This window comes from Vanacampus margaritifer, chromosome 2 (assembly GCF_051991255.1).
Source record: "Vanacampus margaritifer isolate UIUO_Vmar chromosome 2, RoL_Vmar_1.0, whole genome shotgun sequence".
NCBI classification, from domain to species: domain Eukaryota; kingdom Metazoa; phylum Chordata; class Actinopteri; order Syngnathiformes; family Syngnathidae; genus Vanacampus; species Vanacampus margaritifer.
The window spans coordinates 46168544-46240632 of NC_135433.1; the positions used below are offsets into that span (position 1 = coordinate 46168544).

Consider the following 72089-nt stretch of genomic DNA (forward strand, 5'->3'; position numbering starts at 1 on the left):
AGCGTATGGATGCTACAATCGTATGGGAATATTTGACCCAAAAAAAGAGTCTATCCTCAGGTACGATACAAGCACAGGTAAAATAGAAACAGTGAATAGAAAGAAATGCTGGATTTTTTTTGGAGCCTGATTATTAGGCGTGGGAATCTTTGAATGTCTCACGATTCGATTCCGATTTTTGGGTCTGCGATTCGATTTAGAATCGATTTTCGATTCTAAACAAAAAAAAAATATTCAAAAGGATTTGATTGACAATGGTTTTTGCTCCAATCTATAGATGTGCAAGGTATTGTAATGATCTACTCCAGTCTGACTCGCTAATGCTAATTAAAATCTATTCCTAATCTAAATATTAAAAAATAAATCCACTTTTAAGGTTTGAAGAGACAGATTTAAGATATTTGGAATATTTCTTATTTTTCATCTTGGGGTTACAATAGTTTTTTGGGGCTTTTTCAGTGGGGCAATTTTTTTTAAATTTTTTTTTAATTTTAATAAATAAAAAAATCAGTTAGTTTTAAATAGTTTGAAGAGCGGATTATTTCTATAAATTATGTTTCTATAAATTTTTATTTTCAGTTTTTATTATTTTTATTCATTTAAAAAAGTTGTTTTTATTATTTTTTTTATTTTACTTTCAGTTTTTATTATATTTATTCATTTAAATTTTGTTTTTTAAATAATTTTTTATTTATACTTTCATTTTTTATTATATTTATTCATTAAATTAAAAAAAAATTTAATCAATTTTTATTTTTACTTTCAATTTTTATTATATTTATTCATTTACATTGTATTTACTTTATTTTGACTTTTGTTTTTTAATCCAGTTCATATTTTTTCATTTAGTTAGCTTTAAATAGTTTGTAGAACGGATTTTTTCTATTTTTAGTTTTTATTTATTTGTATTTTAAAATTTGTGGTATTTATTTATTTGCATTGTATTTACTTTATTTTGACTTTTGTTTTTAATCTAGTTTTTAATGAGTTTTTAAAATATTTTTAAATGTAATTAGTATGAATTAGTTTGTAGAGCAGATTAGTTTTTTTGTTTTTATTAGTTTTTTTTATTCCAAAAATGCTTAATTTTAGTTTAGTTTTTATTAGTTTTAATATTAGTTTCATTTTGTTGTTTTTAATTATATGAGTATTTGTCAAGTGCAAGACAAAAAAAAGGCCACTAAGTATTTTGTACAACAGCGAAACGACGGAGAGAAAAAACTCACAAATTTGTGACTTGTGGCAAACGTTCAACTTTATAAAGTGTCAGATTAGCGAGAAAAAAAACTCTGAAATTTACGAGAAATACACGTAGCGTAGCTATAGACTAATCATGTGAGGATTCGTTGGTGGTTAATGGGACACTGCTTATAAAATGAAAAGGCAGGATGGATTCACTCTTAATTTCAAATTTACTCGTCATACACGGCAGCCGGAGCGACAACACTTCCTGATCCACTATCAGCTGACCAACACTAACCAATCAGAAGCTAGCATACTTTAGGTAAATGCAAGTGAATCGACACATCAGCATAGCTTCTTGTACAAAATAAAAGGGAATAGGGGAATACTTGAATATCTTCACCTCCAAGGGATTTCTCCTTCTAAGGATGTTCGAGCCACACACTTGAAAATACGCTGTGAAATCTGTGCGAAGCGGCGGAAAGGCCATCTCAGCAGATAGTTTGTGTTTCTCTGCCCTCACGTCTGCCGCTGCTGCTTATCTGATCATCAGTGAAGGGAAAAGGTGAGCATGCGGCGCAAACAAAAGGCGCTTGAATAAACTAGCTGCCGGCCACATTATTCAGACCGCGGCTATTGTGCTCGGGCCGACAAGCCCGAACAGGTGAAGCTTCCTTGCTGACGGCCTTTTGCTTCTGCAGAGGGGGGGGGGGGGGGGGGGGGGAGTTTTTTGTACGTGATTCTAATCTGGACTGCAGGAATGACAACATTACATTTGCACCTTTTCTTTTTTTTTTTCCTTCTTCTGGAGAGCTCAGTATTGTTCATTCGGTAATTTTACCGATTTGACATGTCATCGTCATTGCTCTCTCTCTTTTTTTTTTCTTTTTTGTATGTGGGTGAGTATGTGTGTGTGCGTGCGAGTGTGTGTGTATTCATTAGTTCACCTAAAACCTATTAAAAAAATCCCATACCGTTCACCTAAACCGAACACTTCCAGCCAGAGTCGTGAGGCCATCAGGAGACCCGAGGAAGGACCAAAGAAAAGAAAGGACCTTAAAGGTGATGGTGTGCTTTATTTTTGCATAATTTAAAACAGGTGTCTGATGATGTTTTTTGTTAATGTCACATGTCATGTGGAGAGATGATATTTAAAAAAAATAAAAATAATAATAATTTGACACCTCCCACAACCTTAAAACACAATTAAACTTATTAAAAGACACTTTGAAAGAATTCCTCAGCACTTGTAAAGCCTAACATCAATTTGACAAAATAAAACATTTATTTATTTAATCTCTTTGCTTTTTGGGAACTATTCCAGGCACTTACAATAGCAAGTGGACCTTCTCTGCCTCTTCTTCTTGCTCTTAACTCATTCACTGCCATTGATGGCTATAGATGTCAAAAATGCATTTTAACTATTTCTATTGGTTTAACATTTGTTTCCACTTTTGCTAACAGAATTATGAAAACCTAGATTAAAATTTGTAATCGTAATTAATCGCATGACTTCAATAGTTGACTCACGATTAATCACAAATTTTGTATCTGTTATAAATGTACCATACAATTTTTTTTCTAGGTTTTCATAAAAAATTTAATGAAATGAAAAAAAAATGGTAACCTAATAGAAATAGTTCACATGAATTTTTTACGTCTATCGTCGTCAATGGCAGCGAATGAGTTAATTATAATGCATTTCATCCAGTAGACCTCAGTGCAACACTTTACCGACACGCGGATGTTAAAAAACAAACTAACAGATAAACAAACAAGTAATCGTTTGTATATCTGAAATGTTCGTCAAGTGACTGTTCATAAAGAATCTTTTGCACTTTAAATCTGCAAAAATCTGCCTTTTTAGTGTGTGCCTATTTTAGCAGTACATAAACACACAAAAAAAGTGCACAAATTTGGCACATTTTTACCGACTGTTTAAAAAAAAAACACACACACACATATTACAATGTAAGACAAAGATAATGACATTAAAAAATTGCGACCTCCCAAAAAATCTGCAAAATTTCAGCCGATATTTGCTCGTTTTTTTCCCCCCCAACACATTAATACATTACAATGTACAGTAAGACAAAGATAATGGCATTAAAAAATTCACATCACAAAAAAATGGCAAATCTTCTACCGAGTTTTTCTTTTGTTCTTTTTTTTTTCAATACAGATGAAGACATTATGAGTTATGGCAAAGATAATGAAATTCAAAAGTTCCACCATCACCCCCCCCCCCCCCCAAAAAAAATCAACAAAACCTTTTTTTTTTTTTCACATTAATACTTTACATTGTACAGTAAGACAAATATAATGATGTTCACAAATCCACACCTCCACAAAAATTGGTAAAATTCATCCAGTTTTTGCAGGCTGCTTCTTTTTTTTTTTTTTGGACGCATTACAACACAAGAAAAAGATAATGACGTTTAAAAAATACCCCCCAAAAATCTGCAATAAATTGCCCGTTTTATTTTCAGATTTTTTTTCTCTGTTGTTGTTTATTGTAAATCAGTCAAATGTTCTGCCTGTAATTCATATATTTTTTGTTGCCAGCAATAAGGGAACAAAAAATACATTATTTTATTCATCATGTAATTTTGTAAGTAATCAGCCCATTAATCGGTTATCGGAATCTTCTTCTGCCAAATATCGTAACTGGCATCGGCCTCAAAAAGCCTACTTTTTTGATTCCTTCTATAATATCATGCAGTTCAAGTACTCATGTATTCATGTTTGCATTGAGATGAGGTTTCTATTTTTGGAAGTCCACCCTCGCCAGGCGGCTGCAGATTTGCATGGATTGACATTTTGCAATTAAGCATGTCATCAACGCTCCCTCACTCGGCCCGCTCCCACCGCCGCAAGCAGATTGTTTGCTTTTCCAAGCGAGTGGTCCGTAAATATCCCGGCGCATTCCTCCGCCGTCACCTTTTGAGCGTTGCGGCGGCGGAGATGCTGAGGCCGGCCGACGCGCATCCGCGCTTTCATGATCACAGGGCAGCTGCTGGTGCGAATCCAGCTGCTGAGTGGCCCGCAAGAGGCTGATAACGGGACGCTGACTGATGACGGGGGAGGAGGTGACGGCTTTAAAGGCAGCGCACGCTGTGGGAGATAACGCTAATGATGCTGAGATTAGCACTCATTTAGTGAGGAAAAAAGGTCTGGCCCAAGATGAGATGCGATCATGTCGGTATGAAGCATTGACGGTTTTATGTGAGGAAAACAAATGGTGGCCGTATACTGTAGCGGCAACATGGATTGCTTGTCTGACAACGTAGGTCGCGTGCGACGTAGCTTGAGGACTCCCTGTAATATGTTCTATGCAGTCCCACTAGTCTAAATACGGTATTTTGGGTAATATTGGAACATGAGTTAAGCAGCAAAATCCAACAGTTTTTATCAATATCACAAAGCGGCCATTTTGCCACTTGCTGTGGACTGAAGATGACATCACAGTTGCTCAGGTCTCAGGTAACAACCAATCACAAATCATCTTGAGAAAACAGGTGAGCTGTGATTGGTCTTTGACATGGATCTGACATGGATAAAACCGTCTGGATTTTGCTGCATAACTCATATTCCACAAATGTGATATTAATCAGAATGTCATGTTTAGACTAATGAGGTCACATTTAACATATTATTGTCAAGAAATGTTTAAGGTTGACTTCCCTTGTAAAGAAAGAAAAAATCATAATTCCTGCCCAAAAAGTTGTATTGTTTGACAAAAATGCTGATTTTGAATGTCACGGCCTGGGGCGGCCATTTTGCTATTTGCTGTCAATTGAAAATGACCTCACATTGCCAAAGGGCTCATGTAACAACCAATCACGGCTCACCTGGTTGCTGGGTTTAGTCATGTGACCTTCGCAAGGTGAGCCCTTAACATAGACGAATATAATAATCTGGACTGCTCATGCCGTCTACTTGCCACTGGCAGCCATTTTGTGTTGCCACTTGCTAAGATCACCTGTTTTCTGAAGCTGATCTGTGATTGGGTGTTATCTGAGACCTGAGCAACTGTGATGTCATCTTCATTCAAAAGTGGCAAAATGGCCGCCCCCTAAGATGGATACAAGCGGCTGGATTTTGCTGCATAACTCATATTCCACAAATGTAATATTAATCAGAATGTCATGTTTAGACTAGTGAGGTCACATTTAACATATTATTGTCAAGAAATATTTAAGGTTGACTTCCCGTTTAATGCTGAGTCAGCACTAGTATGAGGCACGCCACCAAGCACCGGAATGCCTATGACGTGAGGAACTTCACTTGCCACTCAGAGCGGGAATGTTCCACTGGGATGACAGAAGGTGTGTCCCATCGCACACCAATGCCCCCCCACCATTAACAAATGGCGAGGTGCTGCCTAAAATGAAGCCCCCTGTCAAAAGCCACTTCGCGCCTCGCCTCCCTCACACCCCACCGCCACTATCGCCCACCCCGCCCCGCAGGAGGGACTCCCCCGAGGGTCTGTTTTGTTATCAGCATGCGTCGACTTTGAAGTGAAGCGGGGGGGGGGGGGGTGGGGGGGCACAATCTGGACTCTGTTTACTTGTCGAGCGTGTCAGCGTGAGGTCGCTTTTGGCATGACACAACATGGTAGCGGAGGGGCGGAGAAGAGAGCATCAGCGTCTGGAGAGACTCTTACTCATGAGGATGCCATGCAGACGCGCCCACGTTTACCCAAAAAAGGAAATGGCGATACGTGTTGGTCAAGTTGTTTCCAGCTTTTATGGACATCAGTCAGCCTTTGTTCGTATCTGCGAATGTTCGTAACTAGGATGTTCGTGACTATACCTGTATATAGGGTGCTCCAATCTGTAGATCATTCATTCTACTTTCAAATGGCAGTTGAAATAATGCCATTCATATTTCAACTTCAGCTTCAGTTGAAAAATGAGCCTTAGCAAATAGACATTGGTTTGCTTGTCCGCCACAATCTAAATCACAATCAGTCTAAACTACGATCCATCAAATGATCCAAATGTCATCTTACATCAAGCGTTAGAATTCCTATTTAAATCGTCACTGTTATTTTCACTCTTTCAACTAAGGAAGTGGTGAGTACCAATACATGGTATCAGCGTCGGGCCAATACCGGCCTTATTTCAGGGTATTGGGTAATGGCGGCCGATATCAGTATTGGTTAAATACATTTGCACAACCACATATTTTGATTGGGACTTTTTCTGGCCACTGGATTATTTTTATTTATTTTTTTGTTGTTGTTGTTTGTTTTGTTTATTTATTAAAAAAAATATATATATATTTTAATACAAAATAAATATATACTGTAATAATCATTTTTTGTGCTTTTTTTTGCTATTTTTGCTTCTTTGCTATCTTTTATTGTACAGTTTTGAACCCTTGTTTTTAATCTGATATCATTTACTGTAATTTGTTTTAACCTTCCATTTTCAAGTTAGATTCATTATTATTAGAGCTGTCAAACGATAAAAAAATAAATAAATCTGATTAATCACATCTTAGAATTTTGATTAATCACAACTAATCGCTTAACTAAAAAGGCTTTTTATCAGCATATTTTGCCTGCCATATTTGAAGAGCACCTGTTGTGTGCTAATTATTTCTACATTTAATGTTATCCGGACGTATTCAACACGTTTTGATCCACAGCACACTCCCATCCTCCTCTTTTTCTAACCAGTTAATTACTTGCATAATAAATAAATAAAATGACCCCAATAGTTTGACATGAACAAATATTCTGAATGTCATACGCAAACATTTATTAAATGCTTTATTTTAATGCATGTAGTTATGTTTATTTCTCAAACACAACCTGTGCTACCTTTAACGTAGCCATCTGCTGTCAAGCTAAAGCGCTCAAAATGAATAGTAATGCGATAATTTTTGTGATTAATTATTAATTATTATTATTATTATTATTATTATTATTATTATTATTATTATTATTATTATTATTATATGAGCAAATGAAAAAAAACATCATAGAAAATTGCTATTCATTTCATGTAATTTTAATGAAAAATGATATTTTGGCATATACAGTATAGGTCTTTCTTTCAAATTTTCTGTCATGAGTTTAATAGAAATTTTATGCATCAAAAGTACAAGTGGTATCGGAACTTAATTGGTACATCGGTATCAGTGACTACTCAAGGGTTGAATACTGGTTCTGGTAGTCTGAAAAAATAAATACTATTGAACATCCCTACTTTCAAACCATCGTGTGATGACATGCAAGGAACTGTGTGAATGCTGCTTTTCTTGGTTAGGGGGCGTGGCCACAGAACATGCAAATAGAGGTCAAAAGGAAACATTTACAAACTGGTTGTGACTGCTATAAAAGCATTTCTTCAAATGTACTGCATGAGACCGATTACAATAATTCTTCCACCACATTTGTCTTTGATATAATATGGCTAATGGTGGAACATTTGAAGGATTGTGGTCGTGGTCCAGACTAATTGGGGCAGCTAACAAGCTAATGTAGCATCACTAATGTACAAAAGCTTGGGTCACATTAAACATGTCCAACTAGATATTAAAATTAAAATCTAACTCAGGCCTGTGGCACATTTTTCAATTTTGTATGAAGAAGCGGTCATTTTTTTTCTGTTAGTTTAAAAACAATAATGAAGGCCAAATGCAAATTTTCAGATTCGAGTGAGAATGAATCAATGCAGTCAAAGCCCATCTAGGCAGTCAATGGTTAGCTTAGCACTAGCAAGCTAGTAAAATGACAGACGCGATACGGATGGATTTAAAACTTTACCAAAAGCGAAAAACACCCTGGGTGGGTTCTGCCGTTTTCCATTTTATGGCAAGGGGTCCTGGAGGTTAAACAAAGTTATTTTTAATTAGAAAGGAAAACCTTTCTGTACGTTAACACGGCTTCACTAGTAGCACACTTTGACACGTTTTCCAAAAAGTGAATATGAGGCTTGGTAAAGTATTTTGGACAACATATGGTGTAGATAAAGCGCTATATAAGTGCAGTCCATGTAACATTTACCATTATGATCAATTTGGATTTTTCATTTTTAGGACTATGACGTGTTTTTAGAAAAAGTACAATTAGCAACCCATTCGACTGGATTCGGGATTCGGTGGTTAAATGGTTAACAAATATGGGAATGCGGATTTGGGATATGAGTCCTTGCTATACTAAATCTTTGACCGCCAAAAACGTTTAATGACGTATGCTAAAATCCTAATGAATGCCGCCAATAACGTCAATTGACGTCAACTACGTAGTTTTTTTTCTCAATGAGCAGTGCATTGTCTTGTGCAGCACAACCTTGTCATTGGGGTTGTAAAATCCCCAAACAGCCATTAATTATGGCCAGCAGATGGCAGCATTGTATCTCTTTTCAATGGGCTACCGGTGTATGGAATTACAATGAAACATGACAAATCTGATGAAATAGAACATTTTCAAGGATGACGTGAATGATCAAAGCCTTTGTCACATTAAATCTAATTCACAGAGCGTCACTAAACAAAAAATATTAGTGTCAAAGTCGCTATTGTGCGGAAAATGTATCTTTTGACAAAAAGCTTGTTTTCTCCTTATCTTTTCAATGTTCGCTCAATGTCACTCAAATTACCTACCAGTATTTTCAAATGGTGATTACGAAAGAACGGAATAAGGTAGACACAAACCTTTTTTTGTAATGAAAGAACGGAACGCACACAATATTCTGTTTGCCTTGAAAGATGAGTTCTAATACTTGAAATCGGCTGGCATTATGTCTGGGTTGTTTTTTGGATGTTTGGTAGTCAAAGAGCTAATAACTAACAATCCAACCAAATGTGTCAAAACTAAATGTGAAGTTTACCTTAAGTTGAATGCTTTTCTGCCCGAGTGAAAAATGACATTCACTGGCAATGAGAAGACATTTTGTGTGTTAGAATCCGCTGGAACAAAGCCAAACAAGAACAGCAGGCATTTTCAAGGAAACTAATCCGAGCGTTATTATTTCTCATTAAATTGTCGACATTTTAACAACTTGCAAAGTTTTTTATGGAGTAAGCCAAAGTTTGTTTATACCATCTAAAATTCAGCCAAGCATTTATTTATTTATTTATTTTTACTGAAGGCGGTTTATGAGTCAGCGGCCCACAAACTGTGTCTTTAATGTCCGTTTTGCTCTTTGAGCCGCGTGACGTTACGGCAACTCGGTTTATCCACTTTTTGAGAAGGGGAAAGTACGCTTCCTCGTTGTGTGGCCACGACTTAAAATGAGACGCTCACTAGCGCTCTCATATCTGGCACATCGCATGCCATGCTGCAGACACCACTTTGCTTAGATCAGCAGAAGAAAAAAAAAGAGAAAAAGAACTGGCAGTAAGAGGAAGCTGCGAGCCGCAACTCCGTCCAAAGCTGAATAATCCCCCAAGCAGCAACAGTAACTCCAAAGCTCCTTAATTAGAACGGAAAAAAAGCCCCAACAAGAAGTTGTGGCTATTTAACGACGCTTATGTTTGACAAGTTCTATGTTCCCTTTCGACTCTTTGCAAGCCAGCAAAATGACGATTGCTGAAATTAAAATACGGGCCTCTCATAAATGATCTACAGTGGAACTTCCCTAATGGTTATACAAGTTAGAGGATTAAAATATGCTTAAGTCATACTAAAAGTCGATTTGGCATTGATTAGAAGCATCTCGAGAAACTCGTCTCCATACTCGGAGTGGCCTTTGATGATTTTTTTAAAAATTAAAATTAATCAATTAATTGTTGATTAATCAATTAATTACTGCCCCTCGCATGGGCAGTAAATTTAAACAGTTTGCTTCGAGACACTACCAGCTATCAAAAGATTTCAACAAAAGCCGCCACTGCAACACAAACGTACACAAACAGCGTTGAACCGTTGACAGTTCGTTTGAAGTGCATGAGGAGTTACTAAATTTGTGTTCTCTACAAGCATGTATATTTAAACACTTGTTTTTGTATTTATTTGTTCATTTATACTTTCTGACAATCATAACGATTTACAACAATCACTTTTCACACAAATTTATACCCGAAAAGAAAAAAGCTTATTAATTCCCGTTCCCAGGAGACTTAAGAGTGTAACGAAAATATACTATTATATTACTATTATATACTTAAGTTCAATAAAAAAAAAAACATACATATGATAATATACGCTGTAACCCCCCCCCCCCCCAGTAGCACATTAGGGCCCCCACCATTGTTTACCTTGCCCATTCCTAATCTAAAATATCAACTCCACAATTGTTTTTTGTTTTTATATGCCAAACGGTGAATATGTGAGGGTTCACTGCACTATTGTCCTGTTGTTGTTTTTGTTTTTGTCATCCCTTCCTTCTGTCTGACTGCATTTCCAATAAATATCCATCTCAATAAAACAGGGATTATATCAAGATTCCCTCTTTCATAGCGAAACCGTTCCAGTTTGGCCAACCAAGCTGGACAAAAGGCATCGAGAAATAGTTTTAAAGACATCATGTTGTTTGTATGTGTCCTTCAAAACGTCCTCCATCTGGCAGGACGACCTCTCGAGTAAATATCTATCAGTGTGGTTCCGAAAACATCATGTGACGCGCGACCCGGCTCACCGGTGAGAGTCTCATAATGAGATTTTTCCTCCCCGCCGCCTGCGACACGGCTCGCGTCTCGCTCAGAATACAAATTAAAGGCTGCCGACTGACTTTTTGAGGGCCAAATAGATATATTTAAAGGCGGTCACGTTGAAAATGTCAGAACCGCGCCTTCTTGTTTCCCGGGCTCCTCAAACATGCCGATGATGTCAGAGTCAAAGGTGGCATTCCGCCTTATTCGGCGCCCCCCTGGCAGATGCGGCGGCACGGACGGACGCGCTCAGCCGGAGCTAAAACGGCGCTTTGCAAAGGCCACGCCGACTTGCAGACCGCCCCGGTGCACTTGTCACGTGGAGGATGGTCAACATCTCTGACACTTCCTCCATGCGCATACAAAATCACCTTCTATGTTTATGAAGCTCTTAGTTTAGCATTATGGGACCCATTATGGATGCTATGTTTACTAATAAGTTGTGTTGACAGTAATTGTTAACATGGCAGCTTTTGTCATTCCGCATGAAATCATTCTGATTGAAGATCTCTGGTCAACTGTTTACATGTGACGTGATCTATTCAGATGTGGTCATTCCCGTCGAAGACGACGCCCACCTTTGCGTCCTTCCGCATATTCGGCAAAATGAGAAGGCCCGTCCTCACGCCGATCAACGGACATAAACGTGCTTCAGTCGGATGCAGATACACATAAAAGTACTCGAGCTAAGTCCGTGATTTTTTCCGAGGCTTCGCGTCGTGCACTCGCCGAAAGGTGGGCGTCGTCATCGACTGGAATTGAGGATTAACGGAAGTGCCCAGTTCTGGCAAGCACAGATGCCTTTTTGCTCTGAGTAATGTGGAGGGAAAAAAAGTGCCAGTAGGTACTGATTAGCCCCATGGACATCATGAGTAACCCCAGGGTCTATTTTAAAAAGTAGCTCACCAGTGATGGGACACTGTGACTTACTAAGAAGAACTAAAGCAGAAGAACGTCAACGTCATTTATTTATTTAACCCTTGAGAGGACAAGCGGTTAAGAAAATTGATTATTTATTTATTTATTTATTTATGTATTTATTTATTTGTTTGTTTATTTATTTATTTATTTATACTTAACATGAAAGGGATTATCAATTTTCTATAAGTATGTATTTATTTATTTTAACTTAACATGAGTTGCTACATTTTCTATATTTTGTTAAATAATAAAATAGTGTTTTTATGTTAACAAATATATATATATATATATTTTATTTTAGAGGTGTCATTTTTAATTCAGTGATTTTTTTTCCATTCCAATATTTTTGCAATATTTATCATAATATCAGAATCTAACATTGACCCATGCCTAATAGGCCGCACAACAAAAGTAACGAGCAATGATCTCAAACAGACATTCTTTCCCCCAGTTAGTGCGTTAAATTGAGATTCCACTGTATAGGGATTGCTGATATTTGATACGTATCATTTACATTCTTCATGTATGACGGTTTTCGTCATTTTTTGACATGTAGCATTTTTCAGCACTCACGCTCATTTGGTTTTCTGTCTAAATCAAGTTCTAGCCCAGGGGTCAGCAACCTTTCCTGTCAAAAGAGCCATTTGAGGCTAAATAAATAACAGAAAAATGTGTCTGGAGCTGCAAAACATTTGAAGATTGTGATGAAGGTAACGGTGTGTTAGTCTAATGGATGTTTTTTTCCGACAAATTTCATTTTTCATACATTTTTAGACTTTTCTGCCTTTCTGACTTTTGGAGGGGGAATATTTTATGGCTATATATATATATATATATTTTTTTTTTTTACAATTTTCTGACATTTGTTTAAATTTCGTGGACATTTTATGGTAATTTTCAGGGTTTCGTCTTTTGTTTTTGGGCATTCTATAGTTTTTGAACGTTTTCTTTTCTGTCAATAAATGTTTTGACTTTTTTTTTTTTGGGGCAATTCCAAAGACACTTTATGGTAAATGTCTGCCTTTCTTCTTTTGTTTGTGGGCATTTTATGGTTATCTTTTTGAATGTTTTCTTTTCTGCCTTTTTTTTTTTTAGGTCATTTTAAAAAACTTTTTCATCTACCCTAACTTAAAAATGTGGACTTTAACTTTTTTTTTTACATTAAATTATTTATATATTTTATTTAATCATTTAAATAAATTTTATTTTAAAAAAGAAGAAGTAAATAAATAAATTTCCACAATTTTTTGGGGGGGTGGGAGATCCACTGGGAGCCACAGGAGAGGGACTAAAGAGCCACATGTGGGTCCAGAGCCGCAGCTTGCAGACCCCTGTTCTAGCCGAACATTGCGCTCCACTGTGATTTATTAGCATTCTCGCTGATGAAAGTGTCTGCTTTTAACAGCACTGCAGCTCTTTAAGTCTCATTAATGAACAAAAGCTTTCCCTCCCAAAACTCTGCGCACAAATTCCCCGATGACCCAGGTGATGAACCCGCACAGGCGCGCATGGTTTCGGAATTAAGTGAAAGCTTGTTCAAAGTGAGCGCACGCGCAATCGTAGACACGCACGCACACACATCGGCAGACATAGATTAGGGAGGATCTACAAAGTGTGTTCCAATCTGATAAGACTTGTGCTGTTTTCATGTGCTTTTTATCTGCGACAAGCGCTCGGCTCGCCTTATCGTGCGAGCAGCAGCGTCTGCTCTTCTCTGATGATTGTCTCGTTATCGCCGGTTAGCCGAGCGCGCGGCTAACTCGACTAACACGCGCGTTCGTAAACCAGCGAAGGCTGAGCGTTTTAAATTAGTGCAATGGCTTTTTACGAGTCGTAAACGAGCGTGAGTTGTGTTTTTGTCTGCTTGCAACAGGCCGCTTTTATTTCTCTGCTGTAAATTTGTAAAATACAGCCGCTAACACATCACTGCTTAACTGTGTTTATAAGGTAGGAGATACAATGGAAGTATCCACACGCAACATTAAACTCCAATTGTAATAAAGCCTGCCAGGATCGTTACACATTTTAGAAAAAGACCGAAACAAGAGAAATCTCTTGAAGATTTTGATATATTATAGACAGAAATTATGGGGGGAAAAAACGTTTTTTAAATTTTTTTTGGGTGCAATTTACTACAAAATTCTTGAGGAATATCAAGCATCTGGGAGGAGAAGCCACAACAAGTGCCAGGGATGCGACCATGCCACTTTTTTCAAACCAAATACGATTACAAGTACTTACATTTGGGTACCATGGTCTAATTCCAATTTTAATATTTTATTGCCATTATATCTTGCAATTAAATTAACTTTTTTCTATATATTATTGCACCCTTTGTGTTTGAATATTAATTATTTAAAGTTTGTGCAGCAACATCCATGCTATTGTTAGCCCAGCTATAACAGTTAGCATTATGTGTTAGCATTAAGCTAGCGGAGGTTTTCAAGAAGAAGCTGTTTGTTTTCTTAAATATACAACATATTAATTCTCTTTATTTTGGTTAATTTAACTCTAAACTTTCTTTTGGAGTGTCAATGAAGAACTAGAAGCAAATACGCAACACTTATTGAAAGCTAGTATCAGGTGTTATGTATCGGAGCTTTTTTTTTTTTTTCAAGTACCTGATACAGGTATTGACTGTTATTGGGATATCCTTACACTAGATTACGCTAACATAATAGCGCTCCTTCTTAAACTAAAACACATATTATCAATTTAAAAAAAGAAAGAAGCTCAAAACTGACCAAGATTCCTATCCAAGCCAACAGAAATAGAGAAAAAAGAGGAAATTGCAACCTGCTGAAATAAAACGAACACTACAAGCAATATTCACGCTGTATGTAAGAGAATGAGGGGAGCTGGTTCAATTGGCTGGGAGTCGGCTGCGTTCCATTCCACAATGTTGCAAACACTGACTACGTTCACATGCAGGCAATGACCCTTTTAAAACCAGAATATTGGCAATATTTGGGTTTTGAAAGGCCATGTAAACACGCGCAATAACCTGAATATGCTCTTATTCAGGTTTCTAAAATAACAAAACCGGAATACTGGTTCATATAAACGCAATCGGAATACCTGGAATCAACGGGACATTTCTTTTCGTTGTGCGCATGCTCACAATTTCTTCTTCGTCTCCCTTTCCTCTTCTTCGCTTATTTGCACTCGCAAGGAATCTCGGTCTTTGTAGTAACGACTTGTATGCGCAGCGACGTCCTACACGGGCTTCGCTTAAATACATTGATTTCTCCGCGGCGTTTTCACGTTATATTGGGCCTTTATGGCGAAAATGTGACATGTTAACTATTCATGTGAGCAGGTTTAGGGAGTAACGGAATACATGTACCGCTGTTACGTATATCAGATTACAATTTTTTTTTAACTGCATTCCATTACAGTTAGAGGAAAAAACATGTAATCAGATTACAGGTACATTTATTATTAAAAGTTTGAGCTGAGACTCCAGCGGCATGCTACGCGCTGTAGCTTGTTGCTAGCTAGCCCACAACCATAATGTGAGTTACACCTTCCAAACAAATATTCCTCCCACCAATTCACTATTTAAACATCATGCACAACATATACACGGCTAAATTTGTGACTGGGATAAAAGTTCAATTTGCAGTCACTATCTATCTAGCCAGCTATCTATCTATCTATCTATCTATCTATCTATCTATCTATCTATCTATCTAGCAAACTGTGAGGTGTGGTTGCTTTTAGTGACAGTTCGAAAACAGCATATGGCCTTCAATCGATCAATCAATCAATAGCCTACATGCTTTTTAATTACACAAGGATTTTTTACTAATTGTATGCTGCCCGGGTCCCTATCACCCGCAAATAGCATGGGCACATTGTATAGAATATATTTTGTGGTGATATTTATTTTTATTTTGCCTTCATGAGCATACTTAATATTGGAGTAATCCAAAAGTAATCCAGTTACATTATTTTAATATTATGGTACTTGGATTACATTACTAACTACATTTTTTTGCAGGTAACTTGTAACTGTTACATTTTAAAAGTAACCCTCCCAACCCTGCATGTGAGACAGACGCAACATCACTCGTAATGCTTGAACAATGTTTATCTCCAGCTTGCAGTGTTCAACAATACACGTCCGTGTAGGAACATTAGATGACGCACATATAGTTCCGCTTTATCCAAACGAGTAAGTCCGTGCTTCTGGAGCGAGTAGGAAACCGACTACTTTATTTAGCGTGGTGAGCGACATGAATAGAATGTATTTTATTGACCGTTTAAAATTAGAAGCGGAAATGATGTCTATTTCTGCCATGATGGTGTCCGTCTTTCACCCCCTTACATCGGGTTATTCCAGACGCCATGCATACGGGGGTCAACTTGCGCATGTAAGCGTGTTATTCCGAATTCTGACCAAAACCCGAATATTGCCTGCATGTAAACGGAGTCACTCTCCACTATCGGCGTTAGTCTAGCAAAATATGAAAAGGAAGAAAATTCCAGTTAGGATTGCGCTACGCATGAAAATAAGGCAGATGGTCTCAATTGTATCAAACACACCTGTTCTATGAATCAATTTCTCAAAACGTCCCTGGGCAAGCATAAAGAATGGGTTAGTTACTAGTCCTTGGACCTCAGTCACCAAGAAAGCATTCACGGGTTAACGTGACAATGGACCTAAAAATCTTGCAAGTCCCCCTTCTCAAGATGGCTGAAGTGCTGGATTTCACTTTCCTTTCTTTTCTTTGGTCCTTCCTCGGGTCTCCTGACGGCCTCACGACTCTGGCTGGAAGTGTTCGGTTTAGGTGAACGGTATGGGATTTTTTAATAGGTTTTAGGTGAACTAATGAATACACATACACACGCAGGCACACACGCACATACACATACTCACCCACATACAAAAAAAATATTTAAAAAAATAAATAAAAATAAATAAATAAAAAAAGAGAGCAATGATGATGGCATGTCAAATCTGTAAAATTAGCGAATGAACAATACTGAGCTCTCCAGAAAAAATAAATAAAATATGGCTGAAGTTTGCCAGTGAACGTCAAAATGAGAAAGTGATGCGGTCAAGATGAAACCAATGCTGACTTGTTTGGCATTAACGCATGGAGGGGAAAACAAATGTGAGTATGACCCAAAGAACGAACGCCATCCCCACAGTCAAGCATGAAGTTGGAAACATCACGTTTCGAGATTGTCTTCATTTTTTTTTTTTTTATAAGTGTGCAAACTCACAAATTCAGCAGGGAATTAAATAAATAACGATCTAGCGAGCGATGACACAAGCCCTTCCTTTTCTACGTCTTCCACATCTCCTGCTTGTGTTTGTTTGCTTCTAATTAGCCGGCAGTTATTGCACTTGACAAGATGCAGGTTGGAATGGAGCGCAATTTGAAAAAAATTAATGAAAAAAAGCTGTCAAACGTAAAGGACGACAAGTTGCGAAGTGAAAGCGGAGGCCGCGTTTGACCTTGTCCTTCTCCGCTGAGGGTCTGCGGGTTTGGGCCAGGGACAGGAACTCCCTGTACAGACACCATGTCTGCAATCGCTACTCCCACTGCACACTGGAACACTTTGTTCAGCGCCACCAAGGAAAGCCTAGACAACAAAAACACACACATTCTGCCTTTGCTTGGGCTTTGGGCGGTAAATAATAGCTCCCTCAAGGCGGGAAATCACGCAAGGAAAATAAAATAGACCTGTTGTTATCCAATGGTTTGTTTGAATTTACAGCTAGCGAGGGGCTACGATGCAACGGAGTCGTATAAAGACGTTGCGAGCCGTATTTATGTTGTTTAACTTACGGGGGGGGGGGGACTGTTTGCAGAAATGAATCATTTCATGAGTTTTGGGGATCACTTACTGCGAGCCAGCCAATAAAAACAACAATGCAGCACTGTTATTTACACACAGGAAGTAGCTAAATGATCACTTTTTTTTTACGAGAAAACAATGCTTGGAACTAAAAATGTACTTACTCAGACAACTTTTGACTTATACTCAGAGAAAGTGTTCAGAATAATAGCAGTGTGTTTAAAAAAAAGAGAGCAAATGAAAAAAAATTTGATTCCGCTCCGGAAAATGAAGAATGTGACATATTGGCGTTTCAAAAATACCACTGAACTAATATTGAGTTGTATCAACACTGTTTCTGAAAACTGCTTCAAATCTGTGTTGCATGCAGTGTCATTCAACCAATCTTTATAACCCACGAGCTGCTATTCCAATTCCTAAAATCATGTAAACAAAGATTTTTTTTCTTAAATTGTTTTTTCAAATTGTTTGTTTTATCTTTATAAAGGAAGCAGGCTGATACTAGAGGCAAGCCCTGTTTTTTGTGGAAAGTGCTTTTTATCATTTTTTTTATTTTTGGGATTTAAAAAAAATAATATATATATTTATATATGTGTATGTATATATTTATATATATATATATATATATATATTTATATATATATATATATATATATATATATATATATATATATATATATATATATATATATATATATATATATATATATTTACAAACCTAAATAATTATTCCAAAAACTCTGATGAACTTATACATTTAATATAATGTTTAAAAAAAAATAATGGGGTAAAATTGGAAGAAAATCCCAGGGAAAATGTAAAAAATAATAATAATTAAAATGTAAATAATTAAATAAAAATCCAAAATTTGAAGAAAAAAATGCAACTATGCAGAGGTCGACTGTAGTGTTACAACATTCCGATTATTAAAATATGTTGATAAAAGTATGCAGAAGGTTCAAAATATTGCGGAACTCAGAAGCGCTGTACCGTCGAAAACAAACGTTGATAATGCCAACCTCGCCGTGAGATCCAAAAAGCTGCTTTTAATCGAAAAGCACGTTCACGTGACGGCAACAAGATCAGTCCACATTCACCGTGATGGCAAAGACAAAAACCTTATCGATCATGTAAGTAGCGTGTATGGAAGCATTTTGTGTGACCTGTGACTAATTTGTGACTTGGTGGCGTGACCGGCTTGACGGCAAGCTTGACTTGCCTTCTACACATTTCGGCTTGCCGTATCGTAGTTTTTCATTGCCATTACATGCCAGCATCAACACGTCGCCATCCCCAAATCATATCAATTGATCATTTAGGGTGCTAAGAAAGATCTAGTTTAGTACGCCGTCATTGTGTGATTGGTCTCCGGTGTTAGCGGTTAGTTGCTAGCTGCTAGCAGTGAGCGCACAGCTGTCTGCTTTTAAAGTACCGGTAGTCACGACAACTGTGGCTTTCTTTGCCTCTTTTTTTTTTTTTTGCTGGTTTGTAACTCTCCATGCAAAAGGATTATGTGCCTTAAATTGCAGTTTGAGGTATTTTTCTTTCTTTAAAAAAAAGGAAAGAAAGAAAGAAACGATCATTAGAATAATTTTTATCCTCATTTTCTTTATAAAACATTTTTTCCTTTAGATAAATAAAAACATTCATCTTAAAATGTCAAATATGGCTCCTACATTCTATCCATTGCACCAAGTGATCAATACTTAGTGAGATGAAGAGAAATGAGAAGTGTAAAAAAAAAAAAACTGCATTAATATACATAAATTAAAAATGGATCAATAATCGAATCGTAACCCCTGAATCGTAGCTACAACGTGAATAGGCCTAATCATTTTTTGGCGTAATGATATGCAGGACAAACAGCATCTCAATAATAAGAACAATTAGAGTGAGTTGATTTTGGGGGGAAATGTACAAAACGAGTTCTTGCACTTAATGTGCCGTCCTTGAATGGCAATTTTTATGTGAGACTTTGCACTGGAGAAAAAAAAAATACATTATGTGGTTATTTTATTGTTTGCTCACAAAGCCTTTGTTGTTGCGTTAAGATAGTGGATCTCTGGAGCACATATTTGGAAGCATTTAAGTTGCCCATCCCTGATGTCGAGTCTTCAATTAACCTATGAAGCATGTTTGTGAACATTCGAACCCCTGACCTCAGAACTGAGACAGAAGCGCTAACACCTTTCCATCGTGTCACCTATAAACTCAAACAGAACGTGAAGAAGATGTCACTCGGGTGGCTACATGCTAACCCAGAAACAGATAAGCATTTTCTTGACATTTGTCCCCATCTCCCTCGTAACACAGCTGACCAAACATGGCCGCCAAACAGTATCCCTTCAATCGCAAAAACTGATAGATGAGATTATGTGCGTCCATGCATTTCCTGCGATGCCGGAACATTGCTCGTGACCTTTTTCTTGGCAGAAATGATTTTTTCTCCCCCTCAGGCTAAAGAAAAAAAAAAAATCACAGCGTGCTCCACCCTTGCCGCTGAGTCACACCGTCAAGGCTGCACGTCGACATCACACCTGTTTACAAACCAGTCGCCATTCTGCCCTTAAAACTCACACGTCTCTTCTTCACGGACGAGGTCATGTCGTGAGCGGGGGGGGAGGGGGTGTCGATTTTTGAGGGGTGTCGATGGGGGAGGACGGCGCGTCTTAGGTCCGCTTTGGTAGCAGCTTATCTGCGCCTGCGGCAAGCCGCCACGCGCCTGCTGCACCTGATTGTCTCATCGGCACATTCCAGGCCAGAGGGCCCGACAAGTCCGGGCAGAGCGTGCAGACTGTGATACACTTGTTCTGCAGACGCAGGTGTACACCCTACACTCAACACAAATCGATGCGGTGGGGTTGGGGGTAGACAACACAAGAAAGCAATAGATAGTAGAAGTTGACTGAAATTCTCGTAAAATAATTGTAAATTTTAGGCTTGGTAAAGCATTTTGGACAGCACCAATTTTTTATTTTTTATTTAAAATTATTATTATTTTTTTTAATTATTATTTATTTTATTTTTTTTTATTTTTTTTTTTATGACGTGTTTTTCAGCAAAAGTGCAATTATTGACCCATTCGGGTGGATTCAGTATTCGGTAAATTGTAACTGGCAGCGGTTACGGATTTGGTTCCAGCCACTCATAACCAAATGTGATTCCGTGTCCATCTGGTTATTCCGTTTATTTTTAATGTTTTCATTCTTCTTATCATTAATAATTACTATTCATTAAATAAAATGGTAAGGAGAGAATGTGCTCTCTTAACTCATTGACTGCCATTGACGGCTATAGACGTCCAAAATTCATTTGAACTATTAGTTTTACATTTTTTTCAACTTTTGTTAACAAAAGTGTGAAAATATAGATTTTTTTTTATATTGTGCAACAGATATAAAATGTGTGATTAATCTTGAGTTTAAATAACTAAGTAATTAAACAAAAAAGAAAATATTAAAAAAATAGAGGCGTCAGACGATTACATTTTTTAATTGTAATTAATCGCATGACTTCAATAGTTAACTCATGACTAATCACATTTTATATCTGTTTAGTTTCACACTTTCTTCCACTTTTGTTAACAAGAGTATGAAAACCTAGAAAAAAAAATGTATTGTACATTTAGAACAGATATAAACTGTGATTAGTCATGAGTTAACTATTGAAGCCTTGCGATTAATTACAATAAAAAATCGTCTCACGCCTCTAATTTTTTAATAATATTTTCTTTTTTGTTCAATTACTTAATTAGTTAAACACAAGATTAATCACAAATTTGATATCTGTTCTAAATGTACAATACATTTTTTTCTAGGTTTTCATACGCTTGTTAACAAAAGTGGGAAAAATATGAAAAATATAGAAATAGTTCAAATGAATTTTTGACGTCTGTAGCCGTGAATGGCAGTGATTGAGTTAATCCCCCCCAAAATTAATTAATGATAAAAAAATATTTAAAATGAAAATGCAAAAATTGTTTTTTAAATACATTCAATGTAATTATAAATTTAAAAAAATACCACAAACATGTGTAATTATTATTATTTTCTATATGAGTACTAATGTAACTAACTAATGTAATAATTATAATAATTGCGTTACTAGTATAACGCTGTCGTCGGGCCAAAACCATGAACCTCTGAAATCACTTTTCACTTTGTTTGTTCAACCATTAAATTTGCATCATGAAAGAGAGCAAGCCATTTAAAACTCTTTCAATTGGTCAAAAATTCCTAAAAATGGGGCAATGTTGTCATGTACTGGTGGTTATGCATCAATCAAGTTGTTTCCAAGATTGACATTTACAGTGGAGCATCATCACATTTTCTAGCCCCGTTTTAAAAAAAAATGCATGTCAATTGTAGTGAATGAGTTAAAAATGACAAAAATAATATCAGCAATGTTAATGTAAAACATAAGTGTAAATCATTTATAGTTCTTTAAATAATTACAAATAAATGGAAATAAATATTTCTAAATACAATATTATTGTTTATGTTGCTACAAACACACTGCAGCACATATTTAACTAAACCAAAAAAATACAATCCAATTTAATTAATAAATAGAAATAAAATTATTAGGGATGGACAAATACCGGTTCTTGGCCTTATTTCAAGGTATTAGTACTCGTGACACCTCGTGTGGCCGTTAAGAAAATAGAAATTAGAAGAATAGAAAATTGCCGTTCATTTCATGTGATTTTAAGGGAAAACGCTGTATTGGGAAATATTGGTCTTTCTTTCAAGTACTCGTAATGGTATCGGTCTGAAAAAAGAAATTATTAAACAGCCCTATAAATATTGTGTGACTGGCTGGCTGCCAGTCCAGGGTGCATGTATGTACCCCGGGTCTCACCAAGGTCAGTTGGCATATTCTCCAGCAACTGGAACTCTATACAACATACATAATTCATTGCCATAAATTCATTTAACTATTTCTATTAGGTTAACATTTTTGAAAACCTAGAATTTTTTTGTACACTTAGAACAGATATAAAATTTGTGAATAATCGTGAGTTAACTAGTGAATTCATGCGATTAATTACAATTAAACCTTTTAATCGCCTGCCGCCCCAAATTATTATAATTTTTTTTTTATCTTTTCTTTAAAATACAAACAACTAGTGAAGTCATGCGATTAATTACAATTAAACCTTTTAATCGCCTGCCGCCCCAAATTATTATTATTTAAAAAAATATATTTTCTTAAAAAAAAAAAAACTAGTGAAGTCATGCAATTAATTACAATTAAAAAATTTAATCGCCGGACACCCCTAATTTTTAATAATCTTTTCATTTTTAACCTTTTCTTTTAAAAAAAAGAAAAACTAGTGAAGTCATGCGATTAATTATAATTAAACCTGTTAATCGCCTGCCGCCACAATTTTTTTTATCTATAATTTCTTAAAAAAAAAAAAAACTAGTAAAGTAATGCAATTAATTACAATTAAACCTTTTAATCGCCTGCCGCCCCAAATTATTATTATTATTTTTTTAAATAATTTCTTAAAAAAAAAAAAACTAGTGAAGTCATGCGATTAATTGCAATTAAAAAATTTAATCGCCGGACACCCCTAATTTTTAATAATCTTTTTTCCTTTTCTTTTTTTCTTTAAGAAGAAAAAATTTAAGTTTTGCATGACTTCACTAGTTAACTCACGATTAATCACAATTTTTTTATATCTGTTCTAAATGTACAATACATTTTTTCTAGGTTTTCATACTCTTATTAACAAAAGTGGAAAAAAATGTTCAACTAATAGAAATAGTTCAAATGAATTTTTGATGTCTATAGCCGTCAATGGCTGTGAATGAGTTAAGCATGAAACTGCTGTGAATGTTAAAGAGTACATACAGCAATGAACAAAAAAGCAATATGATATTGTGTGGAATAAATAGTTGGAAAAATGGAGGGATGGATTATTTTTAAAGATATGTTTGAAATGACCCATTTGTGGACGAAGCATTTAAATTCCGCCTCCTTGAACAAAACAATACCAAGACACGACCGACTGCCTTCTGATCAGCGCAGACAATTATCACCACACACGCCTCCTCTGTTGACAACTGCTTAGCTACCTGGTGAGTTGGGAGGAGGAGGTGCTTCGAAAAGACAAAAGTGATGATGTCATGACCAGCAGACGTGGAGGAGGATCGAGATAAAGGCGAAGGAATTCCAAATAACATCAGTTTGGGCATGCAGAGGGTTATCACGCGTTCGTGTTGTGACTTTGCGCCCGCTGACTCACCGGCGCTCCGCTCGCTTCATTTTTGTTGCTATGGAAATCTGACATGTCAGGTGCGGATATTGTTTGGAAATGTCAATACACAAAAGTCTCATTTCTCGCAAATTGGATATGCTAATACGACAAAGGGGGTGGGGGGGGGTCGTTGTTGTATTATCAAAGAAGCTCAACGAGACGTTTTTATTTTAGAGTCTCCAAGACAATCAGCAAGGCTGAGTAAGAAAAAGGATGTGATGGAAGACGGTGGTGTTTGGAGGAGCAGGCCGGGACCTGCTCCGGCATTCAATTGTGCCTTTGTGAGGCCGAGGCGCTTGCCTGTGGCAGGTGCAGCCGCGGCAGACGTGACGCCGGGTTCGAGCCGTCATGGGAGGACACGACGGGGACGGTTGTTGGAAATTCCCAGAGACTCATCAAATTACAGGATTGCTGTGGTGCTTTTCAAACAGGCTGATGTGGCAAGTGGTGCCTCATAACAGCAATCAGACATTCCAGGCCATTGTCGGTGTGCAGGCCTAAATTTGCTCATGAACATTCATGCTTGGTTCACAGCGAAATTAGGTAAAATGGCGACATTGTGGGAAAAGTGACTTTTTTTTGGGGTTGCTTATTGGATTTCTGAAGCACCTGCTCACCCATCAAGTGTGAAATTACGTTATAAGTACATGACAGACTGTGGCAAAAAATATATATTTTTAAAACCAGAAAATGCTATCATTTTGGTCTGTAGGTCTTTGCTGGGGAAATCTAAAAACAGTAAAAGAGTCATATGTCTGTGTTACCGCCGCACCGGTTAGAAGGAACATGCACCTGTTGGTCTTTGAGGTAACATAGGGGAATCTTGAAAGTGTATCCGATAACGAGTAGTTTAAAATTAGGGCGTGGCTGATTAATTGGCCGATTATGGCCCTTCAAACATCAGCCCGAATAATCGACCAAATAGCCATTTTTTTTACCTTTATGTAACATTCACAGTTTCATGCTTAACTCATTCATTGCCATTGACGGCTATAGACGTCAAAAATTCACAAAATTTTTTTCCACTTTTGTTACCTAGGAAAAAAGGTATTGTACATTTAGAACAGATGAAAAATTTGTGATTAATCATGACTAACTAGTGTCTAGATAATGCGAATCTTTTATTAATTTTTTTAAAGAAAAAAGAAAAGAAAAAAAGATTATTAAAAATTAGGGGGTGTCAGGCGATTATATTTTTTAATTGTAATTAATCGCATGACTTCACTAGTTTTTCTTTTTTTAAAGAAAAGATTTAAAAAAAAAAGATTATTAAAAATTAAGGGTGTCAGGCGATTAAAATTTGTAATTGTAATTAATCGGATGACTTCGCTAGTTTTTTTTTTTAAGAAAATATTAAAAAATATATATATATATATAAAAAATTAGTGGCGGCAGGCGATTAAAAGGTTTAATTGTAATTAATTGCATGACTTTACTAGTTTTTTTGTTTTTTAAAGAAAAGATTAAAAAAAAATTAAAAAAATTTAAAAATTAGGGGCGGCAGGCGATTAAAAGGTTTAATTGTAATTAATTGCATGACTTTACTAGAATTTTTGTTTTTTTTAAAGAAAAGATGAAAAAAAAAATTAAAATTTTAAAAATTAGGGGCGGCAGGCCATTAAAAGGTCTAATTGTAATTAATTGCATGACTTTACTAGTTAACTCACGATTATTTATTATTATATGATTATTATAAATTTGATATCTGTTCTAAGTGTACAATAAAAAAAATTCTAGGTTTTCAAAAATGTTAAACTAATAGAAATAGTTAAATGAATTTATGGCAGTGAATGAGTTAAAGGTAGTCAACCCCCCAAAAAATTCTTGACAACAATATATTCTAAACACCCCCATTAGTAGGGATGGGAATGGAAAACCAGTTCTTGTTGAGAACCGCCTCCCAGTCTTTCAATTCCTTGGCATCGTTTCGCGCAACATTTCCGTGCGTGCCGAGCAACAAACGTGGCGCCAAGCTCAAAAGTTCGTTGCCATCTTCCAAGAAAAGCTAACAACAGGGCAATTAGCAATTTGATATTTTGTCGAAGACTAAACATTACCAATTAGCCACATTAGCAATGCAAGCTAGTAACTGTGAATGTTAAAGTCCAAATCTCACTAAACGGCGCCGGCTTGTGAAGGTAAACGCCGCGGCCTGTGAGTGTTGTGTTGTTGTTTTTTTCATCAGGGTTCATTCAAGGTTGCAAAACGTGCAAAGACGTACATAACGAACCATGGCTTAAAAGCAACACTCTGGTCACAACAGTTACGCACCAGTCTGAATCCAAAACAAAAGCGTAATCGGTAAAAATCTATTCCCATCCCTACCCATTAGTCTAAATACCTTATTCTGGTTAACATTGCGTTGTGGAATATGAGTTATGAAGCAAAACCTAGCAGTTTTTATCAATACCAAATGACATCACATTTGCTCAGGTCTCAACTAACAACCAATCACAGCTCCGCTTCAGAAAACAGCTGAGCTGTGATTGGCCCTGAGCAACTATGATGTCATCTTTAGCCGACAAGTGGCAAATAGATTGGATGAGATGGATTTTGCCACTTCATTCATATTCCACAAATGTAATTTTAATCAGAATGTCATGTTTGGACTGGTGAGGTCACATATAACATTATTGTCAAGAAATGTTTAAGGTTGATTTCCCTTTTAAAATAACCATTCAATGAAATTTGTTGGTAAAGTTATGGATCTGTCATTCAAAGCAAATCCTAATTTTGACAAAGCAATGCTTAGGTCAACAATGCAAGTATTGACCTGGATGTCACTATTTTACATAAAATCTAAAGTCATGTTTTTTTAAAAATAGAAAATTTTACAAACATAGTGCAATATAAATTAACTATAAATATGTTAAACGTGACACATTCAGCTACTGGTAACACAAACACACATATAAGAATGATTAACGTCCTTATAAGTTCATTAATAAAATGCATTGCACTACGCAATAGGTCTTGTGAGAACCGAAAACAAACAATATATTTACAGTTGACGCCCGCTTTCTGATGACGTGAAAACTGTCTTCCTTTTAATTGGGGGCTGAGGACCCAAATACGGGTTAGCTGGGCAAGGAGGCAGAGGTTATTTAATTGAACAAAACCAAAAGATAAACCAGGTACTTGAAAAGTCCCAAAAAACATCAAATCAACAAAATCCAAAACAAAATTCAAACACACTCGGGACAGGCGAGCTGATTGGCTGACAGAAGGGACCAGGATGACAAGCACAGGTGGACGTGATAAACCTTGACGAGAGATTGACAAAGGGACAGCTGACAACTAAACCAAACAAAACACAAACCGTGACACATCTCAAGTTTAGCAGATGTGCAAAACATAAGTCCCACATATCGTATGCGACTTCCCTAATACCGACTAATAACTGACAAGACGATGTTTATGGTGGGGGAGGATAGTTCCTGTTTGATTACCTCAGAGGATGATGAAGTCAGACTAGATCATCTTCCGGGGATAAGAGCAAAACAATGGTAGCAACATGGAGATAGTTGAGATAACGGAGCGTGACTTACGTGCTCATGTATAAAAGAGAAAGCCTCACAGAAGTATTCTAAATAAATAAAATAAAATCGAGTTATTTGAACACACATTGTGTAAGCTGCTTTTGCTGAAAGGGTTGCTGTTTCTTCTCGCAACAATATGAACTCATTCACTCCCAGCCATTTTCACTGAAGCAACCCCCTGCGCTCCCGGCTGATTTATAATAGTAGCATATAATCGTAATATAATAGTATTATTTATTTACACTCTCAAGTGGGGGTGTGCCCCAAAAATCGATTGTCATAAGAATCGCGATTCTCATTTAGTACGATTCAGAATCGATTTTAAATGTCCCCAAATCGATTTTATTTAAATTATTTATACCGTCTTGCCTTTGTCTGTGTGTGCCTTTATTTGGAGCGCTGTTCATGTTGTACCCGGTTTGGCCACTGAGGGGCAGTGTGGTTCCACGCGGTCTAATACACTGTTAATTTGTGGCCACATTAGAGAGTAGAAGGAAAAAGTCACGATCAAGTTATTCCAATAAAAGTTGTTTTTTTGCAGTGTGGAAACGATCTTTTGAGCAATAAAAGTGCCGCGAGTAGCGCGCTAATTAGCATTAGCGAGTCAGACTGGAGTAGATCATTACGATTCCTTGCACATCTATAGATTGGAGCAAAAATCATTGTCAATCAAATCATACTGAATCAAAAATCGTTCTTAATCTGAATTGAATCGCAGACCCAAAAATCGGCATCGAATCGATTCTTAAAGGTTTAAATATCCATGCTTGTGGAGAACACAAATTTAGTAACTCCTCATGCGCTTCAAACGAACTGTCAACGGTTCAATGCTGTTTGTGTACGTTTGTGTTGCAGTGGCGGCTTTTGTTGAAGTCTTTTGATAGCTGGTAGTGTCTCGAAGCAAACTAGGCAGATAGGTTTGTGTTTAAATTCAGTGGCCATGAGAGGGGCAGTAAAAAATTGATTAATCAACAACTAATTGATTATTAAATTAATTGATAATTATTTTTGATAATCAATGAGTCATATACATACCATTTTTAATTTTAAATTGTTCATTCAGCTTCTCATTAGTACATGAAAGTGGACAGATTACCTGTGTTTTGAAAAGAAAATCATTTCTGACATGATGAAGTTACAGACCAAACCAGGAACTGATTCATAATTAATTGTTGCTTGTGTCCTGTTTTTGAATAAAATGATGGAATTTTAAACATTTTATTTTTAATCCGATTTGTCCATTAACTCATTCACTCCCAGCCATTTTCTGTTCTATTGCTATACAAAACGTAGAAGCTGTATATTTCTATTTGTTGCTGTTTTGCAGCAATTAGCATTAAAATATAGCTAAGTTTCACCATCATTCACAAACAAGTTGAAAACTGGGAAAAGGAGCTTGTTGCAAGATGGCCCTGGCTGATCTCTTATACTCTGCTGCCACCTGCTGGCCGTTTTTTTTTGTAATAACTACCATTGCTTAAAGCCACCTCTTCATGTCAGAAGCTGCATCAAAGAAAACATTTTTTTATAAAAAAAAATATTTAAAAAAAAAACGTATAAATACAATTTTGGGAGTGAAGGACAAAATATAAAAAAACGGGTTTTCACGTTTTTGGGTTTGAATGAGTTAAATCATCTGTAAGTTTATCCAAGTCTCCTAGATATCGTTTAAAGGGATACTTGACTCATTGAGTCATTTTCAACAGTAAGAAGATAGTTTGTCTATAATTAATGTGATAATGTCATTATTTCTCATGAATAATTAATACCATTAAAGATATTTTTCCACTTGCTGTCGACTGAAGATGACATCACCTGTGCCGAGGAAGCAGGTAACGACCAATCATGGTTCAGTTTGTTGACCAAATCCAGGAAACAGGTGAGCCGTGATTGGTCGTTACTATTTCCTCAGCACAGGTGATGTCATCTTCAGTCGACATCATGTGGAAAATTTTGTTTTTATGGGTACTAAATGAACATAAAAAATAATAATGAAGTTATCACATGAATTCTGAACAAAAACTTTTTACTGCTGAAATTAGCTAAATGAGTATTGCAAACAAAATAATCCGAAATCTACATTGTATGGGTTAGGAAAACAAAGTTGTTTTTTTTGTGTGTGTTAAAACCACAATAGCTCCTTGGTGGAGGCAACTAGAATGGCATTTATAAGCACCAACACCAAATAATCCTGATTTGGATTAGCACAAAAGCGTTCCCATATGACATTGCTACCAAAACTGAATTTCGAATCCACATCCATTGCAGATCCTTTGGTGAATCCATCATGTCCCACGACCACACAAAGACAACCATTTTGAAAACGTGATCAACATTTGCCAAAAAACAAAAACAAAAACAATACTCGACTGGCAGTGTCGACACTTTTGGGTGTGTCCCATTACTTTTGCCCCAACCAAGACATTTCCTCTGCCTTTTTTTGAGGCTCGAAGACGTTTGCAAATTTGAAAAAAATACAATCACACTCAACCGTAACATTTACCACCCGCACCCCTCGCGCACACTTTCGTCTCCTCGCTGCCGGTGATTAGAATTGCCTTGAGATGACAAGAATCCCGCAGCTGACATGGCCGGACTTGCTGCCTCTGTGCTCGTGCGTGTGTGCGTGTGTGCGCGTGGGTTCGACTGCAGCCACAGGTGCCTCGCAGGAGTGGAGTCTCATCTGTTTTACTTTAACGTTTCGAGACAACGCTGAAGGCTTAAAAGGGTGAAGAAATATGACAACATTCCTGAGATCGTCAAGTGGAAAATTAATTTCAACATTTTTTTTAAGTGCGGCGCATCCCCGGAGAATAATGACTTTAATACCTCCACGAAGGTTTTTCTTTTCAAGGTTTCTTTGTTAGTTGGGAGGGCGAGAAAACTTCAATGCCACATATTGCTGCGCAGAATTCATAGAGCTTAATTATAACTGCCCCATCGGCCAATAAAAATGACTTACAGGACGGCAGGGACGGACGGTCGCACCCTAAGGAAAATGACATCAAAGCATTATGAGACAAAGCTTTTAGACACGCAGCGGCGTGCAAAGCGCAGCGGAGGCCCAGGGCGAGCAAGTGCACGATTATGATGACCCCGGGAAAAGGATTTGGGGGCTGACAGTCGATATTTTAGCCGCCGTTTGTTAGGCTGGGTGCCTCCTTCTTTAATACAGATGCTACATTTGATTTTTTATTACGAAAAGCGTGTAACTGCCAATGTGAAGTAAACATGTTTGACTAGCAAATAAATTCAATCGTATTTTGTAAGCACATTCCAATGTACTTAAAAATACATTTAAAGTTGTAGGCTAAATGCTAAAATCTTAGCTTTTTTTCTCCCCCGTCATGAGTTATTGTAGCATTTAGCCTTTATGTTCGAAAGTACTTTTATATATATATATATATATATATATATATATATATATATATATATATATATATATATATATATATATATATATATATATATATATATATAAATAATATTTAAATGTGTTTTCAAATATTTTCAAACGTATTCACAATTCGCATACAAATTAAAGCTGTCAAACAATTCCATTTTTTAATCATAACAATCCCATCTTAGACTTTTGATTAATCACGATTAATCGCTTTATAAAAAAAAAAGACGTTTTTATTTTTACCAACCAAATTTGAAGAGCACTGGTTATGTGTTCGTTCTTTTGACATTCAATGTTATGAGGACGCTCATCCTCCTCTTTTTCTAATCAGTTAATTACTTGCATAATTCAAAATGAAAAAAATATATATATATTTTGACATGAACAAATATTCTAAATGTGATATGCAAACATTTAGAATTTAATGCATGTAATTATGTTTATCGCTAAAACACAACCTGTGCTACCTTAAACGTAGCCATCCGCTGTCACGCTAAAGGATCATCTGCAGTCAAAATTAATAGTAATGCGATAATTTTTGGTGATTAATTAATCAGTTAACGCTTTAACTTTGACAGCACTAGCACAAATAAATTTAAGCTGGTAGGCTAAATGCTAAAAAAACAAATAAATTGTAGTATTTAACCTACAATTGCATTTGAAAGTACTTGCAAATACGTTTAAACTTGGAGGCTAAATGGTAAAAACGTAGCATTTTTTTTGCCGAATGGAAATCATCCACTGCAGACATAATAATAAATCATAAAAATTACGATAAAAATAATATTTACTTACAAAATTTTGAAACGGATGTCAACCAATTGCTTTTTACACCATGGGCATTTTGGGGTAAAAATGCTGCTAAATGTGTTAGCATTTAGCCCGCAACTACATTCAAATGTACTAGAAAATACATTCAAATCTATTTGCAAATGCACTCCAACTTATTTGCCAGTCAAAAATGTTTACTTCACTTTGACAGTTACTCGCTTCCCTACTTTATGGCCTTCTATCTGAGATATTTATAAACGATGGTCGACAGCGACGCGTCTGGTTTATTGCTTGACTAAAGAAATTTCTCTGCCTAATACACTGCATTGAAGAAATGCTGATTGAATAAAAACCTAGTAGGGCTCTGAGGTCTGCAGACTCGGGTCAATTAGTGGAGCCCAGCGTTCAAAGCAAATATGGTGAAGCAGCATTTAGCTGTTATGCTGCACGCAAACAAAATAAGCTGCCAACAGAAGTGAAAACAGTCCTGAGTGGCTTTTAAATGCACATTAGAAACTTTTTTACAATAACTTTTATTATTATTAATCATTTCACAGTTCGGCCTTTTAAAAGTCATTTTAGAAACCTACTTTTATTTCTTTACTGTTCAGTGGTCAGCCAAACTTTCTAACCTCTAACAAAAAACGTAATGGCAAAATTTACAATAGGTGTTTGAACCATGACTTGACAAATACGTTTCCATGTACCTCCACTTCTATGCCTTTCTGTGACTCTTCCAGTCTTTCTGTATTATCTGGTGCAACCTGCTGTTCAAAACAGGAAATTGTCTAATATGTCCTGGTAAGATGAGGATTTTAGATTCAGGTGCGAGTCAAGTGGTCTACAACAGAGATTCCTAAATTGTGGTGTGCGTACCCCTGGAGGTGCAATTACACTTGTTTTTTGTTGTTGTTGTTGTTTGTTTTTTCCCCAAACAAAGGCTTTTGACACTATGGATCATACCTGGCGGCGTGGAGCTTCGCCACCCCTCTGCGGTGCCGTTTGCTTTACTTGAATGACTCGCGGTTCCACCAGCATGGCGGTGTCAGAATAGATTAGCGCCACGGTCCATCTCCTCCCCGGCTTCACACAACACAATCCTCTTAAAAGCAGCGCGTGTCACTCAATCTCCAGAGACGCACACCGGGAGCTGTGACGACTGCGGGATGTGCCTGCACAAATAGAGTGACAATGAGCTATTTGCACAAGCGTATCGCATCACACACCAATGTGGACACTTGTCTTTCATTCGACTCTATGCGGAGACTTTGGCCTTAACTCATTCACTGCCATAAATTCTTTTTTTTTTTTTATTATAAAAAATTAGGGGCGACAGGCAAATACAATTTTTAATTGTAATTAATCGTATGACTTCACTTGTTAACTCAGGATTAATCGCACATTTTATATCTGTTCTAAATGTACAATGAAAAAAAATTCTAGGTTTTCATACTCTTGTTAACAAAAGTGGAAAAAATGAATTTTCAACGTTTATAGCCGTCAATGGCAGCGAATGAATTACAAAAAAAAAAAAAAGATTATTAAAAAAATTGGTTGTTGTTACTAGGGGGTGGGAATCTTTGAATGTCTCATGATTCGATTCCGATTTTTGGGTCTGCGATTCGATTCAGAATCTATTTTCGATTAAGAACGATTTTTGATTCAAAATGATTTGATTGACAATAATTTGTGCTTCAATCTATAGATGTGTAAGGAATTGTAATGAGCTACTCCAGTCTGACTCCCTAATGCTAATTAGCGCGCTACTCGCAGCACTTTTATCACTCAAAAGAACGGCTCCACACTGCAAAAAAAAAAACTTTTATTGGAATAATTTGATCGTGACTTTTTCCTTCTACTCTCTAATGCGGTTACACTTTAACAGTGTATTAGACCGTGTGGAACCACACTGCCCCTCAGTGGCCAAATTGGGTACAACATGAACAGCGTTTCAAATAAAGGCACACACAGACAAAGGCAAGACAGTATAAAATAATTTAAATAAAATCGATTTTGGGACATTTAAAATCGATTCTGAAGCGTACTAAATGAGAGTTGCGATTCTTATGAGAATCGTTTTTTTTGGGCACACCCCTAGTTGTTACGGTTAATCTGTTGTTGCCTTGGTAATCAGAGTCATAGCAGCGTCTTTTTTTTTAAGCCGAGGTCCAAATACTCAATCTATTGATGCTTTAAATGTGAATTTAATATGTACTTTAGCAGGCCCCTATGTTCTCATAAATATAGTTTAATTACAAATGGTGCTGGAAAGGCTGATAAACAGAGAACTATGGAGCATGATGTACATATACACATAAATATATTCATGAATGCTAGCGCCGAGAATTCCTGGCTGGTTCACCAAGACAAAGATATATTGCATTTTTCAAAATTTGGTTTCAGATGTTTTTTTATAGACAAACAACCATTCACACTCTTTATTAAGTCAGCTGAAGCCGATTTTCACCTGTCAATCAAATACGTTTGTTTATACAGTGTGTGCTGAAGTGTATATTGTCATCTTCAGGCTGAAAAACATGTGCTGCTGTGTTTAATAAACCGTTTCCTTTCAGGGTCTCTTAAGCGGGTATACCCACATACAAAAACAGAGCCAGGTACTAAGACAACCCCGCCGCAGTCGAGAGAGCTTATTAGCTTGCTAGCTCATCAGCTCTTTAGCTCGCAGGCTACCCAATATAAACAGTTAACTTTCCTTGAAAGGTTTTCTTGTGTGTAGTGACCGACTCACAAAAACACAGAGCGAGGTGCTAACTTAGAAACCCTGCCGCAGTCGAGCGAGCTTGCTAGCTCCCTAGCTCATCAGCCTGGTTGCTCATTAGCTTGTGGGCTAGCAAGTATGAACAGTTACCCTTCAACGCTATGACTCGACAATTCACTAAATTGTTCTTAGTCTTTGCATGTTTTCGGCACTTTTCTTCAAACATGTTTTATGTATTTAGAAATTAAGCCCCAAAATAACTTAACAGGTTCATGAATCTGTTGTTCGGAGGGGAATGAGAGTGACGCTATTCTTCAATTTACGATCAGAAGAGTGTCAGAAGTGGGCAATTTATTGTTGTTGGTTTAGTTTGATTCAAACTGCTGCTGTTTTGGAAAGCACTTAATTCAATACACATTTTTACATACTGTAAACATTTTCATGTTGGCTGGCAATGAACCAAACATGAATTGTTGATCTAAAACATTTAACACCACCACTACTAACAATATGTTGTATGGTAATGCGATAGTTGCTACTCTTTTATTTATTTATTTTTAATGATGAGGATGAATTTTTCATTCTGCTGTTTAAATGAGAATTCAGCAAGCAGTGCTTCAAAATTCCCGTGTTCTAAACAGAGAATTGCACGCAACAGTGAGTTTGAGGGGTCGTAAAAAGTGTTTCTGAAAGGTTTCAGGGCTTCTGGGTAAAACTTTGCTTCAACTTCTAAAAAAAAAAGATCAGCTGTCATGCGGGGCGAGACTTTAATAGTGTTCATTTTGAGCCGCGTATCTCCCTTCACATTGATTCCAATCACTTTGGTGAGACGCAACAAGGCGCGTCTCCTTTTCCTCTCCCAGTCTCATTGATCAATGGCGCTGGAGCAGCTACAGGCTTGCAGGTGTGATCGTCATCCCAATTGCTTCTGCCTGTTAGCGCCTTGATGGAGCGTTTGTGTGCCAAGAAGCATCATTTCCATGATGCGCTCCGGAATACAGCGAACGAATGTTGACACAGCAATCCGCTCTCATTCATTATTCATGCGGCCACAGACACTTTCCTTCTTTCAATACATCCACGTCATTTAAAGTCAGCTCGGAATATTCAGATGAGGGCTTTCTGTATACTTGTTTTCACGCGTGCGTTTGCATGCATTCTGCCGTAATGATAGACTGACAAGCGGGTGGGGAGCAACGGCGAAGCAGAAAAGCCCGACAGACATTCCTGAATGCCAGTGCGGCTTGCAGGTTGAAACATGCCACAGCTGTTTGACTAAATACCTCAGCAGGTCCTGCTTCAGGACAAGGCTGGGAGTGACGGAGGGTTGTGTTTGTCCACTCTTAAATGTGGACATGCTGAAGATGGTGCTTCTCAATTTTTAGTACCACCTCAAAAAATTCTTAGCTCTCCAAATAACATCGTCATCATCATGGGAGAATTTATGTATAAAAAGTACGAGCAGAGGTGGCAAATCCAGGTCCGGTAAGTAAAAATCCTGCCACAATTTGGCTTTAGCTAGCTAGCATCCATGGTGCTCGTTTACCTGCTAGGAAGCTAGCTAGCCAGCTCCCTAGCAGGGTGCTAGCGAGCTCCCTAGCAGGTAAATGGGTGCTAGCTAGCTAGTAAAAATCCTGCCATAATTTGGCTTTAGCTAGCTAGCACCCATGGTGCTTGTTTACCTGCTAGGAAGCTAGCTAGCCAGCTCCCTAGCAAGGTGCTAGCGAGCTCCCTGGCAGGTAAATGGGTGCTAGCTAGCTAGCACCTGAGGCTAAAGCCACCCTAGCAGGGTGCTAGCAAGCTAGCTAGGTAGCTCCCTAGCAGGTAAATGAACACCATGGGTGCTAGCTAGCTAGCTTAAAGTTCAAGTACCACTGATTGTCACACTCACCTAAGTGGGGGGAAATTCTTTCCAAGCATTTGACCCATCCCCTGAGGGAGCGGTGAGCAGCAGCAGGAGCCAATCATTTGGTGATCTAACCCCCCAATTCCAACCCTTAATGCTGAGTGTCAAGCAGGGAGGCAAATGGGTCCCATTTTTATAGTCTTTGGGGACTGAACCCACGACCTCCCAGTCGCAGGGCGGACACTCTACCACTAGGTCACTGAGCTAACTCCCTAGCAGGTAAACGAGCACCGTGGGAGCTAACTAGGGAGCTAGCTATCTAGCACCTGAGGCTAAAGCCAAACTAAAACCAACAAAAATTCTGGACCTGGATTTGCCACCTCTGAGTACTAGTGGTATCAGTACTTGGTATTAGTATCTGTGACTACTCAAAAGTTGAATACTTGTGGTAAAAAAAGTGGTATCAAACATCCCTAACAGTAATGTACCATATAATGCATGTTGTATGAATGTCCACCATAACAGCTTGAGGCAGGCTCCATTCAAAATGAATAGCTTTACTTACAGACTGCATAGATCAGCACCTGCCACTCAAATCTGCGCCACTCGCTTCCTCTGCACCTCCGTCGCCAGCTGGCTCGCTGCAGCAAAAAGCCAGAAATAGCCGTTATTAAATCAAAAATAAATAATGAATCCGCCAAAGTACTGCTGAGTGATAAGTGAGGTCATTTCTTGTGTGTGTTACTCATCAAAAATAAGGACGTATTGCAGCCATCCAGAGACTTAAGAACTTTCCTCAACCCCGATCCAACTTAATTAAATAGAAAAGGGCTCCAAAGATAATAGCCAGAGCAGCAGTTAGTCACTAACCTTTTCCCCCTTTGGCTTTCTTAAATTGAAACATTCATCAACGATTGAGGCCGTGTGCCGCCATATTCCCAGGCAATGAAGTCCGCTAGACAAGATGGTGGAGGGGCGGGATGATGAGGCAACGCGTCTCCTGAAGGATAGCAACGGACATGGCATAAATGAGAGGGCCGCTCGGGTGGATTAGCTCGGTCTGCTTTGGACTTGACTGAATAACAAGCTCTGGGCCCGTCTGGTGCCGTCCGCCTCGCCGCGTCCCAACATCGGCGCCACGCTCGGTTACACACCACCGCCACCGCTTCATTTGTCCACTTTTCACATCTATCGCAACCTCAAGGCCTCTTTCTTCCTCATTGCAAACATCTTTCCGCATGACTGATTCTCATCTTTGACACGTTTTGTCCAGAAATTGCAGTATTTTACCCACCGAGCCAAAACAAAGGGGAAGAAAACTATACTAGATAGATAGATAGATAGATGGATAGAAAAAATATTATCTTGCTAGCTAATGATAAAGATGATGATTGCTTGCCAGCAAAGGATATTAGCTTGCTAGCTGACGATAGATAGATAGATAGATAGATAGATAGATAGATAGATAGATAGATAGATAGATAGATAGATAGATAGATAGATAGATAGATAGATAGATAAAAATATTATCTTGCTAGCTAACGATAGATAAAGAGGATGATTGCTTGCTAGCAAATGATATTAGCTTGCTAGCTGACGATAGATGATAGATGATAGATAGATAGATAGATAGATAGATACTGACACAATGAAAAGTAATAATAATAATAATAACAATGCATCAGATTTATATAAGTAGTCCGTGTATAGCTTATAAAGAGTGTAATTTTATTGTTTCCCTCAAAATACAACTTTTAATAGCTAAACCAATGGCAACAAAAGTGAGTTCACTCCTAAGTGAAAATGTCCAAATTGACCATCGTGACTCAATCATGGAGTGCCATGTTCTTCTGTTCCTTCTGTGGCCAGTATGAAGCCCCGCCCACACGAAACCCAGTTTCAATCTATCCTCACAAGTTTCTTACCGTTTAAGCCGTTTTTTCGGAGCTTGAAACCCAACCGGGCTCCAGAGCGGAAAGATTTCAAAACGTGCCCCGTACGCGTCCGTCTGGACACCTTCAGCAGGATACTCCTCCAGTGATGACGTAATCGTCGCAGCTTGATGGCGACGCGTTGTCGCACATTGATGACGTATGCAGCAATTCTCGCCTCTTTAGCTTACTTTTGCAGCAAAATATTTTTGCTTCTTTATTCGCACGTTCAACAAGCGGCGTTGTACTTGAATCACCCGCCATGGTCACTCCTCCTGTGTTCGTGTGTTTCATGTTGTTTTGATACACGCAAAGCCATGTTTGTTCTGTAAATTGCAATAAAGTTAGAAAAAAAAAAGTGTTCATCTTCTTTACTGATTCTTCTACCCGTTCCGTTAATTCCTTGTTGCTGCGCTACAGCGCCACTCCAGACTTGGCATATACATTACAACCGTTAAACGTCCTCAGCGTCTTCTTTTGGACACACGCAAGTCTTGAAACACTTCCGTGTGTACGAGATTTTTTTGAGGAACGAAGCCGGATTTGCTTCCGTCTAAGAGAGTGTGAAAGTTGTAATACTAAATTGAACACACCTGCTCCCTAGTCACACCTGAGACCCTGTAACACTGAGTCGCATGACACCCGGGGAGGGAAAATGAATAACTGTGCTCAATTTTCACTTAAGTGTGTACTGTACTCACTTTTGTTGCCTTGGATTTAGCGGTTAAATGCTTTTTTTAATTTATTTTTTATATGAGCTGTACACTGAAGAAACTCAACACTGAAGAAATGACACTGTCAATGTGTCATTTCTTCAGTGTTGAGTGTTGACCCATGAAAAGATATAATTGTATAGATTTCTATGCACCTTTTGAAAGCTACTTGTTATTCACATTAATAGCTTTGGCCTTTGAGGTACATCATATTGCGCACAGCCTCTTAAATAGACTCCATTTGAACTGATTGAGTGCTGAAGGTTTTTGCTGCACCTGATGGCCAACAAAATCAGCAGCTCTGTTGCCACCAGCTGGAGCCAGGCTGCAGTGCATCGGCACCTGCACGAGAACACCTGGACGCCGACAGGCAGGTGCACTCGTTCCCTCCCACGATTGCGAGTTCCTGCTCGGCTTGTATCATTAATCAGCTTTTACAAGCATGTTGGTGTGATTGTAAAAAGCTTGAAATGCGTATTGTCTGCACACATGCACCACAAACCAGGAAGTCACACACAAAGACTTGGATTAGTCAGAAGAGACACAATGTTCTTGAAAAGATCGATTGCGTGCGAGGCGAGGGACCGTACCAAGCGCTTTGTACAAGAAGACGTGAACACGCAGGAAGGACACCAGATGCTACACAAGCACCATTTTACTTTAATTTCTGCTCAGCCTGCGGGGGTGATGTTCTTTTTCTAGGGACGGCTGTCAAAGACACTAATTCCCCAAGCAGGTAGTGGTCTGTCTATTTTTAGATTCTCATATCACCAAGAGGGAATAACGTAGATGCACACTGAAGTGGAAAATGATACTGAAGAAAGGCTTCGGAGGGTTCGTTGCGTGAGGAAGTAATGATTATTGCAGCACGGCAATTTCCAAGTCACGTGAGCTGAGCAGCAATGATTCATAATCATAAGTCACTTCACATTATGAAAAACGGTCTTGACGACTTGAGCGTCTGACCTTTTCCACAAGTCTGCAAAGATGTTCTTTTCCATAAACCTGAGCTTTTAATGTGATGTGAACAGACAGTGATACGCGACAAAAGTCAAAGAAATAAAAGAAAAAAGCGCCTAAAGTACAATTTACAGACATACGAGACTATAGTTAAAAGTTTGACATTTGATAAAAATATTCTACAGGATGAAAATATAGCTAACATAATCCACAAAAGCATCCACAAAAGCTAAATGTTTTAAACATTCATTGTACAAAAATGTCAAATCAACATAAAGCATAACATGTTTAGACCCAAAATGGATTAGCTTCATGCTAACTTCACCATTGACATAACGAAGTAATTAGCACAGCAATTTTTAAGTGTTTTAGAGTGAAAGGTCTACATAATTATGACCTTACAGTCTTAAGTTTGAGTGTACAGATGGATAGAATAAAAAATTGAACGCGATATATTTGCCTTTTGACTGTAGAAGGTATGGTGGAGGTTTTAGCTTAGCTTAGTTTACAGTTGCTAACATTTTCCACAATATAAGCCAGTCGTTAATTAACACAACAATAACTTCTAAACAACAAGACATACATAGACATAAATAATAAAATCCCGATTAGGAGCCTATCGTGAAAACTTTAGAAGGAAATCACCATTGATAAGCTAACATGATTAGCCCAACATCGTTTTTAAGCAACAACTCATCAACAATCATCAAAACAAACTTTATCACAAAAGGTCTATTACACTTACATACATACAATTTTGCAGATGAGCAGGATGGAAAATCAAATGTCATGTATTTTGCCCAAACTAGAGAGTAGGAGGACTTGTTTAGCTTAACATGTAGCTAACATTATCCACAATAACGATCGAGGAGATGCTTGTAATCTATATCGGTGTACTGTATTGCTAAATATATTTTACATCTAAAATGTAAACATGTAAAACTGTCATTTATTAACAGTTTGACTGTACAATATCACACACAATATATTAAACAATATGTAGGTTCCAAACTAACCGTGATTAGCATCATGCTAACTTTAAATGGAAATGTCCATTGACACACTAACGTGATTAGCGCAACATTTTTTTTTAAAGCATTTTAATGTGAAAAGAGAACCATCTCAACAACCACGACAACAAAGTTCAATTCTACACTCCTGTAAAATTATAGATAACTTAGCTTGCTTTGTGAGACTTTTGGTTGGATACAGAATATTTTGTAAGCGTTGGATATAGTCGACATTGTGAGAAAAAGACAAGAGCACAGAAGCAGCACGGCCACCAACGTGAGTAATGAAAGCATAATGGGGGGAAAGTAGCATGTAATGTCGTATCTGCATTCAATCTGACTCCTTGTTAAAGCTCGCAGGCCGGACTTCCAGCTGGAAATGTTCTATTGAGCTTTGGGCCCATTTCCTATAATCTGCGCTTATTAAAAGCAGAACCGCCGGGCTTTAATTCACGCGCTGGGCCACAGAACACCACGGATTCTTGTAAAAGACGAGAACGTGAGAAGAGGGGGAAAATGAGGCAGAGAGCAAGAAACGGCTTGGGCAATTGTTCCCCCTCCCCCCCTCCTCCGCGCCCGTCATTATGATCATCTTGATTCATTATGTTCCTCATTATTGGCTTCTAAAGCTGCAGATGAAAAGGCACCCGAGACGCTCGATTCCACATGTGGGACTCGTCCAGCGTGGTGGCGACGTATTTTAATGATGTGGAAAGTGGCGGTCATGAGTGATGGTGGACAAACAGCAACAAGCCAAATGGGAACCATGAACGTGATGTATGACTTTGATATTCTGCAGTGATGAAATGCGCCACAATCGGGGCGTCATCCGTCGGAGAAGTGAATCACGTCTTCTTTTCTAACAGGGAACATTTGTGTTGTTAATTCATCTTTTGGAGTGTCGCAGCTGAACGTGGCGTGAATCCATGTCCAATTTGCCGTTTATCACGTTAATTATGGCAAGGCGCTCTCACAAGAAGTTAGCTATCATACAAAATGTTAACAACTATATTACGTGTATAATTGGACTGTTTTTTCAGTGACATAATTGATTGCTACAATGTGACCATTTCAAAGGAAATTGCATAATATAGCTCAATCTTTTTTTTCTCTCCATTTTAATTAGTTATGAGTTAGCTAAGACCTAATTTGCGTTTGTTGTGCCTAGGAAGGTAAGAAGAAAAAAAAAAACAATAGCCACCAAAGAGACAACATAAATTAGCACAGCATGTAAAGTCCATCAGTGTGAGATATTGAATACAATCAGTACACTAATATACTAAATAATAGTATAAATAAATACAGTAATTCTTGTATGAAAAAAAATCACTGTAAAACATTTTCCCATTGCTAGTTTTCTGCTAACTAGCATTTTGCTAGCTAGCACAAAATTAGCTAATAATTACAAAGGGGGGAAAATACACCTTACCTGAACTTTTCTTTTTTTTAGATTAGATGGAGGATTTTTGAACACTGAAGTCTGTCTCCAATTTCGTAGGCTGCATTCTTCAAAGGCCAAATTTATCGGTCGCACGGTTGGATCTGACCACACACCAGTTCCAATTCTCGTGATCTTCAAATCCAGTCTTTAAATCGGACTTTTGTTTCCATGGAGACGGGCTCTGAGCAAATGCTGCTTCAACTTTTCTAGCTTACATTTCCACTCTCTTACTCGGCGGCACTGTTCATATCTTACACGCATAATACAACGCCAAACAATTCTTTAAAAAAAAAAAATCTTGCTTACCCAAATCTGTTGCGTCATCGTCGTTAATGTCCACATTCCTCCATGTTGCTGCTGTGCTTGTTTTTTTCGCTTTCTAAGACACCGAGATCTCAATTATTCAAGTTCTTAACCGTGGTTGACTTTACCTCTTTTTTTTTTTTTTTTTACATATTTTTAACTTTGTGTTGCCATCTGTGGCGGTTGGGGGGAAAAGCAACAAACCTATTTTGAGGTAAGGGGTAGAAAGATGTTTTTAAATGTAAGAAATAAAACAAATTTTTTTTATCCCTGTCAGGGGGCAGCCATTTTGCCACTTGCTGTTGACTGAAAAGGACATCACAGTTGCTCAATGCTTAGGTAACGACCAATCACGGTGCAGCTTGCGAATGCCACATGACCAAACTCAGAAAACAGCTGAGGGATAAAAACGGGTGGATTTTGTTCCTTAATTCATATTATACAAACACAATATTAATCAAAAGACTGTCATGTTTTGGTTCTGTGCGGGTTGTTGTTTTTTTTTGTTATGAGTGTTCTTGTTGTTTTTGTCTGTGGTTGGTGTTTTTTGTCTTCTGTTCCTGGTTTCTTCCTTTGTCTCGTTATGTGTAACCACGTCCACCTGTCTTATCTTCCCCAGGTGTGTCTCATTAGTGTTGGTGTATTTAGGCCCCGTTTCAATGTATCCTCACAAGTTTCTTACCGTTTAGGCCGTTCGTCCACACGATGGCGCGGTTTCGGAGCTTGAAACCGATCGATTTTGCTTCTTTATTCCCACGTTCAACAAGCGGTGTTGTACTTGAATCCGCCGCCATCGTCACTTCTCCTGTGTTCGTGTTTCGATACATGCAAAGAAAGCCATGTTTGTTCTGTAGATTGCAATAAAGTTAGAAAAAAAAGTCTACTTCGCTGATTTTTCTTCTACGCCTTCTGTTAACTCCCCGGGGCTGCGCTCTAGCGCCACTCCAGACTTGGCATACACATTACAGTCGTTAAACGTCCTCAGCGTCTTCTTTTGGACGCACGCAAGTTAACTTGATTCCTGTTTCCCTGCATTTGTGTCCACCATCCCTCATCCGCTCACGTTCCCTCATGACAAAGACTGTGTTATAGAATAGTGTGGCAAGATGGAACATTTTGTCATTGACTTCCCTTTTTAGTACAGTAACATTATTCACACTGAGGCTTCTTCCAACCACTTTTGTAGAGGCAATGTTTTATGTAACTTTTTAGTTTTTAACATTCTTAATCATTGTAGAATCATCATACACATTTTCACTTAGGGGTGTGCTCACTTTTGTTGCCAGAGGTTTAGCTATTAACTCATTCACTGCCATTGACGACTATAGACGAACAAAAATTCATGTGAACTATTTCTTTTAGATTAACAGTTTTTCATTTCATTTCATTTTTTATGAAAACTTTTTTTTGTTCATTAATAACAGATATAAAATTATCATGCGATTAATTACGTTTAAACGGCCCTTAGTTTTTTGATTAGGCCCGTCAGGCGATAACATTTTTTAAATTGTAATTAATCACATGACTTCACTAGTTAACTAACAATTAATCAAACATTTTATATCTGTTCTAAATTTACAATATTTTTTTTTAGGTTTTCATACTCTTGTTAGCAAAAGTGGATTTTTTTTTAACTAATAGAGAAAGTAAAAATTTATATTTGACGTCTATAGCTGTCAATGGCAGTGAATGAGTTTTTGGACTTATTTTGTGTGAACAATAAATTTACACTGTCATTTAAGATGTACACTGACTACTTTACATTGTGTCAAAATGCTGTCTTTAGTGTTGTCTTATGGAAAGATAGAAAAACAGAAATGTGAGGGGTGTACTCATTTTTGTGAGATGCTGTAAACTCCACACAAAAGGGAAAACTCCCTTTCCACAAAAATAGACAAGATTTCCTTAAGCGATGAGATGGAAGGCAAAGGTTGAAGATGACAAAGCGGCTAACTAAAGACTTTGCGTCTTCCTTTTATTGTCTTCTTCAACTTCTTTCTTCTTCTACAGGTAGCTTTTCATAATTTGCCATTTTAGCTATTGGAGCACAATAAGAGCCAGCATCAATAAATACGTTTGTGTTTTTGCGCGTGTCCCCGTGGCAAGCAAAGGTCACGAACACACCAAAAAAAAAAACAATCTTGAAAGAAACCAAACAAAAAAACGTATTTGCTATTACTGACTTAGCGATTTCTCTAACAAGGATTTGGCGTCGGGGGCAGACGTCGGTGGGATCGGCGCTCGCTGCAGCAATCAGCCAGACTGTCTTGCGCTCTAATTGTTTCCACATTTGTGTGGGAGGTCAGAGCCCCGCAGTGCTGATCCTTGCCAAGTTTATAAACAGAGCAGTGTTTCCAGATGGCCACTGGCTCCAGACTGGCTAGCAGGTTGATTGGGACCAGAATAATAACAGGTGGAGAGCAGACAATGAATTCCTTGACACTTTTTGGTACCCTCACGCACACACATAGACACGCTTGCAACATTGCGAGCGGGAGAGACTCCTGACGCCGTCTCTGTGGTTTGAGCTCGGCGACAAAGCAGATCTGAGGGGGGGGGGGGGGGGGGGGAGTGCGGCGGGATGTCGAGCGCATTCTTACAGCTCTCGTCTGCTTTACGTTTCAAAACGACAACTCAACGCTGGAACGCAGAAATGCGGCATAAACTCATAAATAGCCTGATGATGATGTTAGTGGCGCTTTATCAACTCATTAAGAAACATTTTTGTATGTTAGCAACTTAGCAGTTGTGTAGCAAAGCAGCGGAGCTCAAAGTGGGCTAATATTATAAATATATATTAAAATAATCGCTCGAGTAATTATTTTTTCTCCAGATTTTCCACTAAAGAGAAAAATTTAACCATTTGCATCATGAGGAGATGATTAAGCAAAAAATTATTTTTGCAAAAAAAAAAAGACAATTATTTTAAGAGATATACATCTATTGTGGTACCATTTTTAAAGTACTTGTAATTGTTGTTTTCTCAGATATAACTTATCAAGAGCAATTTTAAATCATTTGTAAACACTTCATAAGGTTACCCATGTGGTATTACAGCATAATTAACATTTTATTAAGTGTTAACATGTAACTAATCAACCAATTGAGTCTTTATAAGGGTACACTTTTTGCATTCCAAAAAAGTATAATTTAAAACTCAGCGACTCAGCGAATACTTTTTTAACACCATTTATAAAGCCTTTATAAATTAATTGGTTATTTCTTAACTACTTGCAGCAGTTAATTAAGCACTAAGTGATCACTAACCCATTTATACACCCTTTATAATGATACCAAGTTTGGTGCCATTTGAAATAAATAAATAAATCTTAAACCATTTGTAAACATTCCATAAGGGTCCCTTGTACTTCTATTTATCAATTAGCAGTGTAATTATTAACATGCTAATAGCTTTATCACCATCTAATTTATGAACTCCTTTTCAGGATACATTTTGTAATAATTTAAGTGTTTATAACATGTTAATAACATACCCAATTCCATCCTAAGTCCCCCTATTGTAAAGTAAATCTTAATTACTTTGAGTAGCCAACCTAATTTATCAATAACCAATTTGTAGACCCTTCATAATGAACTCTTAAAAGCTCTTAGAGCGGTTTATTGAGTTGGTATACCATGTTAATAACTAGCAGAGGTGGGCACTTCCATCATTACGCCAAACCGTCATTGACGGATGCTTTATGATGCCAACCCTAAAAAAAATAAAAAAATACACAGACTGAGAGGACCATCTAACCCTAATCGACGGACATAAACCTGTTTCCATTGGTACTAAATTGTACCAACTTAGTGTCTTTAATTAATTAGTCTAATGTATGTTTTTGGTATGTGGGAGAAAATCCCACAACATGCAAACTCCACACAGACGAAATTCAAACCACAGAGTTAACCACTAGCCTAGCATATTGTTAATAACTGATCAATAAAGTTTTACTGAACGTACCCATGAGGGTATTTTATTGTAATTTCCACGGCAGGACAGTTACAGCTGACTTCTGCTTTTTCTGCTGACGTCTGGCATTTGACGGCGTCTTTTTCCTGCACTTGCTCGCCTCGTCAAGTCCTTTTCCTCTTTTTGGCCACGGGTTGGGTCGGGGAGGGGGTGAACGACGACAGCTGCCGGGTTGCGAAATAAAAGCAGATTACAAAACCCGCGCGGAGCTCATCAGCCGCCGATCGTCTTTCTGTGTTGCTCTTGGATGCGCCGTCCATTTGTGCGATCCCTTTTCAATCCGCTCTAATTAGCATTGTTTTCACATATTTTAACGTGAAATCCAGCCGTGCCCGGGAGGCAATAAAATGGAATCCCCGGGAAATGTACAAAAAAATAAATGTGTCAAAAGCAATCTGTGTTCATGTCAAATCTTAACTGGCTTTGGATTCGGGGCTGAACATTCATTCTGTTCCAGCGATCAATTGTGACACACACACTCTCGCTCACCGAGAAAGTTCCCACCGCTATCACATCATTAAGTGCAGCATGTCTCTTAATGCCTCTCTCAAGTTTTTTGTTTACTCTATCCAGCCTTTCCAAAGGCTTACAGATCTTGCTTGTGGGAGGAGGGAGGGCTTTGGAGGACATGAGGAAGGCAGTAGGGGAAAATCTGGGGTCGGCCTTTCATCGGCTTCGCTCTGCTGCGCTGTTTTTCAGTCAGCGTAGTCGGCACCAGATGTGCGGCGGCTCCAGAGTGGCTGCCGTGTACAGTAAATCGCCATCGGAGGGCTCGTCAAGCTGTGGGGTGGGAGCGCTGCGGTGTTGTCAGCCACAGCCACTAGAATATCAACGGAAATTTGTACTGCGCAGATCCCATGAGGCCCCCGGGTGGAGGGGAGGATGAGCAACGAGGGGGCCGAGGCTGTGAATTCGCACCAAAAAAAAAGTCTAATAAGGAGGACGTTTAACAGCTAGGATGGCAAAAAGGTGGTATCGCTGTTTGTGTTTTTGTTGTACTTGCTAATGCTAGCATGACAACTGTTTGGGTCAGAATATGGGCTGGACTTCACTATTTTTAAATCTGTCCAACATAAACACAAAAATGGAGTGCCATATTTGTGTTTTCGCATGCTAATGCTAGCATAACAACTGTTTGGGTCACGGGAGTAGTATGATGTGAGTGTGCCGTTGTTGGTTTCAGCAGTAATTCCATTAAAAATAATAATAATAACACTCACAGCCTACTTAGTGGAGCAGAAGATGGGCTGGACTTCACTATTTTTAAATCTGTCCAACATACACACAAAAATGGAGTGCCATATTTGTGTTTTCACATGCTAATGCTAGCATACCACTTCCTTGTTCACAGTGGAAGACATAAGATGAAGCAGTACCAATATTGATTCCATTGTGACTCAAATGCTAAAAATGGGAAGAAAACAAATGCAGAAAAGGGAGGGGAAATGCGTTTGTGGTTTGCCAGGCCACTTCCTTAAGTTTGTAGCCGCTTGCGTAAGACAATGGGAGCGTACCATTTTATTTTCTTATTATTTGGGGGCAGGGAGAGCAGTTCCACTGCGACTCAGACTCTAAAAACAAAACAAGAGCGCATCATATTTGTCTTTGTTTGTCTGTTAGTTTGTTAACAAAAAAAAGCTACTTCCTGGTCAGGGTGTTAGCAATAGCCAGAAGGGACTGAACCATTTTCATTCTGGGTTTGATACCATCATTTCATTTTCTATAGCACCTTTCCTCTTTAGCGTTGCAGGTGACTTTAGTAGGGTTGATTAGACATCTCGGTTTAACAGGGACAGTCCCGATTGAGTTTTGAGTCCCTTCAGATTTCGCCAGCCTCATTGTTTTGTCCCGCATTCCACAGATCCCTTCCCGGCGTTTTTTTTGGGTCATGTGTATTATCAATCACACAGTTGTCATAACGATTCATATGTCAAACTAATCAAAAACACAAATTGAACTGTTCAATTAATCACTAACAGGTGTGTTTCCACTTTCAATCATAACGGTACTAGAACTACTTCCTACTTCAGTGTCTAAGAATCATGGGAAATGTAGTTCTACTGGTGGCAGTCGCTGGTCATACCCAACGCAAGCTGAGCTTTTCTGGCAACATATTACACTTGTAGTCCCTATATTTGATTTTCAGTGAAATTGTAGTCACTGGTCACGCTAGACTCTCGGCTAATGGCAAGGTACACCCGAGACTGGTCTCCAGCCAATCAGAGATCAAAGAAGCATTCACAGTCACATTTACAGGTATGGACAATTTCCTGTCTTTGATGAAGCTAATGCAGAAGTGTTTTTTTTTGGAGGGATGTGTGAGGAAGCTGAAGCGAAACTCACGCAAACATGGGGAGAACATGGAAACTCCTCACATGGAGGCCTACCAAGAGTCGAACCTTGACCCTCACGACTGTGGTGTAGACGTGCGAACTACTATCCATGGGCAGGAATGATTCAATGGGGGCTTAAAAAGGAGAAAATGTCATTCTAAATGGATCCTCAAGGAAAACTGCTCAACAAATGGCCATCCAGGTTATAATGGAGGAATGTTGCAGAAAATTGGAAGGACAGTCGCAACTCTCCGGCGTGCCATAAATGGAATCACCCACTTCGAACACGCATAAATGAGACAGTTGTTGAACCAACACAGCTGACTTTACGACACTCTGGCGGCCGGCGCGCGCATAACGCAACATGGCCTTATTAGTAATAATACACCCGTAATGTAAATACAAGGGCTGTGAGTCATAGTGAAAATGGAGGACGCAGACTCTGGAGTGTCATCAGGGCAGACAGACCCCCCTCAGACCCCCCAACCACGTGCATTCCATCTCTTTATGTTTTCCCAGGCTCCGAGCTCGGGGATGCTGAAGGCTGGGGGCCGTGACTGCTGCATAGGCGAGCTGCTGATGACTTGCAGAGCAAAGCCCTCGTGTGCACGCTCATGTTTTATCACTGTCCTTCGGAACGCTTCCTCCCATTAGATATTAAAGGTCACTTGTTTTTCTGTGACACTGGAGGGTTGGAAGCATGAGAAAGCTTACAAATGGCGACTAGTGGAGAGGGCTGGACTGTATATCAGTCCTCAATAGGTGGGTCTTGGCCTAGATTATTTTTTTTTATCTCAAGTTTATTAGATTTCATTAAATTTGGATTTTTATATTTTCATGTATCGATTATTATTCATTTTTTATGTTACAGTACAGTATTTTACCCATTTATATTTATTTGGTTTATTATATTTTTAGTTTATTGCATTTGAATAATATTAAATCTTTTTAATTGATTGATTTGAGTCAATTGTGCTTGATTGAATTTTGATGCATGCTGGACTTCCATGTTCTGATGTCAACATGAAGCAAGAGCTGTACAAGACCACGTCTATCATCTAACGTTCGAATCCAGGTCCAGAAAGTAAAAGCCCTGCCATAGTTTGGCTTTAATCCCTGGTGCTACCTAGCTAGCTAGCTCCCTAGCAGGTAAACAAGCATCCTGGAAGCTCCAACTTTAGCAGAGGTGGCAAATTAAAGTCCAGAAAGTAAAAACCCTGCCACAGTTTGGCTTTAGCCCCTCATGCTAGCTAACTAGCTACCTAGCAGGTTAACAAGCACCAAGGGAGCTAACACCTGAAAATAAAACCCTGCCACAGTTTGGCTTTAGCCCCTCATGCTAGCTAGCTAGCACCCTAGCAGGTAAACAAGCACCATGGGAGCTTGCTAGGGATCTAGCACCGAAAAATAAAACCCTGCCACAGTTTAGCTTTAACTCCTGGTGCTACCTAGCTATCTAGCGCCCTCGCAGGTAAACAAGCACCATGGAAGCCCCAACGTTCGCAGAGGTGGCAAATTCAAATTCAGAAAGTAAAAACCCTGCCACAGTTTGGCTTTAGCCCCTGGTGCTACCTAGCTAGCTAGCTCCCTAGCAAGTAAACAAGCATCATGGAAGCTCCATTGTTAGCAGAGGTGGCAAATTCAAGTCCAGAAAGTAAAAACCCTACCACAGTTTGGCTTTAGCTAGCTACCCAGGTGATAGCTAGCTAGCTAGGTTTTTATTTTCTGGACTTGAATTTGCCACCTCTGCGAACGCTGAAGGTTGTACATGGTAGGGTAGCGTTCTGACGTACACTGCTGGATGCAGCCTTGGGGTAAGCTTCTTCTTGTTTTGATTGACAGCTCACAGGAATAGATGTGCTGAATCAACAATTGCCGGGCAGCGCGAGCAGTCACGAAGAAAAAAAAAAGCCAACATGGATTGACTAGAACACAAAAATGCATTAACATCTATTGTTGTTGTTTTTTTTTGTGTCATTTATTGTCAGGTCACATGACTCAGCAGTGGTCACTTTTAATGTCTGGGATTCTGAAGTGATAGAAGCATTATGATGGAGGAAGTTGATTTTTATTGTTGCTCTCTTTTTCCAGTGACTTCATACATTTTATTTTTTTTGTGTTGGGGGGGGGGGGGCAATCCTGCTCTTTATTGTTAAAACATTGCAGCGTGAATGGATGTCTTCCTGTGTACCTAACCGACCCCTGCTTCCAGTCAATGACATTTCATCACACAGTTCAGGTGCCTTGAAAGGCTTTTCACTTAAGCTCTACCAATTTGGTAACAGTCCAAAAAAAGGGTGCCAAAACATGGTCTGGATCTGCTATTTTGTACTGATTACCTTCTATAAAAAGTAACATAGTTACCTTAATTATTACTTGCTTTTAAAAGTAGCATAGTTACTTTAATGATGAATTATTTTCAAAAGTAACTGTTACTTTACTGATTTAAAAAAGTAACTTAATTCCTGTACTAATAAGTTGCTTTAAAAATAACGTACAATAGTTACTTTACTGATGACTTTTTAAAAAAACTTATGTAACAGTTACTTTACTGTTTCACTGCTTTAAAACGTAACTTTGTTACTTTAGTGCTTTCTTTCAAAAGTAACCTGTTACTTTACTGATTACTTGCTTCAAACAGTACCCTAGTTACTTTACTAATTGATTGTTTTAAAAAGTAATTTAGTTATTTTGATAACTTGTTTTTTTAAATTAACTTACTGTAAGTTAGATTACAAGTTACTTTAGTAGTTACATTTAGCAGATACCGACCACCCTGCTGTGGACACATCACAAAAACCCAAATACCCCCAATAGCACTCTGTTGACAACTTCACTTAGCAATCATGTGCCGCTTTTCAGAATAGAACCACATCCAACAAAAGTCATTGCAGCTCTGCTTACCTTTTGGGCTATGATGTGAGTGCAGGTGTATTGCACCTGTAGGGGATGTGGACGTTTCTGCATTCTGCATAGTGTATCGGACAGTGTCGTTCAGGTAGTGCTTGAAAGAGGCTGTGGATCTTCACGTAGCCTGGCTACCAAATCACAGGTGGAGAAAATTAGATGTTATGTTATTAGTTAAAATATTTTTGTAACTCCAGAGCCCTCGAGTACGTGAATCCAAGACATTAAGAAGCCCATTTTCCTAAATATGTGCCCTTTCAAGAGAGAAAATGCAACTTAGTGAACACACTGTTGTTGTCCCCCTCGGCCACGTCGTGACCTTTACCTCCTGCAAAGACAGAAGCAGTGCATGACCCCCAGTTTCCTTTGGGATCCCCCACATTCAGCCCCCGGGTCTCCCCACCCTCGCCCAGTAACGAGGCAAGGCGTCAGAGGCCTGATTATTTGCACTGACCCGGGTCTGGCGGCCCGGGCACGGTCGAACTGGATCTCATTGACTCGCCGGCGTGAGGCAGAAGGAGGGAGGGGGGTCGTTGCAGCCCCTGGCTCCAGTCAGTCGGCCCTCCTCGGCAGGTTGATGAATGTCCAGGACTTGATGATCTTTGCCACCCAGGCCAGTCGAGTCGGGCTACAATGACTTACAGTCTCCGCGTGACCGCCGCCGCTCCCCCTCCCGCCCCCAACCCTTCCACTTCCAGCCAGGCAGCAACCCCTGCGGTCCTCCACAACTCGAGCTGGCTTCCCTCTCTGCCTCCACAAACACTGGAGGTTTATCCTCCCTCGGCCTTGATTGGACTTCTTCTACCCGGCGACACCACTCGCAGCCCCAACCGCAGGCTGGCACGCATCCAGGTTGCACTTTTGACACACGTGACACCTGACTGTCGATTGTGTGAGCAAAGCAAACAACACATTGAATATTTTGTCTTCCTGAAGGTGGCGACGGCTGCCACCGGCCCACTCTAAATAATACATGGGAATATTTGATGTCCTTTCGCACTCCACTGACTGCTCGGAAGTGCAAAACAGGTGAAAATGTGCTCTTGGGACCGTGAAAAGGAAAGCATGCCGACAAAAGGGCACGCGTGAAAATTGGGGAATTGTGATCATTTTAGCAGTCAAATCAACAAAGGTACGATTTCATCTGGTGATTTTCCAATAAAAGCCACAATTATTTCGGTCTGCTGCCTAAACGGGTTGCCATATGACTCAAACAAATCACGGAAAACTTTGTTATAAATATTGCATGGCGTCCATCTCTGGAGAGCTTCATTACGACACAGGAAGTTTTTTAATTAATCAATATGAATATTTTGAAAATAAAAATACTAACAAAAAGGGCCCAACAGATTAATTATGTTTCAAATATAATGACATTTGTTGATAAGGTCATTCTATAGACCAGTCATTCAAAAAAAAAAAAAAACAAATTTTTTAAGAAATTGACCCGGATGTCACTATTTTGCGCACAATGTAAAATTACAGTTTGTTTAAAAAAAGAAAAAGAAAAAAGAACAAGAATATGTAACATAAACACAAATGTGTTAAATATGACACTTTTTCCATTTCGGTAAACACATATGACAAGTATTAACCTCCTTTTAACTTATTTAATTAGATACAAAATGAAAGGTTATTTTATGTATGATATGCTGATTAATAATAACATTAATGATAATAAAAAACAAATTTTGTCCTGCCAAAAATCAACATCGAACTCAATAAATCCATATCAGTCAGGCCCTTGTTATGATTGCGTTTTGGGTCACTGGGTGACTGTGTTTTGGTTGGGCTATGGTTATGCAGTTATTATGCATGTGCAGAGTTGTGGGACTATTTGAGTCATGGGGGTTATTTTGCAGTTACTATGTCCCTTATGATGAGTTACTTAACATAACCTCACATTCACCCATTCACACACAAGTGGTCGGCTGCTGCCACGCAGGGCACTGCCTGGGAGCAAATCGGGGTTCAATGTCTTGCTCAAGGACACTTCGGCATAGTTACCAGGGGGTGAGGATCGAACCCACAACCTCACGGATGGGAGATGACCACTCTACCACTGAGCCACGCCGCCCTTATTGTGTCCCTTATAATTACGTGGCCAGTTGCTATGATTATAATTAGTCACTCTTATATTGTAGTTGCTATACAGTTGCTGTGTCCTCTTATTTTATTCTAGAGGCCTTTATTCTGTCATAGAACTGTTCATTGCCATAGCAAGAGTTATTGAATGACACTTTTGAAAAAAAAAAGATTTGAAAAAAATAAAAAATAATTAACAATACTTGAATACACTTGGTAATTATTTTATGGCAAAAATATTTCTTGTAGTCGGACAGTAAAAGAATGAAACAGAAAATAATGCTAACAAAGGCTAACATGCTAACAATTGGAATGGCGTGTATTCATTATTTGGGCATCCTGATTTCCCCCCGCAATTGCGACTGGCTACATTCACTGCAATTTGGATGACGCACATGCGGCCACGCATTTTATTATCCGCTGCTGCCTTTGTGCTTTGCGCCATATTTCCATCAACAGGACCCCTTTAATCAGCGCTGCCTTTTCCTTTTGGTTTGACTTGCACTTCACTTCATGTAACAGCGGTGGTCCAATAATCCCACAGGGCGGAAAAGAAGTGTCATTATTACTTGTCGCGGGGCCGACAGCAGATGAAAATCTGTTGTGGGTTGTACACACAAAAAAACTATGTATTAAGAAGCTGATTTGTGTGAGGTGAAGCGAACGCGGATTGCATTTCACGCTGCTGAGCAGTTTTTGCATCGACTCGTCAATTCAAGTTACGGGCTGATTTTAAATATCGATTAGCGACCTCGTTAAAGCTGTAGGAAAGTCAAAGTTTCCTGCTGGAAAATGGAACAAGCAAGCTTATAATTGCTCATAATTAGAAATTTGTAGAGGAAATTGGTTTGTATGCTTTACAAAGGGACACAATGACAAGAAAAAAATTAAATTACCCCCCAAAATATATTTTTTTTCACAAGAAAAAGCTTTGTTTTGTTTTTCTTAGAAGGCATTTCATTCATTACCATACTCCTTACTTTATTCACCCACTTCCGCTCTCTATGGATTCTTCTACACTGTATACGGAACCTCAAAAACCGATACAAGATCGTAATTTTCCGTCAGTGCGTCCCCAGATGTTGCCAAATGTCTTTTTTTTCTTCTTTTTTTTGCAACGGTCTGGTTCGATGCGTTGGCTGTGTGCGACAGGCCTTAAAGTCCTAATCATTGGGGGGGGGGGTTCTTACACAAGACATACAATTATGAGGGGAAAAAATACTTTAGATTTAGATAAAAAAAAAAAAAGTATATTTCACAAGAATAAAATACAAATTTACAAAAAGTGCTATTTTTCAAGAAAGGTTTTTGTTCGCGATTTAAAAATAACGTTATATGAAAAGATCAAATCAAAAATATATTATTATTTGCAATATTACGAGAGGAAAAAGTTTTTGGACAGATATGAAAACAAAATATTAAAAATATATATATTTTTGCTATTCGTAATATTACAAGAGAAACACATTCGATTTTTGACAGATATGAAAAGGAATTTTTTTTTTTTGATTTTTGAAATATTTGTATTTTAATATATATATATATATATATATATATATATATATATATATATTTTTTTTTTTTTACAGAATTTGACAAAAATAAAACTAGTGTTACAAGACTTTTTTTTTTGATTATGAGATCACAACATATATATTTATATATGTGTGCGTGTGTATACAGTTGTCCAAAAGCTAAAGGACGCAAAAACTCTTTTCACGTTTACTTCAACCTCTGAAGATATTAAAACAATTGCCATAGAATTTTGTATTTTATGGGCATTAAGCCTTTTTTTCGCCTTACAGTTGAATGTACGTATATTAACAGAACCATTTCTATTTGCACATTACGAAAACTAAGTCTAATTTTTATGAACAGATGCATTTTCAGAGAAAAAACACACCGGAGCAGCATTTGACATTCACTCTTGAAAATTCCGACTTTATTCTCCTTTGATTACGCCGTCAGTACTTTTTTTTTTTTTCTTCACCTAACTTTGACTGTTTGTTTGTTGTGAGCGCAATACCCCTTTGTAGTGCCTGAATGATGTCGGATGACAGCTGATGAGGGTGTTTAGCGTCCAAGTGATAAAGCTGACATAGTACGCGTCAAAGGAGGTCTTTGAATGTCCTTTGAAAGGCAACAGTGTCCGCGCACGCTTCATCCGTGTGTTCCCTTGAAAGCACATCTGACTTCCGTTGAAGCCCCCCTGCCGGCGCAGGAGACATTCCTGACAAACGGGGTGAGCCGGGGGCTTTGAATGGCGGCCTTGTTGAGGGTCAGCCTCGGCGGCAGCGACGGGCAATTCGGGGGGTGCCCCGCTGAGCCGGACCGTGACCCGGCCTCGGAGCAGCGCTCCCAGGTGACAAATAAAAAACACAGTTGGGGGGGGAGCCACCTCGGGCTCCACAATGCTAATCCCGCACAACGTGTCCAATTGTAGCGCCTCTGCCAGCTATTCACATGGCTGCTAATTGGGAAATAAATAGAAACAAAAGGCTCCTTGAGTGTTTTTTTCTTTCTTTCTGGTGTTGGCGCCACGGATCATCAGCGCCAAGACCGCTTCACGCCACACGTTAAAGCGTCATAATTCATACTAAAGCATACTTGAGTAATGGTCAGCGGCGCTTGGAGATACGGAAATTCCAGACGGTCGCCTTCCTTATCTGAGATGGCTGAAGCAAGATATTAAGTCTGTAACGTTTGTTCAAAGCAAAGGTGCCTCATAAATGGTGGGAAGATTCGCTCGACGTCAACTTTATAAAAAGAAGAAGAAGAAGAAACATTTGAGCAAAAGGTGCTACATTAACTTGGTAGTGACATTGTCAGAAGCTACTAGAGGTACATGCTAATTGGCAACAAAACTCATTAGCATGTCTTAAAAATCATTGTCCTGGCTGGTCCGCTAGCATTATAGCGCATTTTTTTTTGTTTTCCCCCGCCCACTATTATAAACACAAATCAACAAGGACAAACATACCATTGTTAGGAGACACTGTCAGATGATAATATAGTGTTTGAACATGCTAAATGCTATTGCTAACGAAAATCGTGTTGATTTCTGATTTACAGCAATGGAATGAAGGGCATTGCTCTATAATAGTTCTCAATTGAAGACACAATGATGTAAAGTGTATGGTTTTTGTTAGCATTAGCATTTATCTTGAACATATTTTGGTAGGATTGCTGATACCAATTTGTGCGCTAACTTTATGGAGTTCTGACTGAAATTCCAAGGTTATTTCAATATATTGTGGAACAGCAAGAATCTAGTTCCTCCTTCAACTTTAAAGTCTTTTCAAGTGACAAAAAACAATGAATATCTATTTTTATTGCAATCTTCCCAAGTATTAAGGGATACCGTTGCTCGACAAATACATTAACATTAATATAGCAACAGTAGAACCTGTTGAGAGACTTTTTCAAAATGAAATGTAATGTCGCAGAGTCTCGCTGTAATCTGAGTAATTAACAATGAATGGCTCGGCTCTGTAAGCCACAAACACTCTAAATAATTCCCTCCAATCTAAAAGCTCCGCTTAGTTCACACAAAAAGAAAAGCAAACTGACAGGATAGTGTCAGTCAACTCACTTGTCCTTAACATGATCTTACAAACAAGTAGCTTAGTGTCGTCTAACTGAAAGGATGTTTAGCCAAGCTTGTAGCAGGATGCTAAGCTAACAGTTGCTAAACACAGCACACTGATTTATTGTTAGGGGCAACATCTTCAATCCCACCGTTGCTATGAATATGACAACAAATGTTAAGTCAAACCAGCAAACTTTTATCTCGCTTAGCTTCACACGACTAAAAATATGAATTCTACAGTACATGCATGATAAAGAATCTAGCATTTAAAAAGAATACATTAACTAGTTAATCCCTATCACTTGCTTGTTAGCTCAGCAATTTCCCGCCACCGAGATAACCATAAACATTTATTGGCATAAACTGAAATTTATTACATGATTTGTAAAAATTGCACGAGTTTGTTGTGGTCACTAGGTCGATACGCTTGTTAGCTTAGCTATTTCTCGCTGTTAAGCTAAGATTCAACTTCATGTGATCTTTATTGGTGTATTGTATTATTACACACAGATGACATGATAATCTTGATCTTTTAAATCTTGCTAGCTAGCTATTACCGATCGTTAAACTTGTTAGCACAATGATCCACAATTACTTAATTACTTCCTTACAATTACTACTTGTCATAAGCTAACAGCTGTGAGGCCCAGCGATTTGTAAAAATTACACACCAAGTTTGACGTGGTCACTATCTCTGGTCGATACGCTTGTTAGCTTAGCTATTTCCCGCTTTTAAGATAATGTTCAATTTCTGGTGATTTTATTGGTGTTTTTGTATTAATACACACAGACGATATGTGATAAACGTCAACTTTTAAATCTCGCTAGCTAGTATTTCCGATCGCTAAACTTGTTAGTATTGTTTAGCCATTTCCCGCCATAAGCTAACAACTGTGAGGCCCAGCGATTTGTAAAAATTACACACCAAGTTTGCCATGGTCACCATCTCTGGTCGATACGCTTGTTAGCTTTGCTATATTTCCCGCTGTTAAGCTAACATTTAATTTTACGTGATTTTTATTGGTGTTTTGTATAATACACACAGATGATATGTGATAAACGTCAGCTTTTAAGTCTCGCTAGCTAGTATTTCCGATCGTTAAACTTGTTAGCATCGTTTAGCCATTTCCCGCTATAAGCTATTAGCTTAGAGGCCCAGTGATTTGTAAAAATTACACACCAAGTTTGCCGTGGTCACTATCTCTGGTCGATACGCTTGTTAGCTTAGCTATTTCCCGCTGTTAAGATAACATTAAATTTTACGTGATTTTTATTGGTGTTTTGTATAATACACACAGATGATATGTGATAAACGTCAGCTTTTAAGTCTCGCTAGCTAGTATTTCCGATCGTTAAACTTGTTAGCATTGTTTAGCCATTTCCCGCCATAAGCTAACAGCTGTGAGGCCCAGCTGACTGTTACTGCCGTGATCTAATTGTCACTAAACAACTTGAACTTTTGGAGACTACAGGTTCCTTTGCTCAATGGTAGAACGTAATAAAAGACTGCAGGTCGCTAGTGTAAAGGTTGGGTGCGTCTTGCAGGGAGTGCTAACGTAAAGCACATGTTCAACCGCTGTCCTCCAAATGAATGGGCCTATTGGGAGGGCAAGGCGCGTCTCTGGGGACATTCCGCCGTCGGCCGCTATTGAAACAACATGGCCAAGATAAAGCGTTAGGATCCCGGCAGAATAAACGCTTAGCGCCAGAGGAGGAGCTGAGCTCATCCTGCAAAAGAAAAACAGCGAGCGCTGCGAGTGATGGACGCGCATGATGACTGTGGCGCCAGGCGACCTCGCTCTACTTGCGGGCTGCATGGGAAATGGAGAGCATTAAAGAGCAGGCGTACTTGCGATTGTGCTGATGTCACCAACTTGCTGGCTATGACTTCTTTTTTTTTCTTCCCAAAATTGTTCTATTTATTTTCCCCTCCTGACGGCGGCAGGAGGAGAATAAAAAATGATTATACAAGACGCTGTGAAGCTTCTGTTCACTTTTTACAGATGTGATTCTTCACCAAAATGCTAAATCTCAAACAGTGTAGGTCAAAAGAGGTATACGCAGCCTAAACAGCTTTTTTCAATCAAAAAGAAGCACAGACTTCAATAAAAAAGCATGCACGTATCTCCAATGTTTTATATTTTTTGCTTTCAAACTGTCCAACAAAAAGCATGTATCTTATTCATCTCAATTTTCTTTGACCCACAAAAAAAAAACAGTTGCATTCATCTTTTGATGCTGCCTGAAATGAGGTTGAATGAGGACATTTGTACCACACTTGCGGCCTACTTTTAAATTTTCCTGAAAATATGACATTTCGTTTCGAATTACCTTGGCAGGAACGCTGCATTAGCGATTGTGCAGCTTGCAACTCGGCAAGCTCACGCGGGGGTCAAAGTGACACAGAACAGGACTTGTTGCAAAAAAATGCTGCATTCTGGCCAAAATCATCTGTGTACTCGCAACATTCCAGGTTATTTATATAGCAATGGGAGAACGAGAGCGAGCGGAGGGGGTAGGAAGAGTGTAGACTTCATGTCTCTGCTTGGTGAGAACTATTAAATTACCAGTGGATGTTTTTAATTACTTCACATAAATGTTGCAACACTAAACGAAACTAAAGGGTGTGTGTGTGTGTGTGTGTGTATGTGTGTGTGTGCAGCAGAAAAGTGAGCATTCCTTCTGCTGGCGCGGGGCAGAGGAAATGGCTCATAAAAAGAAACTATTGGTGCGTCCTGCTGGAGCCTCTCATTCTGGGATCCACTTAATTGCCCGTTTTGGCCGCCGTTTATTTTCTCATACGGCATGAAGCAGCCTAATCCTACTGACTGAGCGGTGCCATCGGGTCTTTTATTATTATTATTATTAATGAGAAGAATAAGTGAGAAAACTCTGACATTTGGTTCCTTTGCTAGAGCCAGAGGGGAGAAATGGGGGATTATTAGTTTCACAGTGTTTTTTTTTTATTTATTTCAAATATAATGACAAATGGCTAACTATGCCCATAAACTGTCTTCATTTTGTCTGTAAAGTGCTTTTAATTGAGATTTTCTTAAAGTCTCTGCAAAGATAAGTGGCAATGTGTTGCGCTTTAAGGGGGGAAAAAAAAATTGCTATTGAGAGTATAATTTTATGCATCTCCTCATTTTTGCATCTTAAATTATTGTACAGTCAATAAGTAAATTTACCACGAAAACAATTACAGTAACAGCTGATAAGTGCATATGTCCCACTTACCATTAGCTTTAGCAGCCATGAGGCTTAATATCTACATTCATTATTTGCTAGTTAGCGAGTATTCTCTATACGTACACATCTAATGTTGCACCTAGCATTAGCTTTGTCAGTTGTATGGCTCGATTACCAACTAGCGTTATCTGTAAGTGTTATGCGATCTAACAGCTCGTTAGTATTTGAAAGCTATGTTTAGATTCGGTAGCGTACAAAGAGTACGAAAATACCATGGAGCCTTGGGTTCCGTGTTCCGGCAGATTTCAACAACCTCATTGTTTTGTCCTGATATTACGCAGGTCCCGTCCCGGCGTCGCACAGTTGTCGCAGCGATTCATATGACAACCCCCCCAAAAAATATAATAATTTCACAGTTAAATTCCTTCCTATTTACTTCCATATTCATGTTCGTTTTCTCATTTGCATCCGTATGTATTCAGGAGCCGACGTTGACCGGAACGAGAACAACTTCCTGCTTTTGCATCTAAAAATCAAGAGTAATGTAGTCCTATTAGTTACTGGGGTGACCACTCACCGGTCAGACAACGCAAGCTGAGCTTTGTAGCGGTATATTTCCAATGTTACAATTAGCGCAAGGTAAACGGCCGTACCTGCTTGAAACATTAGACATTTGACATTAGCTGCGACACAACTCCTAGTGCCTTCTTTAGAAGTAATAACCACCTTGCATTAGCTTTAGCAGCCCTAACAATTCATCTAGCTAGTTAGCAAGAATTTGCCACTCCATACTTATGTTTCTACTTTTCAAGTATTTAGCACCATTAGCATAAGCAGCAACCTCGTGTTCATATATTCTTGTTATTCTTTAAACAAATCGCTTTTCAACAGTGTTACCAAAAATGAGCGCACTCGCGTAAAACATCAGAGACTTTATTTACAATGTTTCTCACACTTGTGACAAGGCCACCGATGCCCAAAGGCGTCACGCTAAGCTGTCGTTTTGAGTAAGGACGCCATAGCTTCATCTTTCTTTTGTTCTGCGTGATTGCATCAAGAAGTAAGGTGGCTTCCTGTCTGTCCGAATGTTGGTGTCCCCCCGGTTGCCCCCACGGTGCCCGACGCTACCGCTGCTGCCCGCTATTGTGGCAGCCGAGGAGGAGGAGAGGATGTGGGACAATGCAAGGAAGGAAGAGGAGGGAATCCACAAAGAAGAAGACAGCATTCCCCTGAGAAGTCGATCTCCTTCCGTCCCTCTTAACCACCGACTTTGTCGTTTAGCTTTGGATGTCGCTTAGTATTTCTACTGCTGGTTGACATATAATATGAATTGAAGCTAGGTATAGAACATGGATGGATTCCTACACTGACGCCAATTAGCGAGTATTTGCCACCTCATGCTATCTTTATCATCCAAAAGAAGACATGACTAAGGGCAAGTTAGTGTGCTTTTAAAAGCTAGCGTTAGATTTCACAGCCAAAGGAAGTCTCGTCTCAAGATTGTTATGCGCATATTTGTTTATCTATTTTTCTCACCTAGCTTTAGCAACCAAGTGACTTAGTAGAAGCGTCTTCCACCTAAGCTTCAATAGCCAAGCGGTTACCAAGTTTTTGCTAGGTAGCGTTAGCTTTAGCATTCCTTTAAGTTTAGTATGGATTGCCTGGAACTGTTTTAGACATGTTTTAATGAAACTTTAGTGAGATGGCTGTTGGTTGTATGTTCTAGTGCACAAAGACAAATCATTTTACTATCATCTTGCACTAGCGAATGCGGCTAACAGCTATCTCCAGCTGGCTTACGTGTGTCACAAGCCAGATGAGAATGTATGAGAAGGACACCGCAGCGAACCCGTCGGTGGAAGGAAACGCGTTTCCAGACGTAGGTTGACTTTTTTCCATTAGTGTCTCGCACACTTAAGCCTCTCTTTAGAGGATGCGTATCTCAGCTGATGGATGGCACTACCGTCAAGCCGTCGGGCCAAGAAAGGGAATTAAACGCTCCGGATATGAAGTCAAATTGCAAAACACGACCTGCGCTTTTTCAACACTTGGCCAGGCTGACACAAAATGGGCCTTTATTAAAAACCTCAGACCTCAAAAGGAGGACTGCGACACTGATACTTGGCGGCAGTGGTGAGTGGAGAGACGAGAGAGTGCTGAGCCATCACAAAACAGAGCGGCGGCGGCGCACGCATGAGCTCACCACGCTGCTATGCCAGTGCGAGGCCGCAGGAGCCGTGGAAATATTTGGACACGGCTCCTCGCTCGTCTGTAGAACAAACCGGCGCGTCGTCTCCCGCGGTCGCCAGGACACGTTTTCAAGTGGCCACGTGAAAAAAGAAAAAAAAAGAAAAAAAAAAGGCCGCTCAGCAGGAGGAAGCCGCGACCGCAGCCCGACACCGCAGACTCGTCTTCGTCAGGCGCGACGTGAATTCACTCTCGGTGTACTTTGAATGTTTCTACCCCACAAAAACAATGTTCAACTAACCACAACTCAATTTGACATCTAGCGTTAGCTTTAGCAGCTCTTAAGGCTACATTCACACTGCAGGTCTTAATGCTCAATTCCAATATTTTTTTAGTAAGCATTCACATTACCTATTAATTGCGATCTCAGTCTGTCTTTTGTGTGGACGTAATTCGTCCCCAAAGTGACCCGCATGCGTAGAAGAAGATACAACGTCACTCACAACGCTGTTTGCGCAAGTAAATAAGTATGTCCAGCATGTCAGGACCACGGATTTTTATAAGTCCGTTGTCGGGGCTCATATTTTTACCATCTCATATCTACAGAGGAGTGATGCAGGAGGAAGTAGAAATAATAGTTTGTGAAAATGAGGCGAGCCTGTTCGAGCGCCTCATCTCACGATGACGCCACGTCATGAGCAGTCTGTGTGGCTAAATTACTAATATCACCACCACAAATGTCATCTTTATACTTCATGTTTCAAGTGGGATTAAATGAAAGTCAAATATAAAGTCACAACTGTTACCCGGAACAACTTTGCCGATTCACGTACGTCTACTGAGCCGTGCGGACCTCACGTATGCGTCAAGCATGAATCAAGCTTAATGCCCCCGCCAGCGCGGAGAGCATATTGGACTTTTGATGACGTCAGGGTCAGATATATGCGACCTGGCCGTTCAGACTGCGGTCGCATTGAGAAAATTCGGATACGTAGCTGTTCTAGGACCACATGTGAAAGTGACCCAGGTCGGATGTAAAAACAAAATCGGAATTGAGTCGTTCAGACTGACAGGTCGCATTTGGGCAAAAAAATCTGATCTGGGTCGCATTTGCCGGCAGTGTGAACGTGGCCTAAGATTAGTGTACTTGCTCGTTGGCAAGCATTTGGTGCCTTTTGTTAGCTTCTATCTAGAGGATAATTTGTGAGTATTTGTTACCCTGCGTTATCCGCTGTACAACTCACCCAATGGCTGGATAGCAAGTATAGCTACCTAGCAGCAGAATTAGTAGCTGAAAAAACACTCGTATAAGGACTAGTTAGCAAGGACTTTACAGCCAGCATTAGCAGCCATAATACTCACCTAACGGCTACTTCGAGAGAAGTTGTGAACTGGAGTTAGCATTAGCAGCTGTAGGAACTTTTCTAATGATTAGTTTGTTTGAATTGTATCTTTCAGAAGACATCTATTAGCTAGTCTGTGTGTATTTTGCAGTTCATGTTAACTTAAGTAGCTGTGACTCATCTAATGGCGAGTTTACAAGCAAATGCTGCCTCGCTTTGGCGTTAGTAGCCGTGCAACTTGAAGTTGCTGGTTAGTATTTCCGACATTAAATTAGCTTTAGCAGCAGTTGTCAAGTGTTTGCCCCCAGCATTAGCTTTAGCAGCTATGCAACATTTCTAATAAAGTTTGAGAATTTATAAGCTAGCATTTGGTTTAGCAGCCATCAGTCTTATGTCATAGCTAGTTAGCCAGTATTTGCACCTTGCTTTAGTTTAAGCAGACATCCATCTCATCGAATTGTTAGTTAACAACTGTTTCTGCCTTCCATTAATTTCAATCGGCCATCTTTCTGATCTAATGGCTTGTCAGTCATCCTTCTTGTCAAACAGTGAATTAGAAAGTATTTGGTGGCTTGTGTTAGCTTTGTCAGGAATGTGACTCTCCTAATGGCTAATTAGCGATATTTGCCCCCTACAATTAGTAGAAGCAGCGTGACTAATCTAATGTCTTCATAACAAGCATTTGCCAATTTGCGTTAGTATCAGTGTATCATATTGTCTCCATGTCATATTTTCCACCTAGCATTAGCTTTGGCAACCGGGTGACCTCACCTGTCTCATTCTTAAGCGAGTATTTTCCACAGCGTGTGACTCTAATGGATAGTATGCGATTATTTACCACATATCACCTTCACCTGCAGACATGAATTGTCTGATTCACAGTTGCCGTGTATTTGACATCTAATGTTAGCTTTGGAGGCTGGGGAACGATGCAACACTGTATTAGATGCTGCACCATGAGAAATAGGATGTATCACTGCGTTGATATTATGTTGAAGCCCTGGTGGAAACATGGCCAGTGCAATTTAAGGATACTGTATTCACATTCTTGTAAGCAGGAGTTGCCCCCATTTTGCGGTCTATAACGTTGTCATGAAATGTAGCCTCATATCGCAAACACAAGGCTGGTCTGACTACAAATAATTCCTGCAGGCAAGATGTGGAAGAGATTAGAGCAAGAAATCAGCAAGTGGGGAAAAATATTCTTGGTCAGGCGGAGTTGTCAAAATTTAGTGTCCAGGGAGCCATCATCAGGGTTGGAAGGGTTACTTTTAAAATGTAATCCATTACAGTTACAGTTTTTTGTTAGTAATGTAATCCAAGTACCATAATATTAAAGTAATGTAACTGGATTACTTTTGGATTACTCTATTATTGAGTATGCTCATGAAGACAAAATAAAAATAAATATCACCACAAGATATATTCTATACAAAGGACCAGGGCAGCCTACAAATAGCAAAAATCCTTATGTAATTAAAAAGCATGTAGGCTATTGATTGATTGATCGATTGAAGTGAACTGTCACTGAAAGCAACCACACTTCACAGTTTGATAGCTAGATAGCTAGCTAGATAGCTAGTCATCCAATGAGGACGACAATGTGTGACATCAACTGCAAAATGAACTTTTATCCCAATCACAAGTTTAGCCGTGTATATGTTGTGTATGATGTTAAAAAAGTAAATTGGTGGGGGGAAGATTTGTTTGGAAGGTGTAACTCACATTATGGTTGTAGGCTAGCGGGCTAGCTAGCAACAAGCTACAGCGCGTCGCATGCCGCTGGACTCTCAGCTCAAACTTTCGTTCCGAGTAAGTTCCAGTGAATACCGGTCGCCATTTCCTCCTCCCGTCCGTGAAGCTTTTTCAAACTGCTTCGAACTTATTCCGTTACTCCCCAAGCCTGCCCACCATATGGGAGAATTTTTTTTCATGGACTCCTTCATAATCTTACCGTGTGTACCCGAAAGTACCAATGGTTTTTAAGAAGTTTATATGACGTTATGAAGACTTTAATTGCTCCATTAAAAAAATAAAATAAATTGCTAGTCAATATGAAAACACGAGTTCACAAGAAGAACAGAGCAGATGCTAATGCTAAGGTACGACTCGTGGAGCACCTGCAGTCTAGTTGTGACCCCAGCTTGAGTACCACTGGATGGTGTTGGGCGGACAATGTCAGTGGGAGTGTGTGAGGTGGTGGTGGTGGGAGGGGGGAGTGTGAAAGGAACTCATAAAAGTCCCATTTGTCGGTGATGCATGAGCAAGTGAAGGCAGCTTTGGCGCACGTGTTGGTGGCGGCGCTAAATGAACTGTTAAGACAAATAATCAAAGACTGCACTGGCGCCAGTCGAACGAGGGAAGTGAGGTGGGGGTTCGGAGAAGTTTAGTGGCTCGCCTGTCCGCAGACCCTACACGCTCTCCAACAGGTGGAGGATCCGCCTGCCGACAGGCCGGCCATCGGGGGCTTTCACAGGACGGAAGTGCTTAAACAAAAGAGGCCGAGCGGGACGCTGACAAGAGGAAAGCGTCGCCGCACTCCCCTTCTTTCCAGCTATTGTGCTCCGGCGCATTTCTCTTTTTAGATATTCTCTTTGGAAACTGACAGCTCAACGCACCGAAGGACGTCAATTCCACTCCTGGCCGCCTGCTGCCTATTAAACTGACTCCTCAGTGGCGTCGCCGACACCACTGTTTGTGTTCCAGGCAGCTAAACGCATCCTAAACGTTGGTATGACACATCTAACCTGAGCTGTCATTAGAAACTTCTCGCTTGGGTGTGTTAAATCTGGCGTTGGGTACAATGAAATCTCAAGACTATGACAGATTTTTTAGTGTGTCTATTTTACAAGGAGCACAGAGTTATTGTTAGCAAGCAAGAAATTGACTCTTTTTTTTTATTTTTTGCAAACAAAGGACTAATTTATTGTGTGACCAACATTGTGGATTTTAGTTTATCTGTCCATTTATCTCTGTGCTATTTGAAGATGAGAAGTACAGCAATAAGATGTTACACTATTACATTAGCTAGCTAGCGGGCTAGCTAGTAATGTCATTAGCTTCCTGCTCGTCACACACACTGTTTCTCATTGTGATCTACCAAATTTGTAATAATTAGTTCCAGAGTCCTAACTGACACTATTGAAAACCGTTAACTGTATATATTACGCAATGTTTTTAAAGTTCCATTTTCACTTTACTATCATAAGGTAGATGTAGAAGCAGACATTGTCAGATAATATTAATATAACAATAACAATTTAATGAAGAATTAATAGGGGCATTCATCTTCTTAATCATCTCATAAAATAAAACCGACTGTTGATGTAAAACATAAAAACATCCCTTTTCACCACTAGTAACAAACTAGCAGCTAGCTAGTAGATAGCATAAAAAAGCTATAGTAGCAATCTACAATCATTCAGCGTTCACATTTACACTTTTGAGAGTTTTCAGTGAACAGTGAACGGTTGAATTTTGATCGTACATTACGCTTGAAATTAAAGCTATGTGTGGACACGTGCTTTCAATCTGACCCCCTCCATCAAAAAGACGAGCATGCTCATTTATCTGACTGTAAGCACAGCACTTCAACACTCACCAGGCACACCGTTTGCCAACATAACTCCTTCCGCTCCCATAATTACTTTCAGTAAACACCATTATGCGATGGATGACTCTTAATAATTCACAAGTAGCTCAGGTTTGCTATATTGAGTTGTACTCCACTTCATTAGATACATGACTTTACGAGGAAAAAGGATGTCATCAAAATGGAAGTGAGAGGTCAATTTGAGCACTCAAATGTACTAACCATTTTGATTGACATCTTGAGAGTAGTTTGTTTTAACAGAGTGTTTACTGCTGTGGTTGTAGTTTACAATGGCGTCACACAGAGTAAGTTTCTAATGTTTTGGTTACCTTATTTTGCTACGTCAGATGCTTTTTATAGTAGTAGAAATGTCATTTAGACTATGTTGACAATTATACACCAGAATTGACGTGTCAATCAAAATAAGCATTCCTTTTTTTCTTCTTCCTAACGGTATTGAGGACAAGCGGTTAAGAAAATGGATGGATATTTTCAACAGAGCTAAAATTAAACCTCTGAATCATCTTTTTGATGTCAAAGGCATTTTGGTTCATGTTGCTTGGTAACTGAATCTTAATTTTATAAAAGTTTTTTTTAAATTTTTTATTCTTTGTCCTTGATATCTGTGGAACGTATCAATGCTTGTGCACAATAACAAAGACAAACAATTAAAGCAGTGATGAGCCTTGCACTAAAACTATATTTTCAAGTACACCTCTTACCACATTTATATGGTTAAGGACAAGGATGGGCAATTGGAGGCCCTCACGTACACTAGCTTTTTTTATTTTATTTATTTTTTTAAATAACGTTTACTGTAGCTGAGCATTTTTAACTCATTAACTGCCATTGACGGCTATAGACGTCAAAAAATAATTTTAACTATTTCTATTAGTTTAATATTTTTTCCCACTTTAGTTAACAAGAGTATGAAAGCCTAGATTTTTTTTTATTGTATTAGAACAGATATAAAATTTGTGACTAATCGTGAGTTAACTAGTCGGCTAAGTCATGCGATTAATTACGATTAAAAATGTTTTTTTTTTTTTTTAAGAAAAAGATTATTAAAAATAAAAAAAAATGAATAAAAGAAAATATTATTTAAAATTAGGGGCATCAGGCGATTAAAATTTGTAATCCTAATTAATCGCATGATGATTAATCACACATTTTATATCTGTTCTAAATGTACAAAAAAAAATAATTTCTAGGTTTTCATACTCTTGTTAACAAAATGGGAAAAAAATGTTAAACTAATAGAAATAGTTAGAATTATATATATTTTTTACGTCTGTAGCTGTCAATGGCAGTGAATGAGTTAAGTTGTAGTAACAATGTTCACCACTAGATGGCAGATGTTGCCAAAGAACACCTCTAACCAAGACTACTTCTACCAGTCAAGAGGCAGGAAGTGAGGCCCAAATTCATGGTGAACATGGCGTCCTCTTGACTTTGGAGAAAGTGTGCCATAAGATATTTAATGTGTGGAAGAAAAAAAAACTTCACCCTTACCTTCACCCTAGAAATTGCAGGTTTTCGATTTCAATTATATAAACACTCATGTTTTCATGAATGCTTTACAAGAATGATCACATTTCGTCAAAAAAAAAAAGAAGCTTTGCAATGTAACGCCGTCCATCTTCTTAGCATACCTGCTTCTGATCTGCTTATCTAGTCTGAGATTGTCAACGCACGAACCCTGGAATTTGCCCAGAATGTCTGCTATAAATCAAAATGATCCGTTTCCTGTTCAATTTCTGGCATGGCTCCTTGAGACTTTTTTGTTTACTCTGTTCTCTGGGGCTCTTTTCCTTTCTTTAAATTTCCAGTGGGCGCTAATACTTCACACTGTCTGGTGCTTGAGCCATACAAAGCAGAAAAGGACACATTGTCCAGTGTGTAAGCAGAACGAAAGAAAGAAAGCCTTTTTTACAGTATCAATACAAACAAGAGGTGGACCTTTTGGCCCCGCAGGGTGAAAGGTTAGCGGTCTGGCAGCAGAGGCCTGCCTCCGACAGTCTGCCGGCTGCAGACGAGATGTATGTCCCTCTCGACTACTGCTGGCATTCCTTCCCATCTTAGAGCACTAAATGGCTCCAGCCTACAGACGCTATATTTTCGCATCGTAAAAGAAGACAAAATAGCGTATTTATTTACCTAACTGCAGAGAGTACCAGGCATCTGTTAGCGGTTTTAGCCATATACTAGAGAGGAGGCCCTTCATTTGTAGAAACGCAGCGTTTAATAATACATATTTTCAGGAAGTAGTGTGTAACCAGGGAGGTTTATTTATTCAACTATCAGAGAAGACCACATCAGGGAAGGTTTTGTTGCAACATTAAACAATGCTATACCGGTATAGGACAATTAATGTCAAGTTCAGTCAAATTGTAAAAGTACGACAAACTCACTACATCATACCATGTTGAACTGAGCCATAACATACTGAATCTGAACCATACCGAATTGAAAAGTCACACATATAAATATATATATATTTATATATATATATACATAAATATATATATATATAAATATATATATATTTATATATATATATTTATATGTGTGACTTTTCAATTCGGTATATATATATATATATATATATATAAATAAATATATATATAAATAAATATATATATATATAAATAAATAAATATATATATAAATAAATAAATATATATATGAATAAATAAATAAAAAAAATATATATATATAAATATATATATAAATAAATATATATATATATAAATATATATATATAAATAAATACATATGTATATATATATATATAAATATATATATATATATATAAATATAAATATATATATATATATATATATATATATATAAATATAAATATATATATATATATATATAAATATATATATATAAATATATAAATATAAATATATATATATAAATATAAATATATATATATAAATATATATATATATATATATATAAAATTCAAAAGGTAGTTAGAAAAAACTAATGGTGTTTTTTTCTTTCTCCCAGCAGCCGAAAATTTTAATTTAGTACGTGCGGACTTTGCATCTAATTAACTATTAAAGCTGAGGCTACGATCTGCGGGAATGCAAGAGTTTGTTGCCTTTGTGCAGGTGTCAAGTTTGAAGCGAAGACGAGCGTGACGGGCCTTGAGGACCGATTCAGTGTTTCTGTTCAAATGAGCTGCTGGGAAACATGAAGGCTTGAGCAAGCGTGCTGAATAAAAGCGACAAATATTCACCACCCGAGAGGCTCCCTTTTATAGATATATTTTTTTTTTTCGTTGGGGGAGGGGGGGCTACGCCGAGTGAACAGACTTGAGATTTCATATTCATGACTTCCTCAAAGAGTGGAGGAAGAGGAGGCATAAACAAATCAAGTGAAAAGGATGAAGATACTTGGTATCGTCTCTCCAAAGTCAAAATCCTGCCTTTGAGTCCCCCCACGAGGGGAGGGCGCGAGGTCATCTTCTGTGGCAAAACACTGACTCACTTCACACCCACATACACGCACGCTAAGTGAAAGAGTACACACAATGCTATTGCTACACACACACACACACACAAAAGTTACTACACACGCCTGTGACCGCAGTAACCTCCTGCAGCCTCAGTGCTAAACATGTCACTTTACTTAAGCGTGACAACGCGCACTCAAGCAGCCTGTGAGGGTCACACAGAAGAAGTCACTTCACCGCGGGACTCGAGGCCCGGGTGGAGGCACAGCGCCCTCTAGGGTAATACAATAGAGATGACAGGTCGGGAGGGGAGAGACGCCGAAAAAACAACAACAACCATTTATCTGCTCACGGAACTGAGCTTGTGACTCATCATGATTATATCAAACATACATTGAGACAGCGTGCCCACACCTAATACAAGTCATTTGACTTGTGATTAAAAATAATTATTCTCATCTTTTTTTAAAGGGGGTTGTTGGATGGAGGGGGGGGGGGGGTGGATCTGCATCATCACGGCCCAGAGACAGAAGCCTCACCCAGACCTCTACGACTACTGTTTGGGTCAATTTTTAGCCCTGTCGCAAAAACACACAAATGTTTATATATCGGTAGTTGCCGTTATTTGTAGTAATTAAACCAAAAATATACCACAAACTATGATCCCAAAACTGTTTACAAGCCTTTGAAACTCATCATATATGATCATAAATTCCATTAAAACTCTTGTGCGGTCTTAACATTCTGTTTACTCCCCTTGCCCCACGGGTTATAGCTATTATCCTCCATATTGAACAACAGTCCATATTCTTTGATATTTTTGCTCCATAGTGGGGCCAATATTTTGGGATTTTACAGAGTTGTGGGGCCCACCTGTCCAATGTGGGGCCATTTAGCTGGGCCCCACAAGTTTAGACCTCTTTTTGGAGGGTCAAGTCTTGGTTTTAGAGTTCAGGTTTGTATTGGGTTATGGTTGAGGTTAGGGTAAGAAATAGGGGTAGGCA

The 72089-nt window shown here is 38.6% G+C and overlaps 1 long non-coding RNA gene across 2 annotated transcripts; it reads right to left on the bottom strand.

The window, feature by feature from the left end:
• Positions 1 to 16737: 16737 nt before the first annotated feature.
• On the bottom strand, positions 16738 to 42835 carry LOC144044284 (uncharacterized). 2 transcript variants are annotated; one of them, XR_013291223.1, is made up of 5 exons: positions 42425 to 42835; positions 36934 to 37063; positions 36629 to 36704; positions 32462 to 32670; positions 16738 to 17304 (listed from the first exon to the last, which is right to left on the bottom strand). It is a non-coding gene; the product is annotated as an uncharacterized LOC144044284 (long non-coding RNA). The 2 variants fall into 2 exon arrangements; XR_013291222.1 differs by lacking the exon at positions 16738 to 17304 and having other exon boundaries at positions 32024 to 32670; positions 42425 to 42832.
• Positions 42836 to 72089: the final 29254 nt, after the last annotated feature.